At 41.7% G+C, this 72,089-nt stretch overlaps 2 protein-coding genes and 2 non-coding genes across 11 annotated transcripts; 1 reads left to right on the top strand and 3 right to left on the bottom strand.

Moving 5' to 3' along the window:
- Positions 1-337: 337 nt before the first annotated feature.
- On the bottom strand, positions 338-31,721 carry depdc5 (DEP domain containing 5, GATOR1 subcomplex subunit). 8 transcript variants are annotated; one of them, XM_073490654.1, is made up of 43 exons: positions 31,485-31,721; positions 30,930-31,009; positions 30,754-30,841; positions 30,586-30,632; positions 30,173-30,258; positions 29,990-30,073; positions 29,843-29,892; positions 29,002-29,071; positions 27,190-27,268; positions 26,992-27,053; positions 26,843-26,912; positions 26,689-26,761; positions 26,465-26,568; positions 26,295-26,369; positions 25,183-25,317; positions 25,011-25,072; positions 24,857-24,930; positions 24,694-24,763; positions 24,569-24,605; positions 23,724-23,844; positions 23,411-23,634; positions 23,108-23,308; positions 21,474-21,609; positions 21,279-21,370; positions 19,970-20,029; positions 18,799-18,955; positions 17,210-17,370; positions 16,688-16,808; positions 14,920-15,087; positions 14,509-14,731; positions 13,384-13,520; positions 13,198-13,297; positions 12,894-12,956; positions 11,474-11,589; positions 8,780-8,860; positions 7,597-7,729; positions 7,183-7,282; positions 6,769-7,008; positions 4,510-4,679; positions 3,231-3,402; positions 3,078-3,138; positions 1,034-1,116; positions 338-944 (listed from the first exon to the last, which is right to left on the bottom strand). In XM_073490654.1, exons 2-43 carry the CDS (start codon positions 30,985-30,987, stop codon positions 646-648), a joined length of 4,743 nt encoding a protein of 1,580 aa, XP_073346755.1. In that variant the 5' UTR covers positions 30,988-31,009; positions 31,485-31,721; the 3' UTR covers positions 338-645. The 8 variants fall into 8 exon arrangements, with proteins under 8 accessions (XP_073346755.1, XP_073346754.1, XP_073346756.1 ...); XM_073490653.1 differs by having other exon boundaries at positions 13,384-13,517; positions 18,799-18,982; XM_073490655.1 differs by having other exon boundaries at positions 6,829-7,008; positions 18,799-18,982.
- A 1,845-nt stretch (positions 31,722-33,566) lies between these two features.
- rab36 (RAB36, member RAS oncogene family) lies at positions 33,567-39,054 on the bottom strand. The gene is made up of 9 exons (XM_073490800.1): positions 38,974-39,054; positions 38,225-38,316; positions 38,049-38,123; positions 37,263-37,364; positions 37,106-37,170; positions 36,935-36,986; positions 35,810-35,891; positions 33,804-33,894; positions 33,567-33,691 (listed from the first exon to the last, which is right to left on the bottom strand). The coding sequence occupies exons 1-9, from the start codon at positions 39,049-39,051 to the stop codon at positions 33,567-33,569; spliced, it is 762 nt and encodes a 253-aa protein (XP_073346901.1). The 5' UTR covers positions 39,052-39,054.
- Positions 39,055-47,270: 8,216 nt separating this feature from the next.
- Positions 47,271-47,342, bottom strand: trnag-ucc (transfer RNA glycine (anticodon UCC)). The gene has a single exon. It is a non-coding gene; the product is annotated as a tRNA-Gly (tRNA).
- A 517-nt stretch (positions 47,343-47,859) lies between these two features.
- On the top strand, positions 47,860-47,932 carry trnak-cuu (transfer RNA lysine (anticodon CUU)). Its single transcript has one exon. It is a non-coding gene; the product is annotated as a tRNA-Lys (tRNA).
- The last annotated feature ends 24,157 nt before the right edge of the window (positions 47,933-72,089 follow it).

Below are 72,089 nucleotides of genomic sequence, written 5' to 3' on the forward strand. Positions count from 1 at the left end.
ACAGGAGGTCGAGTGTTCTTTGCTTCAATGTATTTACGTGTTTCCTTTAAAAGCGGTCGGGTCGGGAGGGACTTGTCGAGAATATTTATCAGTGTTTATTGCAGCAGTAGTGTTTGTGCTGAATGTGAATTACGACCCTGCCATGCAGCCACATGTCAGAGTGTGTCCATCCGTCTGTCTAACACTGATGAATGGACACATCCTGCCGTGTTAACACAGACATGTCTCTGAAAATGACAGGAAGTGATGTCAGGTGGCTGTCACATAAAAACCAGTGGAAATCTAAAACGTGTGTTTCGTATTTGACTGGTTTTACATTAAAAAACAAACTTCCAGATGAACAAGTGTCTTATTATTTATATTGTGCAAATAATTGAGAATTAGTACAACACAATAATGGAGGAGAATTTCTGCTCTTAAGGCATGAATTTGATAAAATAAAATGTCATCTTCCATCATCCAAACTGGAGAATGAAGCCTGTAAACATCCACAGAAATCAAGGTTCATCCTTCGAGGGGTCAGTCAGAGCTGCAGGCCGGTCAAAGTCACCTGTTTGACTCTGAACAGCAGCAGCAGAGTTGTTAAGTAAATAAAAATTTAAAATAGTTTTCACATTTCTTCTGTGACATTTTGTTTTCCTCCTGTCAGGGAGCGCTGGCGTTCATTTTCTCCTGGCAGCTGTCCCAGAAGTTGAGCAGTCTGTTGGCCTTGTTGGAGCAGAAGTCGGTGAAGTTTCTGAGCAGGCGGTCGGCCAGCCTCTCGTCACCCAGCACGCCTGTCCTCCACGCCTTGGTCAGCATGGTGTTGTAGGCCCAGTAGTAACCGACCCGCTCCTCGCCGCCGAATGGCCCCTGGCTGTTGGAGGTGGTGGAGTTTCTGCGTCGGCGCTGCTGCCCACTTGAGTACTTCCTCTTTGAGTACGGCAGCTGCAGGAACACGGTGCCTGACAGAAGAAAAGCACACTGAAGCTCATCAGCCTCGGGTTAAAACAGAAAGGCAGGTTGTGTGTTGGAACGGTGTGTTGTGACAAACCTGTGACGTGGATGTACTGCGGCTTGTTCTCTGATGGGAAATTAAAGGCCGAGGCAGAGAACTTGTCGTGGACGAATCCAAACCTGGGAAAAAGAGCACAGTTAAACATTCATTCCTAATGTCTCTCAGATATTCAAAGAAAATGTTTGGTTGGGAACTGTAATCCTTAATCTAAGGATTACTATGACGCTGTATTCCTAAACATGTGATGGGACATTTTGAGCACAAAAAAGATTTTTGAAGGACATAAATGACATTTTATAGAGAAACTTCTATCACTCAATATAATGGATAATTTTTAGGAAATCTAAGGATAGGATATCTGACAAATACTCTGTCTTTCTGTGCAGGTAACTGTACTAACAGACTGGAGGGGAGGGACACATTAGCGGATTAATTAGCGACCCTGTTAGTGTTAACCTGCAGACAGCTGCTGGAGCTGGAGAGCTTAATAAAATGTGTTCCTGAAGACATTTCAGGCAGGAAATAAGCCACGTTGGAGAATCTGTCTTCATTTTAACTCGATCATCTTTAGTTTTTATAGTGTTTAATGAGTTTCCAGAAGTGTCGGACTCCCCTGATTTGCATAGCCAGATTTAAACTTAATGCAAATGAGGAGTGGGCAATAATCTTGTAACACGTAATGCATTGCACTGCTTTCTACACAGACAACGAATGGGAAGCGTAAAAATGACAGATCCTGTGGACACCTACCATCACACAGTAGCTCTTGTGATGTCGGTTTTATTGTGGTTCTGATACAGTGGTTTATGAGCTGTAGTTTTCTGAGTACAGATGTGTACTAACTCCAAGAGCCACCTGCCAACCTTATTTGCCAACCTCTTTGTTAGCTTCACACTACTTTTCCAGACCTACACTAACAACAACCACTTCCTGTTTCCTGCTAGCAGAAGTGATCCCCTGTGACCCTGTAGCTAGGCAACGATGACAACACATGCCACACAGAGTAAACACAACAACCTCTTCGGCCTCTCTCCCGGTCTTCTGCTGCTCCTCTCGGGGTCACTCATCCTCAGCCCGGTGGCAGCCTATTCTGGGGACACCTGGCCTGTCCGCTCTAGCTAACTAGCCCAGAGACACTGCAGTTGCGACAGTGTGTTTATCAGGAAAACTACACCTTGCAATCCGCTTTTTCAGCTCCGCCACTGGTTGTTTGTTTTACAAACAAGAAAACAAAGACACATCAACCCCAGATAACCACTGAACATAAAGTCAGGAAATTGCATGCTTGCTGGCTAATCCTCCTTTTTTGCCCCCTGACCTCCCTCTCTCTAGTTGTCCAGCAGCCTACCAGGGCACCCAGGGGTGTGTGGACACAGGAGGATAGCCTAAAACAGGCACTCGGGCCCTGGACAACCAGGGCGTAAAATCTCATTATTTAGCGTTTCAACAGGAAGAAGTCTTCAGTTGACTGTCAACACTTTTTTCTCCTTGTCCCGTCAAAAAAGTTGGATGTATAAAGTATGGAGTACCAGGACCACGAAGACATCGAGGCTTTCATCATACAAAAACCAAGCCAATCAGAGGTAGAGTAGGGCGGGTCCTACAAAAGGTCTGGTGGATCCAAAATAACACAGTCGGGCTTGGTTAACTAACAAGGCTTGCTTCAGCTCCAACCACGCTCCAGCTCTTGGCCCATTTTTGTTTAGCCGGGGATCATAAAACACCAAACCTGTTTAAACCTGTTTAAACCTGTTTAAAATACAGTGTGGTTGTGTGCTTCCCTAATTGCGTATCATCCTACTGGCAATGAAACTGGAGACAAAACATCCAAGCAGAAATTATATCTTGTTCCTGTTTTCTGAAGAGCAAACACACAAATCAACTTATGGAGAGGAAAATAGAGTTTTGTTTGCTCAAATAAAATAATTCTTTGAGTAATACTAATAATTTCTTAAAATATTATTAATGAGCTTGTGACAAAGATTTTCTGTGTTCAGAATGTCCCATCGTACCCCAAAGATCGCTGTACAAATATGACCTAAGAGGTTACTGCAATTTAACAAAACCACATAACACTAACCTGTACAGTATGGCCTCCTGAAACAGCTGCATCCTGTCCCAGTACGTCTCTGGTTCAAACCCTGTTTAGTGAATTAACCAGACAGATGTTGAGACCGAGCTTCTGTGCACATCACACGTATGAACACAGCATTCAGTCAGACGGCTTCTGTACCTTCAAACAAGTTGTCACTGCTGTTCTTCAGCAGACAGTGAATGTTCAAAGGAATGAACAGCTGGGCTCTCAGTGGATCTCCATACAGGTAAGACGTCAGGGCAAAAGGAACCTCCAGTACCGGCACTAACAGGAAGCCGCAGGAGGCTGCCTTCCTGTGCCACCCTTGAACCTGGCAGACATTAACTGGTTTTAAACAATTATTTTTACACCTGTCCTCTCTCTGATCTGTTCCTTCACTTGTGAATGTGATATCTCAAAACGTCTCAAGAGAAGTTCTTCAAATTTGGCACAGACATCCATGTGGATTCGAGGATGAACTGGTTTGATTTTGGTGGTCAACAGTCACTGTGACCTTACAAAACACATTTTTGGCCACAACTAAACATTTCAAAAAAGAATTATGACAAAATGTCTCAGAGGATGAAATGATGAAGTAATGACATTAAATATCCAAAAGGTCAACTTCCCTGTGACATTATAGAGAATGGAAAACACTGCATTCCAGCATAAGAACCTTATCCCATCTGTGAAACATGGTGGTGGTAGTATTGTGGTTTGGGCCTGTTTTACTGCATCTGGGCCAGGACAGCTTGCCATCATTGATGGAACAATGAATTCTAAATTATACCAGCAAATTCTAAAGGAAAATGTCAGGACATCTTTCCGTGCACTGAATCTCAAGAGAATGTGGGTCCTGCAGGAAACCCACCAACATCCCAGAGTTGAAGCTTGTCTGCACGGAGGAATGGGCTAAAATTCCTCCAAGCTGATGAGCAGGACTAATCAACAGTTACCAGAAATATTTAGTTGCAGTTATTGCTACACAAGGGGGTCACACCAGATACTGAAAGCAAAGGTTCACATACTTTTGCCACTCACGGATATGTACTATTGGATCATTTTCCTCAATAAATAAATGACCAAGTATAATATTTTGTGTCATTTGTTTAATTGGGCTCTCTTTATCTACTTTTAGTACTTGCGTGAAAATCTGATGTTGTTTTAGGTCATATTTATGCAGAAATATAGAAAACTCTAAAGGGTTCACAAACTTTCAAGCACCACTGTATCTGACAGCTGAAACTATAGTGGCTATCCCCTCTTGAGGTACAACGTGGTATTAAGAGACAGGACGGGTTGAGGCTAGCTGGTTAGCATGCTAACTTTAGTAGATATCTCTGGAACACAAAACAGATGGATGGGCGGACAACCTGAAAACATAATGGCCCTGGCATACAAAGAAGGCATTAAAAAAAGTTGGGGGGTGTCTAGTTACCATCTCAAAGAGCACTGCAGCAGTGGCAGCCATCCAGTGCAGCTTAATCTCAAAGGCAGCGTTGAGTGAGAAGTTTCCGTGATAATAACAGCTGCACCATTCGGTTCGGTCACTGCGGTTGTTAACGTCCACATCCAGAGTGACTGTCTTCTGCTCCGGGACTGTAGCAGCTGGAGGACAGACGGATGGAGGGTGGGAGGTGGACAGACAGGAAGACAGGAGGCAAAGGAAGCAAAAGAGAGGGAGATGGATGGCATGATGGACAGGCAGACGGAGGAGTGACAGCATGGATTGACATTAAATGTCATTAGATGAGCAGCTTTGTTATTCAGTGTGTCAATTACAGATGTTAAAGACATTGACACACATTGAGTCATCTGATAGAATGAATGCTTACAGGTGTAAACAGCATTAATGTCTCAGTCATCTCAGTTTCCTGGTATCATAAGTAACACTTAGAACAACTCATAAGCTATGAATGCAGCCAGTGTCTGACCAATGATTTCAGCATCACATTAGGTCTATTCCAGGAAACCAGTCCAAACAGAGAAAGCATTTATTTGCATATGTGTTGCAGATGAATGAAGCTTTGAGCGGTCGCATGAAGCAAGAATGGAGCCAAGGCAGAAGCAGTGTCACAACGTGTTGTTGTGATAGTGCTTCATGCTGAAGAGCTAGGAGGAGAGCGACAGGTGAGGATACTGCACACCACAGCACTACTAAACCACAGCCACCAATACCACAGCATGCACTGAAACAGCACACCTACTGTCTACTGCTCCTGGATCAGCTGCACCACAAAGCATGCACTGATTGGATGGTGGAGGTGGAGAAATCTGATCATGACCACATCACACAGAGGCAGAGCCAGTGTGGACGGAGGGATACGACTGCAGCTAGAGGAGACACTCGTCATACACTACACACTAGAGAACACACCACCAGCTGTCCATGCAGATCTACAGTCCACTGTCAGGAAGCTGAGTCCAGCATTTCTCTGTCACACAACAAGATGAGGTCATGAGATGTAACACTGTGGTGATGGTGACAATCCTACTGTGTGAGATGGAATATGATTTAATGTGAATGAAGTTGTAATGGTGAGTGGTATGTCTGTTGTCATGTATGTTTAGGGCTCATTATTTTTGGTTTATTATTATATTATTATAAAAGGGTAACTCCACCACTTTAACACATAACATTGTGTTTACAGGTGTTGGGGAGTTCTGCTGCATATGTGGATGAAGTAGTATGAAGTCTTTTGTGGCTCCAGAGGAAGCTGCAAATGATAAAAATCAATAGAGCGGAACCAGAGATATTACATGTTTTATTCCACACATTCTTCTTCCTCTTCCTCTTTAAAATCACTCAGCCACTGAGTGACATCAGTGGAGACTTTTTATCACGAAAGGCTTTATATCACTTTTTCACAAATGCAGCAGTACTCCCCAAGACCTGTAAACACACTTTAATGTGTAAACCTGGTGGCATTACCCTTTAACTTGACTTCTTTTGGATATTCAAAATAGAAAGTTGGGTTTTGAACATCATATCAAATCTCCATAACAACCATAGTGTTTTTTTCTGACTTTCAAGGATCTAAACTGCATATTTTGTCCATTTTTCTCGACATGTTAAATGAGTGAGAGCACTGTGAGCTGTGCCAACTTACAGTGTCTCAGGAAATGACTGCTGAGGAGTCATCGCACCATAATGTCTTAGTTCAGCACGAAAGCCACAAGTCTCATCGGATAACAAGGGAGGACTGATTCACTCCCCTGCAGAAGACAAGGTTGCATCAGTCCTCCTGATTGGCCCTCAGAGAGTGTGGTCTGCTCTAAACACTTCCACGTATTTAATGGTGAAAACTGGTGTAGTCCAAGAATAATGAGCCTCAGACAGATGTGGATGTAGATGAAAGCTGTATAGAACCATAAGGGCTCACTGGAGGGTGCTCAGTACTCTCCTTGGTCATGTGAAGGGCAGGGCAAACTGTACTGCCACAAAGTCTGCATAAATATCACAGTACTTAGCAGCAGGAGGAGAACCATGTAGGACTTCTGTTTGTACTTTTGGCTTCTATCAAACTACCTGACCAAGAGCCCTTAAACACATGTACCCTCTCTGCCCTGTGGGGCATGTAAATACTGGACCCAGGCAATTCTCTGAACTGGACTGTATGATCAACATCAGACTGGATGAGTGAGGAGATTGCAGCTCCTGTGCGGTGTGGGCTGGATTGGGAGGAGCTGGGTGTACCTAGCAGTGCGGCGGCCTGGCTGCGTCCTCCAAAGCTGCGGCTGAAAGAGCTGTGCCTACTTGCGTAGGAAGCTGGCCGGCTGGGTAGCCAGGGCAGGAGGAAGGCTGGAAGGTCGCAGGGTCGGCGCTCCTCCAATACGAAGGCCACTTCAAACCACTTCCTCTGGAACAGGGCAAAGTCCTCTAGGGCAGCAGCAGACCAGCCTCCAGCTGCCGAGGGTGGCGGCTGGGATGTCAGGCCTGCATAGGGTGGGACAGCGAGAATGTCATGACAACACCCTCTGGAAACCTTTACATGAGTTACCTGACAGTAATTATGGACATATAGATATAGTGTATGGGTATACTGTACGAGCATGTGCAAAACTGCATGAAAGCAGTGACCAGCATGGAGTGTATCTTAAATCCATTCACCGTCCTTCTCTCCCACGATCCTGTAGAAGTAGAATCCGTAGACAAATGTGCGCATGGCATCTCCAGAAGCATGGGCCACCAAACCTTCATCCAGCATTTTCTACATAAACCACACAGACAGAGACAGTAGCAAGCTGTCTACCAGGATCTCTAATGCTGTTCAATCTGAGCACAAACCGAGTGGAACAACTTAAGCCTGTAAAGTTGTGGTCTTATCAAGGTTATGAGCCTGACTATTCTTTGCCACGAGCAGTGACTTCCAGAAGAATGCAGGACAATCAGGTTCATCATTTCACCATTTGCTCTTTTTTTAAAATGCACTCAGCTAACCTGGACGATTGTTTAAAAACTCCTTCACTGCTTTCCTTGATCACATGACATTTTTCATCAAGTTAAAGGACATTCAACTCTTACCTGCATGATATCCACAGCCATCCCCTGTGTAGCCACGCCCTCCACATTGTTGACCAACCAATGAACGACCTCTGCGCTAATAAAGCAGTTAAGTGGCAGGCCCTTCTGCTCTGCCAGCAGCTGCACACCTGTCCTGTAACGCCAGACAGCACAGACACCATGCTATCTGAAAAATATCTTCTTCAATTAGGAACCAAATAAAAAAGATTCAATCTGGACGAGAGCCTCTTGTCCAGTTTCATTCAAATAATGGGATTCCTACACATTTCTTATTTCAAAATGACAGAATTCTCTAGATTTGTGTCATGTTGAATAAATAATATTATGCTATTGTTCCTGTCTCTTTTATAGTTGAAAAAGTTTAATAGTTAATTCACTGTGTCTATGGAAAGAATCATGTACACAACCATGACGGTATGGTTTCCTTACAATAAGATCTCTGCATTAAACCAAGTCCAAAGTGGTTGGAAGTGAGAAGCGAGATAGTGGCTCCTAAAGTTTGGTAGGTTATACCCTCCCTTTGAATAAGGAACCTGAACCTGCTCCAAACTCCATGAAGAACACTCTGCTTGTGTGATTATTACTTATGTTTAGAAATTCAGACTTTTAGATTTTGTAAACAGATTAGGGGCTCGTCTAGAAACACAAATATTTTTCCATACTTATCCAGACCTGATAATTACTCATGCTAAATTTCACACTTTTCCATACTATGTAGGAACCAGGGGTGTCATGATTCTCCAAATTCACAAATCGATTTGATTCGATTTTAACATTTTTATTTTCAGAACTGACTGTTCTGTCATTGTTAGACCATTGCATCTGGATTAGTTAAGATCAACAGATCATTGATTTTATGTCCCGACAGCTCTCATTTACATTTTCAAACCCTTCTTTAAAAAGATAGGGGTATTCCACAACAACAGCTTGACTTTGTCCTACAAAAAAATCACCAGCCTTCAGTGATTCAACAGTAATCGCCAATCCTGTTTTTAATTTCAAAATCACCTTTTAATTTCGATCCATTTTTGGTTTAGAATGGAAATCATGACACCACAAGTGGGAATCCTGAAATAAATTGACAGACAAAACTAGAAGTATATAAGATAATAATACATTCAAATCTTATTCAAAACATTGTTGCTGGAAGTGACTGCCAAATACACACAACAACAAATCTTACGTGGGATGTTTGATGGCTTCCAGGATCTCCAAGAGTGTTGAGGAAGAGGACAGAGAGAGGGCTCCGGCTGCAGACTGCCCACTGTGGAGAGATCCCTGATCAGTGCTGGACCACATGTTACCCTTTAGTTCCATTATCAGGGATTTATTATCAGCTTATCAGCTGGTCTCACTGGGGTCCATCAATAAAACTTACAAACACAACTTAAACATACTAGGACAAAATAAGTTTTCAGTTCCAGTTTATTTACCAGTAAATTTTAACTTATTTTAACTTATTTCATGTCATAAAATAACAACATCTAAGACACAATTACTAAAGCATGTTTAAAGCTGGGCTTGGTAAGACTGTAGAAACCAACAATAGGCAAGCCAAATTTTTTAAGTATCCAACCGAGAAAATCCCTCCTCCTCCCTTTAGAGCCGCTCTCCAAAAAACATGAAGGTGTACTGCCTGACTTCAGACTGCCTCTTAGCCCTCGCTGCCAATAAATAAATAAAGACTAATAAATACATCAACAAACAACTCTGAAATACCACAGTCATATAAACACAAGCAATATAGCCGCCCTTACGTACCTCAGTGCGAAAAAGCCTACCCAGCACTACAGTTACTCCGGGTGTGTGCTTTGTGCTAACATTAGCCATAGGAGGAGGCTGTTGCTTCCACCACAACTCTGTTCGGCTCAGGACATGTATGCTTTATGTTAACGTTAGCTGCAACAGGAGTGTGTTGTTGTTGCTGCAGCAGCTTTTATTGGGCTCAGTCGCTGTGTGCTTTGTAGTATTCTGTTAGCTACTGAACAGCAACAGTCTGTCACTGCTGCTGCTCACTCATTCTTTGGCTCAGTGGTTGTGTGCTTTGTGCTACTGAGTAATCAAGCTGCTATAGAGCAGGCTCAGAGGCTCTGTACTGTGAGGGAAACATGTTGTTATCATCTCTATAACCATATCCAGCTACCTCAGCTGTCACTCACATGTAAGTAAACACACCTCACATTATCATGATGAACATCAACAACGACCATGGCTATTGTTAGTATTCATCACTGTCAAGATAGTAAGTTAACAATTGGAAATGTTGGCTCCACTGTCTCTGTCATTTTTGTGCCACTCTAATAGTGTTAGCAATGCATTTGCCTAGCTCTGTGGAAGACTCTGGTCATACGCAATGATTGCAGAGTGTGTGCAGGCAGGCAAATACATACAGTCGCGGTCAAAAGTTTCATCCACTCATAAAGAACATGTTCATCATGTCAGTCTTCAGTTCCTGTGATTTCTACAGCTCTCATGTTTCTGTGATGAATGAGTGGAACACAAACTACTTTGTCACAAAAACATTCATGAAGTTTGGTTCAATAATGAATTTATTATAGGTCTTCTGATCATGTGACCAAATCTGCTGGATCATTAATATACATACAGTAACTTGAACAATCAAAATTTGTGATTATAGTGGCCACAGCCAGGTGTGTTTTACATCAACATGAGCTGAGAGGCTGCTGTGTTAGAAAGAAGCTCTTGCTTCTTGTTGGTTCTTGTTGTTTGACCACAATGAGCATCAATATGTTTGGAGGAGAGAAGGTGAAGCCTTTAACCCCAAGAACACCAAACCTACATGGGGCTGGTAGAGTTCTGCTGTGGGACGGTTCTGCTGCCAGTGGATCTGATGCTCTACAGAAAGTAAATGGAATAATGAAGAAGGAGGATTATCTCCAAATTCTTGAGGAAAACCTAAAATCATCAGCAGCAGATTGGCTCTTGGGTGCAGTTTTGTGTTCCAACAGGACAATGATCCAAACACACATCAGAGGTGGTAAATGAACGGATCAATCAGACCAGAATTGAGGTTTTAGAATGACCTTCCCAAAGTCCTGACTTGAACCCCATCAGAACATGTGGACTGTGCTGAAGAAACAAGTCTGCGCCAAGAAGACAACAAATTTAGTTGAACTTCACAGATTTTTAAAATTTTTTTAATTTAAGATCCCTTCTAGTCCCACAATGGGTCCTATGGACTGAGCTGTTGCCGCCCAAATTCTGTCAAGAGGAGCGGTTAAATATTCCTCCAAAGGACGACCAGAAGCTTGTGGATGGAGATCAAAAGAACCTAACTGAGGTGAAAATGGCTGAGAGACATTTAACCAAATATTAGAATTACTGTATGTATATTAATGATCCAGCAGATTTGGTCACATGATCAGAAGACCTATAATAAATTCATTATTGAACCAAACTTCATGAATGTTTTTGTGACAAAGTAGTTTGTGTTCCACTCATTTATCACAGAAACATGAGAGCTGTAGAAATCACAGGAACTGAAGACTGACATGATCAACATGTTCTTTGTGAGTGGATGGAACATTTGACCACAGCTGTAGGTAGACAGACAGGTAGCCTGTCCAATCTTTTCATAAAGGCCAAATGAGATGATTGGATGAGCTTATCAGAGGCTTATAAAAGCTACAGTTACTGGATTTACTTATTTTATTTGTCAAAGCATTTGATTTATTGACTGCTGTCGGGATGTTAAGAGATTTTCCTCAAATATCACAAAAAATGCTTCTAGATTAACTGACCAACCCTTGCTTTAAAGTATTTAACTATTACACTGCTTTAACAATTATTTTTACGTGCTGGATGTGTTTTGTTGGAGCTGTAAGGAGCATCCCTGCAGTACGATGTACGAGGTTACCTGGTGTCTGCAGTGCTGCTGCTGGCTGCCGTCTCTCCTGCAGGCTGTGCTGCTGCTCCAGCTGTCACTGCTGGCTGGACTCCTTTTTCTGCAGCCTCGCTGGCTTCAGCAGGCAACTATACTTCAAAAAGTGAGTTGCTTCAGTCAGTATGCTCCAAACAAAAACACTTCCTCACTTACATCTCGTGGTATCCAGTCATGCAGATGTCCTTTTTTACAGACCGATACTGGCCTATCACAGGTAAATCAGTATCAGACATACCGTATGTTGTTGGACATGCACTGATATGGAAACTGTTTTTTTTTTTTTAAAGAGCTTTTAATAGAGATTATACAATGATGTCTGGGGCAACTTATAATAATAGTTTACCGTTTCAGTGCACTGATGTCATTTTATACAATAAAGTTTATTGTTGAACTGTTTAATATCACACCTCTGTTACCTGTTTGATAACCACATTTAAGGGCTCGTTGTAAAAAAATGTGTGTATATCGGCCGATATACTGATATTGGAATATTTTACATGCTAATGTAGATATCAGCATCAGCTGCAAAAATTCAGTATCAGTCAGGCTCTACTTGTTTTAACTAGGGTTGAGATATCTGCCACCACTCCAATACAGTGAAGGTGAATATAACTTTGTTTGTGTTGCTCACAGCACAGATCATGACATTTAAAAACATGTGTCTCTTTCAAGAAACAGCAGTCTCAGTTAAACCACAGAGAAAAGAACGTGTGCTGTTAAAAACTTTACTTTTATGTAAAGTGTCAAATGTCATTCTAAGTACTGAAAATACTGCAAACACAACCCTACTGACCTCATTGTATAGTGGAGGCATATATAGTGTGTGGATAGACAGCACTGGAGGGTTAACACCCAGTCCTGATGTCATAGAAACAGGAGACTCAACAGCTAAAGTGGAGCTCATTAATCTATGTGACATGTTATGTGATATGACATGTTTTCTTTGCTTATTGGATCTATACATATTCAATGTTCAATTCTTTCTTACACCTTTTGTCAGATCACTGTAACTTTTCATGATGTCAACATGATTGTCAGTGCATTACATTTGTCACCACTAACCTCACTGAATACAATTTATATCTAAAAGTTTCAGCTGTGGGGAACTGCCAACAACTTGAACCATCACAAAGGTACTGTGGATTAAATACGGTCCCAGAGTTTGACAATGTCACTATCCACCAGCAGGCACTACAGTACTAAGCACAAAGAACAAACTCAATGAAAGTGAGAACTGGAATCTGACAAACATCATATGACTCCCACATACAGTGTTTCCGCACACCATGCTCATGCAGTAATGCAGAGTGTGTTAGAGGAGCTACAGCACAGACACACAAACACACACAACAAAAACACAGCTTCAGTGATGCCCAGGGACCTGGTTACTGACCTGAGAGTGATAGATGTAGGAGGAGCGAGGGCTACGTATAAAATCCAAAATAAAGGCAGCGTCCTGTCAGCATACAGGAGGAACATAACCCAGAATCAAACACCCAAAGCTCAGCAACAGGAACAGAACAGAGGCATGGAGAACAAAGCAGATGGAAGGAGAGAAACAAAAACCCTGCTCTGAAGCACCAACAAAGACCAACCAAGAATTTACTGCTGATAAAAATACATTCAGATGTGTCTGCAGGAGCTAAATGCCTGAAGCAAAACAACGTCTAATAACCACACAGAGAACAGACACTCACCTTGCGGGGACTGTCTACATATGTGGGAGCAGTGGCAACATTTGATGGGTCGCTGACAGCTGTTGAGGGCTTCACCTGCTGCTGCTGCTCATCCAGTGTCCTGACAGGAAGCAGAGAGAATGTAGTTAAAACTGAGATTCAGAGCTCCAACACACACGTCAGTCTGCAGTCCCATGAGAGACTCACTTCTGGTTCTGCTCCATCTCCAGTAAGGCTGACAAAGCCGAGGTGCCTTTCTTGCCTTGTGGGGGGGCGACAGGTTCAGTGGGATACGAGGGGAGAGGACTGGTAACCTGCAGTCCTTTCATTGGTGTGCCCTTCTGCTGTGGGACAGAAACAGAGGGACGTGAAAGATGATCACTCTTTTATGTATGATCAGAAACTGTTTTCGTGACAAGTCATCTGTTGGATTGTTAACAGGGTGCAGCAGACATATTTAAAAAAATGACTCTTTGTTGTCTGCAAACGTCAAGCAGAATTCTGCAAGTCTCAGAAGTGGATCTTCATACCAGAGTCACATGAAATGAAACCAAGAAATATTTTATTAATCTTACAATTCTTTTCTCAATCAACTACAAGTTTTCTCATCAAATGTCTGAACTACTTAGTTACTTTCCATTACTGTAAGAAACAAGACATTAGGACTGCATTATATATCATCTCAGCACCGACACTGATGTGCATATATGGGTAATAGTCACATTGTGGGACGTGACATGTCAACTCAAACTCGTCCTGCTGCAGCTTTTTTACTGCTCAATATAAAACTAAATCTCGCTCGGCTCTCATTTTCCATAATCTCATCTACAAGAGAAGTCTGAGAATAACATAATGTGGAAAAACAAAATGGAAGATTTACCAATTGGGTTGAACTCTGGGATGAGTCCCTCACACACACATAAACACACATAAACACAAATAAACACACATAAACACACACACACACACACACACACACACACACACTCATAATGAGTTGTGTCGTGGTCTATTTGTTGCTGCAGTGCAGGTGTTTGGAGACATATTTCATTGCTACTTGCTGTTTTGCTTTATTGTTTTAAATTGTTATAATATAAATATATATATCATAATAAATTCCTGTCTTTTTCCACATCACAATATATATCGTAGAAAAGAAAAATCCGGCAATGTTGGTGTATTTCAACATGGTGCGGCCCTCAGTGATCTTTTGTGCCACTTCTGAACTCAATTCATAACAATGCAGTTGTCTGTTTTTAAGATGACAGCTGACTGTGAGGACTCTGAAGCTGTTGTCATGTATAAACATGATGTGAACTGAGACAGCCTCACCCTGATGATCCTGTCGGAGCGATGGCGACGCCGAATGCGGTTAAGGCCCTCCAGGAAGCGAATGAAGCCATCCAGCAGAACCCCGTCCCCACTGCCACCCATCCCAGCACCTGCTCCCTCCCCATACACATCCCAGTGCCCCTCCCCGTCTGCCACCCGGCGAGCTCCTCCGGCCGGCAGCAGGAGGAAGCGGGTCCTCCAGAACTTCAGAGAGTCGATCAAACTGTGGAGGACGAGGGAAGACAGAGCATTGTATCATACTCATTCCATTGTTGTTTCATTTTATACATGTAATAAAAATAAAGTACATACATACTGTACATATCCAAGTGTATAAAAAGCGAAGCGCTCACAACTCAGTGGTAATATAAAGTACACATGATGTGCATGTGTTTGAATATGTGTTTGTACCTGAAGTCCTCAGAGCCAGCAGAACAGATGTACTGGTCCAGGTAGTTCCACTTGTATTCCTCCAGTCTCTCGTGGCCAAACTCCACCCAGCAGGACACAAACTGAGCGTCAGAATGTGGAGGACACAGGCTGTAGCTGTACTGGATCTGAGCTGATTCGTACGGATATCTTAAACACACACAGGCACAGGACAGTCAGCTTTGAGCCTGTTGATGTAGTTAATTCTAGTCGGTACTGTATTTTTTTTGGCATTTTTGCCTTTTTATCAAATAGAACTGACGGGAAATACGGGACGCCAGCCCAGGTGGAAAACACAGCCCTAAGACATATGACTCAGAACTCAGGACCTAACGGACACTGGTCCTCCTTTTCATGTGCACTGGGGTCCAAAAGTCAGAGATCACTAGTCAAAATACTTTTATACTGCATTTGTTTTGAATGTAATACAATTTTAGTCATTACAGATAATGAATATCTCAGTATTTTCTTTGTCCCCTTTTGCTTTAATGACAGCACTGAGCTGTATGGACTCCACAAGTTAGTGTAAAACCTGCTGACTCATGTTATCATAGCATGATCTGACAGTGCTCACAAAGCCTCTTGTGATGTTACAGAGTGCTGGGCTTTCTCAGTCTTCAAGTGTCCCCATGAGTGTTGAATGGAGTTGAGGTCAGGTGACTGTGGAAGACAGTCAGGACTCCTTGGACTTCTGTGGTCTGCAGTAGTTGTGTCAAAGCTTTGAGGTGTTTGGGCTCATTATCCTGCTGCAGTATGAATCCTTCTCCACAAAGATCAAACCAGAGGGTGGAGCATGTCTCTGAAGAATGGAGTGGTGCTTCTCCTCCGTCAGGGTGGAGTCAGTTCTGTGCAGGAGTCTGAAAACATCTTCCAGCACCATGTTTCAGTGTGGCTTTGAAACACTGTGGTATCATTCTCTCTCCTGTTGGTCTCCTTACATACACCCCTCTGTTACTGACACTAATCTATCACTGGGATTCATCAGTAAACAGACTTTTTTCATCATCCACTGTGAAATTCTGGCATTTCTTAGCCCACCTCAAGTGTTTGTCCTAGTTTCCTCCTGAGAAGTGGTTTAGAAACTGCTGCTCGTCCTCTGAGACACTACAAGACAGCTTCTTCTGACAGGACCACTGCTGATTGGACTCTTGTGTTGTTTATTTAGTAAAGTATTTGAGTTCCATGCACTGCCCCTCTTTAGACTCTTTAGTCCAGCCATGATTAGATGCTGAGAAAGCCCCTCTTTGTTTGGAATAACATTTTAACTTCTGACACGTTCACTTACTTCCTGAATCGTCAAACTTTCTGATTATTTCCTGGATAACTTGACAATATTAGAGATTTCCTAAGTGGTCTCAGACTTGTGGTCTCAGACTTTTGGAGCCCACTGTATATTCAGAAAGATACCTCCTCCCTTACACATACAGCAGAGCATAAGACCCTGAGGTTAACCCTAACCCTCCAGCTGGGTTACAGCAGCAGCAGCTTTTTTGTTTTGTTTGGTTTTTTTGTGACTCCAAATGGCATCCTTTAAAATCCTCTCACCAGCTTTTTATTAAAAGATTTAATAGTTCTTACTTTAAAGCTATTTGACAGTTGATGTCGGGATATTTTTTATGGAGTACTAAGTGTTTTAATACTAGTTGTAACACTTAAACCTCTAACCTCTCTTGAGATACTTGACCCATTTGGGAGCATCAACATGGCATAATTAGTCCTATCTGTGTTCGAGGTTGCCAGTCGCACTCACTTGGGCAGGTAGCGAGTAACAGTGATAATCTTGTCTTTGAGGCAAACTTTATGGAAAGTCCGGCCCATGCTGAGCCAGTAAACAGTCTCCTCCTCCTCTGCTCGACGCAGAGACACCAGACCTGAGAACACAAGAAGAAAGAAGACACATGGAGTCACCACAGCCCTGTTGATATGTTCTACTAAAATGTCTTTTCAGAGACAAACTGTCTTAAATACTGAAACCAGTGTTTGCAGACTGTTGCTCCACTTCAGCTCATCACAAGTATCTATTAAGTTGTAGTATAATTGAGATTATTACTAAAGGTGGACCAGATATATTACGGTGAATATCCAATATCAAGAGATAACTTTACTACACGTACATGAGGCTGTTTGAGAAATAAGCCATACTTAATGATCACAAACTAACTCATCAAATAATACATCATTACATTTTGATACACTACGGTGGTCAACCTAAACATATCAAGGATTTAAATAATACATCAGACAAAACAAATGATTTCAAACATTAATATACCTCTGGAGTAAAGAGGGCTACTGCCAAGCGGAGTGGCCACAGAGGGCTGTGGTTTCCTGTTACTGGTCTGGACGATGATCTGGTACCCCTGCATCAACCTCTGACAGATAAACTCCTCAAACACCTGAGATGCACTCATCACTGGGCCTTCATCTTCCCTCCTGAAAAAGAGACAGAAGCATAGGAAGAGATGAGCCTTGGTTTGCTTAATGCTGGTCAGGGGAGTTCTTATGCAGAGGAGCTTGTTATGGTCAACAGGATGTACATACATGTAAATCTGCTTATTTAGGAAGCAGGAAACATCTCAGTTTGGTTTGCTGTAATGCTGATGTTATCTTCACCTCCAATTTTAAAGGTGCCATTTTAGAAAGTAAGATTTCCATTTCTAGGTGCTGTATGAATGTATCAAAACACTCAATCCACAGAGAAATGCACACAGCCTGTGTTCAGAAACTGTGGGCTCTATCTTAGGCTGGGCGCAAAGCGGTGCCACGCGGGTGTCAATGCTAGTTTCAGACTGACGCAGTTGTCATTTTCACTAAAAGCTGTAGTTATAAACTCTCCAAAGGAAACGAGTCAGGAGTTTTAAACAATCAATGAAGTTTATCAGCCGTTCCTCGTGCGTAAATGTGCATGTTAATGTAGAGATACACATTTGGTTTCTGCTGCTGGAGGATCTCTGCAGGTGATGTCATTAATATTTTCCTCATTAAGGACGTATTTCTCCCTCTCATCCCACCATTATTGATCACGATGATTCTTTTTATGACCCGTCCCGTCTGATCCACGGACTGAGATCAGCGCACACAGAGGGACGAGCAACAGAGTTGTTGATGGGACAGATGATTGTGAAACGGTGGGTCAGAGGGTCCAGCAGCAGAGGATCACATCCCTGTCCCTCACTGAAGATGAGTGCTACTGGTTAATATGTGTCAGGTCCTGGTGCTCCTGGCTCTTAAAGGGAGACAACACTCAGATTGGTTTGATTTATGTTCCACCCAAAACACATCCATGACTAATTCACAGTCTAAATACCACCTCTTTGTGCCATGGCCGCACTCTGTGTCCAGATTATTCACCATTTAACAAGCAAAATGGACTTGGACACAACACTAGCTGCCAGCCCCTAACACGGCGCCTGAGGACTTTGCTACATATAAACGTATAAATGACCCTAACCCTTCTCTGCTCAATTCTAGCATTTTTTCAGGAGAATATGACTGAATTGTGTATTCATTTTTTTAAACCTGATATAAGGCAGGGAATGTAATGGTGCTTATTTCAGCCTGAAATGTTTTTGCAGTCTTCTGTAGAGGCTGCATAGAGCTGCGACAAACATAGAGCAGACTGTATGTAGCCTAAGAGGCAAAACCCAGGGCATAATATTTCCTTAAAGCACTTACTGCACCACTCAGTGCTGCTCCTTCAGTTTATTGCTGTGTGATCACATAATAATCAAGGGCAACTAATAATTGTATCAACATTTTGATCAGCTTCCTTCCCCAGTAGACTTTACTCTCTTGGGCCTGTGAATTAATGTTGCAGGCACAAAGTTATTGGTTTCACTCTAAAGACAGACATCTTTCTACCTCTCCAGGTCACTGTGGGGCAGCAGGTCATAGCAGCCTTCAGTGTAGTCGTTCTGCAGGGTCTGACGGTCAGGGAAGTAGTCAGTGGTGAGGGGCAGACAAGCCGGTGTGGTCAGAGACTTCCAGTCCACCCCCACTGTGCAGCAAAAGCTGGGCACTGTCGGGGGCGCAGACAGCAGCAGGGCTTCAGGAGCACCCACACCATACACACAAATACAAACAAAAAATCCCCACAGCAAAGACAAATGCATGTACCCAGAGTGGAGTGGTACATGTGTGTGGGGGGTGGGGGTGAATATAGAAGGGTAGGGGAAGCACAGTGGGGTGGGTGAGGGGAGAGAGGGAGAGTATGAAGATGTGAAGATGAAGAAACAAACACAAAATAAAAAAAGAAAGTAGAAGAGAGGGGAAGAAAAAAACAAGGAAAGTGTTACTTTTACTGGCCTCGTCGCCCCTGCTGGTGATTCCTGAGGGGCCTGTGGTTGTGAAGCAGTGATCAAACATGCAGATTGTAGCCCTGTGACAATCAGTCTGTGATCGGCATCACTCAGAAGCTCGTGAAAAATTTGTCAACTGTACAGTGACTGAGTGAATTTAAGCAGAGAAATCATATCATGCAAACATACAGAATGTGAGCAAACTTTAAATTCAAAATATTGTGCACAGGACAGATTTGTTTGACAGAAAAACCAAGTTACAGTCAATCAAGAGAAATATACCACGCACACCGCCATGCAGGAATGAGATGTTCACACAAGGCTTGTTGAATGCAAACAGGTCACAGTGTTGAGAATTATGGGAGTGCTAATTAATTAGAGGATATTAAGACATGTTAATATTCTATCATGAGATCAACAGGAGGCCCAGAGAGAGAGAGAAGAAAGAGTCAGACAGCAAAAGTGAGGGTAGAGAGGGAGGAGGAGAGGGTCACCCCAAACCACATGACCTGTATGAGTCGTTTATAGCTGCAGCCCCTGGAGACAGACTCTCAATGGAGACACCTGTCTGCCAAAGCTCAATAAACCCTCACAGGTTAAAGATACCTCTGACGGTTTATTGCCACAATCAGTTGGGTGATTAACAATATGAACCCGATCCTGATGTAAGGCTTCATGACAATGTTTGTGACAGCTGACATGTTTATGTGTGCGTGAGGGCAAGATGGACTCACTTGGGTCGGCACCACTGAGGGAAAAGTCTTCAAATGAGGAGCCCCTGTTGGTTAGAGTTCCTGTACAGACATCACATAAAAAAAAAAAAATCTCAATTTTCACAATCAATCAATTAGTCTTTGCAATGTCAAGAAAAAAGCCCGTCCCAGTTTCCAAGAAAAGGACATTTCCTATCCAACCAACAGTACTGTCACACATGACAAAGAGAAAAGCCAGAACCTGTACATTTCAGCATTTTTGCGTCAAATATCATATATATCAAACACCAATAATCAATTGTCCGAAAAAACATAAAATATTTTTTTACATTAACTAATCGATCCATAGAATCCATTAATCATTGCAGCTCTAAAGTTTTACAAAGTTTTCCTTGTTTAACTGCTGTGAAGACAAAAAGAAAACCTCTATCAGCTATCTTACTATCAAACAAGGTAAAACATCACCTGTATCATCTTTGCTGGCAGAAGTAATTATGATTTGTAATCTTTTATACAATTATAAAGAGTGTAATGCAGCGACATCAGTAGCAGCATTTGATCTTAACGGCCTGTTTGCATTGTCAGTTACCCAGTGAGTCTCAACACGTGAATTGTAATTTTGTCCAGTAGTTCAGATGATGGGTTATTTAGTCTGTTAGCAAAAGATATGTCAGTGGTTCCCCAACAGGCAAAGAGAGAGAGAGTCATGTTAAAACTAAGAAGAAATAAGCACGAAGCAATATTAAATCCCCCCAATTAAAAACCAACTGGGCTCAGCTCAACCGGGCTCAGCTGCCTCCCAGTGAACGTGTCTGGACACCAGACTGGGACTGAACACAGCCTCTGAGACCAACGAAGGTCAGGTTTTTCTGAAACTAGCCACTTCAACTGACAGGTATTCCTATCATGATACTCTCACCTGTTATCAGTGAACCTGTGGAATGTTCCCACCAGGTGTTTTAGGAGCTTTTGTTTTGGAGCTTTTTTTTACAAACATTAAATATATTGTCTCTGTACTGTTTTCTATTGAGTTTTTGTCAGAAAGGATTAGAAAATGATCACATTCAGTTGTTTCTGTTTTGTCAGGGTTGTAAAATAAATTCAAAATGGAAAGTGGCTCGATCATCATTTTATTTCCTTAACATTATTCTATATTTTAAGACCCAAATCAACAGTGCATCAGTCTGTCTCTCAATATTTTCTGTGCTTCTCTGGTGTCCACTGTGCTTTCCTTATCACTGCAAATAAAGTAGAGCTACAGAAAAGCACAGCAGGGTTAAAATACTGAGTGTGTTTCAGGAGGACACTGTTTTTTAAACAGGCATATCACCACTGTTGTTGCTCCCTGGACTTCCTGTCAACTCCTCCATCCCACCACCAATGTAAAGGCTGTTCTCTCCTGCTTGCCTCGAGGTTGTTCGCCTTAACAAAAAGACAGATAAAAAGCATTTGAATCACTGTGTGTGCGTCAGGGAAAAATCCTTTACCAAGAGAATTTACGTTCCTTATGGTAGGCCTTTCTAACCTTCCAGTGGCCTCGTGATAGGCCAACTCCAGCAGCTCAGCTGAGGTATGGGCAGGATCTCTCTGCTGGCTGCCCTGGAGTTCAGCCATGTTCTGTCTGGTCTGATGATGGATCTGGATTGCCTCTCCAGAAGGACCTGAAGAATAACAGTGGCACATACAGTCTGGTGCTTGGAAAAATGGCAGCATAACAGCTATAGTCTCTGGCTCTTACTTCTTTACAAAGCAGTTCTCTATCATGACTAAATGTGGGTGCAGACTTGATGTTTAATGTGGCTCTAAGTAACCACAGACTGAAGGAGAATTCATTAAGAAAAATTTGACTGATTAGACTGTTGGTGATTGGAATATATTTTCGCACCGAAAGAAACTTTTATCTTTTCCACTGGAAGTTAGGAACGGATCTCTTAATGACCATTATGAACGTGAAGAACTATTACAGCCAGGGGTTAACTTGGGATTTATCATGTGGGGGGGCACAATCCGAGGGGACTGAAAAAAATCAAGAATACTTTTGACCGGCCAGAATGCATACTGGTTATGACTGAAGTAATTAATTATTAAAACATGCTTCAGTAAAACAACTAGAAAATGATCATAGGAAGGCTACTTGGGGACCTTTTGTCCAAGAATATGAAAATGTATTTGATAAGATTTTTGGTTCCTAGAGAAATTTAAAAACTGAATATGTAGAAATTAACTAGATATTGTTATGATTTCCAAAAATGCTGTGGTTTAAGAGCAAGACAGTTATAACATGTAGGCCTATGTATTTCAACAAAGGAAAATAAGAAACGTATAGAAACGTTCCCGTTTCAAACAACACTCAAAGCCATTCAAGTTTATGAGGTGCACTTGAAAGCACCACGAAGTCTCTGTTCCTGTGTGTGAGTGTGCCAAACTCCAACACACTCAGACAGCAGAGGGTTATGGTTATGGTTAGGAAAGAAGGCGGAGCCCTTTAAATGACACTCTGACACTCTATTTTTTCATTCTGGACAGTGCTGATGTATAATTAAAGAAGGCTGAGAAGACATCTTGCATGATGTCGCTTTTATCTTTTATCATAACCTCTGTATACTTTTATACAATATACACTGAGTTGCCAATTTATGTGCCTAGTGCCACAGGAATGAGTCCTAAAACCCTTGTCTCAAAGTCTGTGTGGTCAAGTGGTGTTCAGCTGTGAAGAAGAAGTATCATAAACTTGTGTTTGACTCAGAGATTATTTTCTGTGATAATCCAAAATCCAATTCATTAATCCCATAGGCTATATGTCAATGCTAACATCTGGGTTAGCCCACAAAAATCTAGTTATCCCTGCAGCACTCTGTTAGGTACCCCCAGCTGAAAACAATCAGTCTTATACAGCAGCCCTGCAACAAAACTGTGCTTTAAAAAGTGTTTGGCAGAGGTGCTGATCCGGCTGTATGGTGATTGTGGAGTTCTGCAGTTTAAGGTGCTGTTAAACTGTATTGTGCTGATTATGTTGACAGGTGTTTCTATTATTCTCTCCAACCCATTTATATCAATTATGAGAGGCTAAATAACAGAAACACCTCTCCCTATAATGCAGTGTACACTTCAAATAGGTCCACTGAATTGCTGACTGCATGAAGGAGTGTGTCCTCTCACCGACAGGGAAGGTGTGCATCCAGCGGCGCCGGTTGGAGGTGAGCTTCATAGGCATCCTGGATGGGGTGAAGGGATTAATGAGCGCTCTCTGAGGGGTGTAACCTCCTGGCCGAATGTGCAGGGTGGACTCAGCACTTCCCACTGTGAACCTTCCTGGGGCACTGGAGTCCCGCTGAGAGTCCATCATCTTCTCCAACAACTCTGGACAGCAGAGTAACAAAATACAACAAGAACACAGGATGGGATGGAGGCAGGAGACAGATGGAACACACTGCATCACTTGTATCTGTCTGGAGGAGTTACCTCTGGTGCTGGTGTATCCCAGGGAACTGCTGACTTCATACTGGGGGGGAGGCATACGAGGTATAAGCAGCATGTTGGACACAGGACCCAGACTATCATCAGAGGCCAGGCTGCGCTGTTCCTCAGGACCTCCTGAGCGAACAGGAGGGGACGCTCCAATACCTGCGCTGACGTCCACCGAACCCCAGCTCTTCCTCCCACTCGCCTCTTTGTCTCGACCCATCCTGAAACACAATTGTTACTGTTCAATGGGCCAGAACATCCACAAGGTTCACTTGAAAGGAGAACTAGTGTTGTGTAAGCAGTCAGAGACCTGAAGTTTGTGCTCCTCTGAATTCGTGAAGGACCAGGTAGTCTGAACACCTGAGCATCGTACGCGTCGTAGTCCACCTGTATAGGCAGGCTGTTCTCAGAGTCCTTTGGAGCACAGAGAGCTGGACGAGGTTGTGGAGGAGAAGGTTGGAGTACCAGAACAATTTATTACTCACTTTATTCTTCAAAAAATGAACAAGACTAAGATTAGACAGCCGTGCTGGCAGCTGTGTGAGGCTGTATACTGGTGCTTTGAACTTAATGCTAACTTCAGCATGCTCACCACATCCATGGAGCCTGCATGATCACAATGATAGTGCTAACTAGCACTGCAACCACAATTCTATTAATTGATAGTCAATCTAAAGAAAATGATTATGATAATTATTTAACTCATTCTTCTAGCAGAAATGTTAACCATTTGCTGGTTACAGGTTCTTAAATGTGAGGATTTGCTGCTTTTCTTGCGATGAGCATTTTTCAGAATCTTTTAACATTAAATGATTAATTGATTTATCATGAAAATAACCTGCAAATTGCAGCCCAAACAGCTGAGGTTGATGTGAATATCATTAGTTTTTAAGTCATTGGTTTCATTTGGTCATAAACCAAAAAATCCTAAACAAATCTAGGATCACCACAGTTCATCCTAAGGGTGGTATTAATGTCTGAACCAAACTTCATGGCAATCCATCGAGTAGTTGCTGAGATATTCATTGTGGACCAAATGGATGAAATATCCAACCGACAGACCAACAGTGCCATCAAACAGCTGAAAATGAAGTCATTATCTAAGTCATGCTTCCAAACATTAAAGAGCTCAGAGAGATAAGGGACACAACTTACTGTGGTCCTTGCTGCTTTTGAATTTCTCAGCATGAAGCTAAAAAAGGGTAATTTGAATGAGATGTTACAACATACAGAAAAATCTATCAAACATTTTCTAAGTGCTGCATAAAATGTCAGTGTACCTTGTGGCCAGCCAGTTTGATTCGAGGAGTGAAGGAGCTGCATGAGTTCTGACTTTTGGAGGTGTAGAAACTATGGGCATGAAAGAAAAAGATACAGATTAATCAATCCACCTTTGCATATAATGTGAATTAATCTTTGTTTCATTCGGTCATGCTGTCTTGCCTGTGGTTGATCCAGTGAGGAAGGTTGTAGTCGTCTCCAACACGAGTGTCTCCAGGTGTCGTCCTGTTGTGCAGCTACAGAGACAATGACCATCAGTAACCCACAGGTATACAGCCTGCTGCACCCACACAGACCGACATTATGTATGTGTTACCTTGAATAATGGTACTGCGTGCAGTGGCTGCTCCCCCATACACACCAAGTCTACTCCAATACCTAGAGAAGGAGCATATTTGTCACCACGACTTCATACAATCAACTATTAATTCTCTGTTAATGAGCACATTTGTTAAGTTCAACCAGTGGGTTTGTACAGTCACACTTACCGTTGTCAATCATGCGCTGTTTGGTGAGAATCATAAGCAGGCGGTCGACTTCAAACACTCCCACGCCCGGTGTGATGACCACTGACATCTGGCCGGTGCGGTCAAAGTTACGGTTGATGTAGTGCTTGTCAAACACTGTGAGAGACACGGTGATAGTCAGCTTTTACTCTCCTCTTTTCCAGTTTGTACTCTTCTCTGCTTACCACTGAAAGACACTCACTGAACTGTTACTGACCTCTTCCATTAAAGGACAGGTTCACAATTTCAAAAACGGATAACTTATGGTCTTGTCATTGCAAAATTCCCACTTTTAGTGACTATCCCGCTACTGCGAATCAACACAGAGAAGCTGAAACAAAAAGGGTGAATTCTGTTCTGAAATGTTACACTGGACGATGTCCACTTGACTGATCTACTGCAGAAGCTTTAAAACAAAATCAAGATTGACTTTGGAAAACATCTTTGCATAGAACAAGAACTGTGGATTTTGTCCCCCATCATTTAAATTGAAATCAATTTAGAAATGTACATTTTATTTGTTGAGGAATGGTTACAGAAAGCAACAGCTGTTTCAATGTCCCCTGACTATTGTTTTGAGACCGATTTGAATGAATTTTATACAAACCGTGTATTGAGTATTTTATTTCATTCAAATATACCTCAGTTGTTATCCTGATTCAGGGCTAACTACAATTTCTAATCTTGTTGGAAAGTCATGAGTTTTCTTTCTATGTGTGAGGAATAAAACAACAGATCTAAATCTGAGTTTCTAAAACTGTCTGTCTGAATTCAGTCAATTTATTCTGAATTCACTCCAATAAATGAATACAGGCATACAAGGGTATCTTTCTTTCCTTTCTATTTGAACATACTGTTCATAGTCCTGAGGACTCATAAGCTGGACACAAAGGAAAACATAGATGGGGTCAGTACAGTAGGAAGTCTGAGGCTCATCCCCCCGCAGGGCCTTGATAAGAAACTTTTTCAGTTATGTATGTATGTAAATCCGCAAATCTGCTTCTTTTGTGCGTATGCAGTGGTTGTGAGGCCCCCGGTACCCGAATGAAGATGCTCTCTGTAAAAGTTTCTCTGAGAGCAGTTCTACAACTTACCATTAAAGGAAAGGTTGATGGCCTCCAGGTAGTTTCCTTGAGCAGCAGTTGAGTTCACACCAACAGGAAAACCATCTGGCATGGAAGCAAATAAACACAAGATTGTGGTTAAAACAGGAACCTCATCCCAAAGATCAACTGGAGGGACAACCCTCGAGTCGAAAAACTACCTGCTTCCTTCAGCCGCACCAGGACAGGATACTGAATGAAAAGCTTCTTGATAGTGACGAGTAATGATGTCCACTCATCCCGTCTCTCATTCTGAGCCACGACCCTGATTGCAAAACAGTTAAGAGATTTGAAAAAAAAAAAAAACCTCTACTATCCATCATCTGTAAATCAGATGAGAAGTTAAGTAGATAATAAAGTATTTATGAACAATAACTACAATTACCTGTAGAAGTCTTCATAGAAACGTCCCTCATGATCCTGTCTGATGGACCCTCTCAGAATCTCTGGAAATTCATCTGAGGGAAATGATAACTGTATTAGTGACAAAGGTATTCATATGCATCATAGCTCACTGTGATAATGAAGGAAAGACTCACCAATAGTTTTGGCGTTGTAGAATGTACGTGAGAAAAGTACAACTGTCACCTCATGACTGCAGTTCTTCTCCTGTTTCAACAGCCAACATTTAAACACTGTGTTTGTTCACAACAGTTACAACACAAGCAGAACAAGAGAACACACAAACCTTCCACTTGGTGAAAAGGTCAGACAAGAAACCATTCACAGCCTTCTCAAAGTAGAGATCCCCTGAGAGCAAAACAAATGAGACAAATGAGACATTCTTCTCGAGAGACACGTTGAGGTGAGACGCTTCATGTTGTTAGAAAACAAAACAAAACTGCCTTATAAAGTTTAAGTTACAAATCAGAGAAGTTCGACAAACCATAGATGTCAAAGTCCCACATCTCACAGCTCATCTGGATAAAGATGTACACCATTGCAGAAGTGGATCTGAACACCACCTGTGTCACAAAGTCGCAGACATTTAGGCAAAAGGCACAACTCGAACTAAGGAACAATATGCAAAAAAACGTGCTGCAATTATTCTGACAAATATGGTGTGCTGCAAGGATGGCATATTTTTGTAGTTTACCCTGAAGTTAGCATCGCTCTGGTTCCCTCTGTGGGATTATTGAATTGGATTTTGGATTATTACAGAAAATAATCTCTGTGACATACACAAGTTTCTGATCCTTCCAGGTTCTGTTCATCCAGATAATCTTCACAGATGAACACCACTTGGTGATGTTTGAAGCGTAAATTAAATGTGTAGCAGTAAAAAGCTAATGTTAGCCTACAAACAGACGACATCACGGTCACATGACTTAAACGTCACCACCAGTAAGCATCTTACTGCACAATTACTATACAGGTTTTCTATAAACTGATCAATGTACAAGTTGTAAAGTCAGAGTTAGAATAGTTTGTAACTAAAGTGGGCCTGTAAAGACAGACTAGTGAGTAGATGAATCTCCGTGTTCGCTGTGAGGACGTTTAATGTCCCCAACAACCTCTTAAAAAGACCTAATAGTACTCTATTACCCCACTGGAACGCTGCACTCTCAGGATGCAGGGTTACTTGTAGTTCCTAGAGTCTCCAAAAGTAGAATGTGAGGCAGAGCCTTCAGCCATCAAGCTCCTCTCCTGTGGAACCATCTTCTAGTGTTGATTCAGGAGGCAGACATCTTCTATGTTTAAGAGTAGAACTAAAACTTTCCTTTTTGATAAAGCTTATAGTTAGGGCCTGTACAGGCTCTTAGCTATGCTGACATAGGCTTAGACTGCTGTGGGATTTCCCATGTTGCACTGAGGTCATCTCTCTTCCTCTCTCAATAATACATGTTCCCCGGAGTCTCCATGCTCTCTCATCTTGCAGATTCCCATGGATGGTGGTTGGCCCTGCTGCTGTGGTCCTGCTCAACTTCTACAGATACTATTATTATTATCATTAGTAGTAGTAGTATCATCATTAATACATATTATTTTTACTGTCATCATGTTATAACCACAGACCTTATTTCCTTATTTGAGAAGTTATTTCCGGGTTTTCTGGAACTCTGTTGTGATTGTGATAAGAGTCGCAATGTTTTTGTGGGAATGGTAATTTTTGCATTTTATTTTGACTAAATAAAAAGATGTGATTTTTGGGGTCTGTACCAAACAAGCATGTTCCCTTACACCTGGACATAATGATCTGTGGACCAGGGCAATGCTTCTTTTACATTTTATCCTCATCAGTAAATTGCAGCCCATGTCTTTTGGATATTGCACCTGGCCATATTGCAATTTTGATAATATTCTGAATAATTGCACAGCTCTAACTCTAACATAAATAAATTCTGTAATGAGCGTGTATCCATGTTTTCGCTGCATAGTAGTGCTACACAATATGGTTAATTAAAAATCATATTGCCATTATTTTGAAATATATTGCAATGTAATTCATGATGACAATCACAATTTTCATTTCCTCTTAAAAAATCTTTGAAACCCTGATGATCAACACTACTTCTAATGAAGTATGACAAACAGCATTATAATTAATGCTGTTTGTCACACATTTGACCTTCATCAAATACTGACAGCCTCTTGTGATTTGGATATTGCACTTACTGTCATGTCTGATTTCGACTATAGTTTGACTAATTGTGCAGCTCTAGCACATTCCAGCATCTGCTTTCAAAACTGCTCTTACCCTGGTGTCTTCACTAATGTACCCACAGGTAACTTTCTCTCCCTTCACCCAGAGTTCACTGGCCTGGGCTCTGATGAATGAAACAAACATGGTAAGCATGCATGTAGTGACAGAAAAACTCTCAGTCGTTGAAGTCATTATACCACTGAACACAAAGAAAACAAGGTCAGGAACAGCTGAGAAAAAAATCTGCCACATCTATAATAAAAATGTCCACTTTGTTTTTTTAACATGAGGAAAGTTCCAACATCAAAACTGACTTTTTCTTGACACAAAGGGAAATATATTAACTATATATATATATATATATATATATATATATATATATATATATATAAAAGACTTTATGTGGTCTTAGATGTTGGATATGGTTATATAGTGATATGTCATAAGTGTTGTCTTTACCCAGTTTTAAAGGCTCATTACAGTAAATTGATGTCATTTACCAGACTGTTCTACTTGATCTTATACTTCATATCAGAAATCTCACTGTGGTAATATTTTGTGAAAGTACCAATTTTCATCCCTACTTTAAAGGAGTAACATACTGTGTGTACATGTATCACAAGAAAGACTAAAAATGCAACACTTTTATTTGGGACACATAACCCAGCCCTAAAGTGTATACTGGCTGCTTCCGGTGCTGCTTAATCACAGAAAAAGTTTGCAGTATGGTCCAATATGATAGTATGGTACAGAACCGCTCCAATTAAAAAGTGTCATAACTTTTGCTGTGAATTGGTGTTATATAAATAAAACTGACTTGACTTATTCCATATTCCAGAAGTCAAATTAAATGCATTCATGAAAATAAGTGTAGAGTGAAATGTTTGCTTAGTACCTGATTCCAGCAAACTCCACTTTCTGCGTCACATAAGCACATGTGCTCACCTGGAATAAAGATAGGAACAGTAAAGTTTCCTTAAATCCTCGTGTAAATGTTCTGTTAAACATTACACCCACACACATAAACGTCCCAATGCCCCACCAGACTCTTCTTTAATCTCCACATGTCTCCTCTGCCGATGTACTGGTCTTTGAATGTCAGCTCCACCAGGTCCAATGTTACATCCTGCGAGGCAAAAAAAACAACCATGAGAGATTCTATTCAACTGGCAAATGAGTCAGAGTCAGAACGGCCCAGAGTCAGAAGCAGAGTCAGTGAACATACCTTTGGGTCGACAATGTTAACAATGACGTCCTGGTAGGCACGTAGTTTGAAGGCTTGTGCTACAGTCTGGTCCACACTGATCGTCTCTAGACAAGAATAAGTTATCCATTATGAGTGGTGGTCAGGGAAGACATTTACACTGAATGCATATTTGTTTATTGATGCTGTATTCTGTAAGAGGTGGGCAAAATAACAGAAAGACCCTTGAATTTAACGCAATCAAATACAGTAACACCACTAACTACGGACTGACATCTCTGACACAGCGCCACGACACACTGAACATTATAAGCATCACAAAGTAAAGATGTGTTGCAGGGCTGCTGCATAGGACTGCATTAAAGGAACAGTTCCCCAAACACTAAAATCCAGTCATCATCTCCTCCCCCCATGCTGATAGAAAGTCCATTTACCTTTCTGAAGGTCCTCTTTTAGGCTTTTCACTTGCAACAGCAGAGGACTGAGAATTTCAAGAGACAATGCCTGATTATAGACTCAGTAGATGAATAATGTGCAAATAGAAATCAGTGAAAATGTGTAAAAATACACAACACTATGATCTTCACATTATGCAAGCTCACCTGTATTCATCTGTGGGGTGTGCGATCTCAATTATATCCCTTATACTGACTTGAGGAAAAACTTTTGGGTTGACAACCACCTCATCATCTGTTCAAAGGAAAAGTTCATTCTAAAAACAGTCTGACAGAAATTGCATATTCAATAAGAGAAACATAAATTCCATTTTCTTGCTTACCACTTCCCCCAAAACCTTTCTTGTGCAGCACGAGCTTGTATGACTTATTAGTCTTCATGATGAGCAGCTGGGAAGAAAAGCTAAGGAATAAAATCATCAGTTAGTTTGTAGCTTCTCAAAGTTAGAAGCAAACTAACACACAGGCCTCGGCACGAGTTTGTTCTCTTGTACTGCCATTCTTAAAATGGATCCCACATAGAGCATTATAACTGTCATATACTGGATTCATTTACATTGATTTTCTTGTAGTCTTCTACACAGCGGTGTGGAGGTGACGTTAGAGCTGGCAAACTAATCTGAAAGTTGAGTTTTGACTGAAATAAAGTTGTTGACACTGACGCACTTAAGTTTCCTGTTAGCCCATGATGACCTGCCAGACAGGCATTTCCTCGACAGTAACGGTCCCGTTAGTAATGAACGTTTCTTTATCTCACAGACCTACATCAACTCCAAGACATGTATATGTATAATGGTTTTTGAAGTACTCAATAAAACAGTATGGTAGATCGTTTAAATCAAGTGAACACCAATAGAATAAAGAAATAAGAGCGGTACCTGAGCAGTGGCCACAGTTCAACGTCCTGGCAGCATGAAACTGCCCTGATGACATATGCTAACCTAGCATGTGGCTAATGTGAAACAACTTTACAGCGAGTGCACTAGTCGTAGTTGACTAACGCTACGTCAACTACGACTAACCCAAACATTACAAAAACTACTTGCATTGAAAATGTATTCATAGAGTTTAAATGAGATAGAATCAGCTTTCACAAGGTGGATACAGACGGTAGTCTGCTCGCTAACTAGCTCACACTGGTCGTACTTCCTCCAAAACATGGCAATGTGTGATGTGATTGGTTCGCAGCCGTTCAGAGACCATCAGTGAAGCAAGAGGACTCACTCTGCTAATCACTCACTCGATCTTCGTTTCTGTTCTGGCAGCTGAAAACACGTTATTTTCTGTGGACTATAAGCCAGTATGCCTGCTGATGTGACGCAAATTTATATTTCATTCATCTTTGTTTAGATATCTGAATCAAGTAAAAGCAAAGCGTCTCAGTAAATTAGAAACTGCTCATCATTAAGGAACATTTTAGATATTTTTTTCGTCTTGAGTAGCCAAACCTCATAATCTTGAACATTACCATGACAGAAAAGCCCAGACAGCTGATAAACCTCTTTATTAAATAATAACGGTCTTTGACAACAATACTGGTCTCATAAAAGCACAGCTGTTATTATCAGCTAGCTCCACTGATAATGCAAGATACTTTAACAAAGTACATTAAAATGTTGTGATCATTGTATATTTGTTAAAAGCAATTTACACTATTATTTATTGAAAGTAAATATTAATGTTTAGTTTCTTTGCTCTCACATTGCAGTATATAAACTTTCATTAAACTTTTATATGTATACAACCTACAATAATGGGTAAGACATATTCCAACAATACTGTATGAAGTAGTGTTGTCATGGTAATGAAATTTCAAACTTCTATACCTGGCAAAAAATATAGATATTTGATGCCATGTTCGATACCAGGGGGAAAATCTGAAACAACTTTAAGGGCATAAAATGTTTTATTCTTATTAAAAGATTAATATAGCAAGGCTTGTGTACTGTGTGATAAGCACAACAGCATTAAGGAAATTAAGTGTGTGTGTGTGTGTGTGTGTGTGTGTGTGTGTGTGTGTGTGTGTGTGTGTGCGTGCGTGCGTGTGTGTGTGTGTGTTTGTGTGTGTGTGTGTGTGTGTGTGTTGACTTGCTGTTGTTCAGAAGGGAGAGCGAGAAATCACTGCAGGTATCAGTATCAATACTGTGGAAAATGAGTGTTGAAACAGTTTCAATGGTTCAGTATCGAATGTTCAGTATTTTTGACAACACTAGTATGAAGAAATAAACACTAAGACAGGAGTGAAGAAAATCTAAAGCTTCCTTACTAGGGTCCCACCAGGGGCAATCTCTGTCTCGAGTGAGTCTGGTCCACATGTTCACCTTTGAAATGATGGTAATAAAAAAGTTTGTATTTTGCAGATATTTCAGAATTGATTAACACTCCATGAGAAGTAGACTGAACTGATTGTAATGAGACTCACTAATCAGATTGCTTATTGTCATATTATAGTATGTTATCTTGGGTTTCCCATGGTCTAAATGGTTTCCATCCAGAAATAAATATCTTCTGGGCAAAACATTGTCAACATTACATTTTTTTGACTTTTTAGCCCATAAATATTGTATCAGCAAAAACAATTATTGGTGGCTTCAATAACAATTAGCTTTCAGGAACACATACCGGTCGAACCTTTTGCAAACGTCAGATTATATGGCAGTTTTGAAGACTTGAGAGACCTAATGGAGAATGTCCTAAGGCACATTTCAGTCCAGTGGAACATGGTCAGTCGCATTCATTTCTGCAGGTTAAGCTTGGCATAGAGCCTGTCTGGTTCCACCCTCCTTAGCAGTTCACTTTGAGAGTTCCTCTTTGCATCAGCAGCAGCCTCTCTTCATGTCCTGGGGTGTGGCCTCTTCCAGGATGGCATGATCTGGTTCTATTAAGACAAATATTTTTTTTATATATTTGTATACCCTCATGGCTCCCATTATCAACATCTCTGCTTGTTAGGAGTTAAGTCAGTCCTTACTGATAATATCTCTATGTCCGATGCCAACAGGGACCACATTCTCCATGTCTTTCAGGATGCACTTCTCGAAGGCCAAAGCTGCCACCCTGAAGAAAAACCCCTGCACGTTCTCCCCTGAAAATAAGAGCTGTTTCTTACAGTAGCTTTCTGTATTGGCCAGAATCATTGTATTCATGTTGTCTTAATGTAACATACAGCACTAGCAAGTGTGATCTCTTGACTTTACCTGTTTTAGCTGAAACAGCCCAAAACTCTGCGTGTATTTCTGTTGCTATCCTGATGGCATCTTTTTCAGTCCTCTGTCTTTCTTCTAAGGGCTTAAGAACAACATAGTTGGGTACTAGAAGAAATCTGTCTGTTTGAAAATCCAGCTGTGAGTTACAAAGTTTCAAATCACTAGTGCAGGCAGATCCCTCTTGTGTTTGTGTGTCGCTCGGTCGCTCATAGCTGGATGTAAATACCAGTGTGTATCTATCGCGAGTCTCGTTGATCTTGTCTGGCGTGGCTTCCGTAGTGCAAGCGGCTGTGAGGGAGACTCGCGTGCACGCGGGAGCGTGTCTCCAGGCAAATATAGCATAGTGAATGTTTAGGCCAGAAAAATGTACTAAATGACGTCATTTCGACTAAACTCTGGATGTCGCCACTTCAGGACACTTGGATTGTAGCGGACGAGCAGTATGGAGGAATATTACAAAGTTTTTGTGTAGTTTTATGGAACTTTTCGTCTCGGACGCCATTTACGCTCGTTATATGGATTATTGCTGCCGGAGGGTACCCCCGCGGGTCTCCAGCTGCACTGGAATAAGAAACTACACCGGACCTCTCATCAGCATGAGGGTGAGTCGATAATGACTGAATTTCGTTCTAGAGTGAACTATTCCTTTAACAGTACATCTCCAGGCCCACACAGACGACTCACTAAGTTGTCAACACAGCCACCTCATCCACTCTGGCTCCTCCAACCCCAAGGCTCTCTTATCCACAATAAACAAGCTCCTCAAACCCAGTGACAACACCTCCAAATACTTCACAGTCAACACCCCCCACATGTCCTTTCCCCGTTCTCCACTCAGCCCCTGTCTCAGTTCTCCCTGTGTGCTCTGGACCCCATCCCATCCACCCTTGTCAGGGACCGTCTCCCAGCCATTTCCTCACTCATCACAAAAATCATCAACTTCTCCTTCAGCTCCGGCTCAGTCCCCCAAACACTTAAACTGGCTGCTGCCACCCCCATCCTGAAAAAACCCCCGACTCAACCCGGACATCATGAGCGATTTCAGACCCATTTCCAATCTCCCCTTTCTGTCAAAAATACTGGGACGTGTCGTCGCCTCCCAACTCAAAGCCCACCTCACCTCAAATGACCTGTATGAACCATTTCAATCTGGCTCTCGCTGACAGCAGAGCACAGACACAGCCCTCCTCAAAGTCACCAACAACCTCCTCCTCTCTTCAGACTCTGGTCACCTAGGCATCCTCATCCTCCTCGACCTCATTGCAGCTTTCGACACCATCAAGCACACCATTCTTCTCTCCCACCTTGAGTCCTCTCTCAATATCACTGGTACTGCCCTCTCGTGGCTCAGGTCATATCTCACAAACAGACAACAGTTCATCAACATCAGCAACTGCACCTCCTCTACCACTCTTCTCTGTCCCAAGGCGTCCCCCAGGGTTCGGTGCTTGGCTCTCTCCTGTTCATTCTCTACATGCTCCCCCTTTGTAACATCATACGCCATCATGCTCTCCGTCTCTACTGCCGAAAATTTGATCCTTCATCACATCCAGAATCGACTACTAAACCAGCTTTCTCTATGCCCCCCCCCTCAGGAACTCTCCCGCAAATCCATACGAGACTGCACCAATCTGCTCACCTTTTCAGAACTGCTTTTAATGTTTGATTAATGTTGTATGATGTATGTTTTCAGATTTGCTTGTTTTGTGTTGCTTTTATGATAATTGTCTCTAGTGTATTGTTTTTATGTTCACATGTAAAGTGTCTTCGAGTCTCATGAAAAGCACTATACAAATAAAATGTATAATTATTATTATTATATTCTGACATTCATTGAAATTTTTCAAAGATTCAACTTCCTCGGACTGTTAAACTGATATTATCATCTGTAATGAAAGAAACAGTATTACATCTGAAACAAATGCAGAAAAGGGTATCTTGACATGGTCTTAGACTTTTGGACCCTACTGTGCACACATAATATATAATATACTCACCAGCAGGTCACTCTTTGTGCCAACCAAGAAGATGAAACAGGAGTCAGGCTCATTTTCTCTCATGGCCTCCTCCAACCATTGGCTATGAAAAGAAAAGAAACTTCTTACATAATCCAGATAGATGGATGTATATATTAGACAGTGCAACACACTCTTGTAGTTCATTTTGGATTTTTACTGTATACATATGTTTTCTTTTGACATATAATTTTAGGTGAGTTGCTTATTCAATTCAAGTCACAAATACTGCAATGACAATAGTTGTAGACATCGATCAAGACCAACAGCTCAAATACAAGACTTCAGCCTGGTTCCAGATCTCTGAATCATTACCCACATCTCCAATTTTCACTGATTCAAACATGAATGAAGCGAGTCGTACGAGATATTACACCTAGACATCTAAAAAGCTTTAGTAGTATGTGATAATCTTCACTAGCTCTTATTTGTTGCAACCAATACATTATTACATCACAGTATGTAATGGTCACCACTTTAAGCTGAAAGCTCGGAAAATCTAGTGAGTGGACCTTTGAGTTAGAACTATTGTGTCACACAGATGTCATAAGATTGAGATATTTACTGTTAATTATTTGATGTTCAAATATACAATGAAGAAGGTTCTCAAAGTATGTAAGTCCAATATTCACTATCTTTCAGCTTTCTTGGGGGTCTCTACCATCTCCCACGAAATATCTCTGGCTCTTTAGCTGCTAAATGCTCCACTATGTTCACCAGCAAATCACAAATTTTGTCTTTCTGCTGTTTAGTGAGGAGTAGATAGTTTACAGTGGGTTAATCAGAGCTTTTTTGCTGAGAACAGCTGCCTGCTGAGGCTGGTGAGAGCAGTGAGAGTTACAGAACAGTAAAGTTGCAAATCAGAAAACCACAACAATGTGCGAAAGTTAAAAATGCTATAAATCTCTGTCAAGCTGACAGGAACTTCTGATTCTGGTGATAATTATCTGCTGATTCATCACTATGAGCATCCACTTTCACTTACAAGTAATCCTGTGATCCAATCGTTGATATTAAAATATTGATAATGACTGTGGTACAATGTTGTAAGACACTAATGCTATCCATCTATTGTGGATTGTATCTATCTATTGTTGTTAGACCTACCGTGTATGATCGAGGGACTTAATGTCTGCCATGTCAAAGACAGTGATAATGACTGGAAAAGATGAACAACAAGTTTCAGCATTATTAGTTTACACAAGATAAAATGTAATATGGTCTCACCTAGCATCAGACATACAACCGACCATCAAGTTATTTGTTACAACTTCTTACCTTGAGCACCTCTATAGTATGCAGAAGCAATGCACTTGAATTTTTCCTGCCCAGCAGTATCCCAGCTATAAAGAACAGTAAACATGGTGAGCAAAAACACAAGGTACTCTAAAGTTACATGGATGCAGTAAAATTCATTCAAAATGAAACTACTCACATCTGAAGGGAGAAAGGTACTCCGGATATTTCAAACCTCTCAATCTCAAAGTCCACACCTATGGTGGCCTTGTAGTCTCTTTCAAATACATCTTTACAAAACCTGAAAACAGCAGAAAACAAATCAAGCTTTTTTTTCTTTTTGTTCGTGTCCAAACTCAGACTCACCACAGCAGTCCCACATCTATTTATAATTCTGTTTCCTTTGTTACCATCTGCAAATGCACTGTGTTTTCAGCTACTGAGTTTGTGCGTAGTAATAGTAAACGGGTGTTGCAGCTAGCGTGATCCCATTGCAAGATGTTATCTACTCTTTATTAAATCCCATAGCTTCACATAGGTCATTCCATAAGAGAACAGTAGTCATACGGTGACATACGACATTTTGTACAATTTCTACATCCTTTTTACATACAGTTTTATTATGATTTTATGTTGTGTTATAGTAAAATACAGTATGTGTGCCATGCCCTTTATCAGGTTTCCAACCTTGTCAACTCCTGCTAGTTTATTCTTCCTTTCCACTACATTTATCTGATAAATTTAGTTACTAGTTACTTTGCAGCTTCAGACTATTCAATTTTGTAGTTCTTTCCTCCATGAGGAGAGAACTACAAAATAAAACAGAAAATAACTAAACCAAAAACTCAAACTATGACAAAAATTCACTACGTGTTTATGTAAAAATAACTGAATATATGTTCTATGTTTGCGTAGCATGAAGGAGTTTACAACCCTGTGTTGTATAATTACAAGTACATCGCCTTGTACCTTCTTGATTAAGTACCTATTAATAAGGCAGGTCTTCCCCACATTTAGGTCTCCAACAACCACCACTTTTGACATTTTCTGTCTGTCCCACCTTTAAAGAAAAGAAATCAGGTTATTTACATCATAAATGTTTTGATGTGATGTTCAAGCAAAGCTAAGAATGATGCATCTACCCAACAGAGGGAGACTCACGGCTGATGCCTGGCAGCTCTGTCTTTACAGGCTGCTTTGGCCTCAATGTCCCAGTCTTTCTTCAGCTGCAGAGAAGTCCCAGGTGTGTAGCACTAAAAAGAACGAAAGATTTATTCTGAACAAAGCAAGTGAATACCGATTATAACAAGAATAAGTCAACAGCCATGCTAGAGGCTCTGTGAGGCTCAGCTTTGAGCTGAATTCTAACATCAGCACACAAAGTCATTGAATGAACATCAAGTAGCTAAAACAGAATGTACGATTATACATTTCACTTTTCACTTTTATTTTTTATTCAAAACTATCTGAGACATTGAATCTTAACAACACTATTTAACATATGTCAGGACTGCTCTGATACTGGCATGTACATGGGGCAGAATCACAAGCAGGATTCACATACAAACAAGTACTGACAACTACTACTGAGAACCTGTGAGACGACCCCATTAGAAGCCAAAGTCATTAAATATCATACATTCCTGTCCAAATGAAGTGCCTTAGTATAATATCTGGAGAAGATTCTGAGGCAGAGGGACATGCTGATTGCAACAGCCCATAACTGCTCAGAGTGCTGTGATCCGAACTGATGTAACTCACTGAGAACATTTGGTAGAAGTCACACGTGTCTAATAAATTTAACATCCTCGAGACTGGCGCTCCTGCCATTGTTTACCAGGGTAATCTCAAAACAAAGGGGTGTTTGCTGGACCTGGGATAAACTGGAGCAAAACAGAACCAGGGTGTACCTTTGGAAACTCCCAGATGACCCTGTCTCTGCTGACGGGTGGCGATAACGGCATCATCTCACTCCTGTGACCCTGCATGACAACCTGTGAGGGAATGTGTACTAGAGTTAGCTTTATCTAATCCAGTGTGATACCAAGCACTCCTTTAACGTTTATGTGCATTTTTTCAAAGGGCATAATGTTCTCTGAACCAAACATAGCACTCAACGTAGAGATTCTCATTTAGCGTCACCATCTACCGTCACATGCAGTGTGTATCCTACAGTGTGTCTAGTAAACAAAGATGGCTGCTAGTGTTCCGTAGTGACAACATCATGTAACCCTATATTATGCGAGTGTTGAAGTCTGGTCGGGACATTTAAAACACGACTCTCAGGCTATCATGGGTTTAATTCAGACGAAGCTAGCGCTGCACCGTGAAGTTAGCCAGTGAATAGCAGGAAGTATGACGACCTCGCCTCCAAAATAAAAGCAGACTGACAAAAGTCAAATCAAAATTGTGAGAACAGATTCACACCCTTTCAGTCGGCCTATATTCTTTATGTATTATTGATTTTCTGTTTCTATTTCCTCCCCAAAAAGCTACATTATGCTATCTTAAATTGAAAGCAAGAATGGTTTAGTCTGAAAATCTTGACCGGATGTCTTGTCACGTTTGTTTAGCGGACAGGCAGTTACTACAGCCGCTACCTATTATCTCACACGTACCAGCTTTTTTCCTGTTCCAGATGTGACACAGTGGCACCGCGGGTCGAACCGGAACACTGTGAATAGCTCGCACTCACCACAGATGAAATGACGTCAATACCTCCTCACCTGCTCTGTCTGTGTCGCGCGCTGCTCTTACCCGGACGCTGTGTGATGAAGACCTCGTTTCCATGACAACCACACCCTTGGCTGTGTCACGTGACAAGTTGGCTCATGTAGCACGTGGAGAACCCGTTAAAGGGTCCCATAAACTCCCTGTCAAACAGAGAATATGGGCTATATTTATTTCCACAGTTGATGGTTTGATGTTATTTTGCTTGCAAAAGCAACCTCTTCACTACTATGCAATAATTACATGATAACACAAATGTTCAAAGGTTCATTTAATTTTTACAATGCAGGGTCATACAATGTAAACTGTGGTCCTTTTATGCTACACAAGAAGAATAAGCATTTTTTTGTTTATGGTGGTACAGCAGCAGGTACTTCTGTATCTGTTGTCAGATGGCAGCAGGGTGAACAGACTGTGTCTGGGTGGCTGTTGTCTTATAGTACCTTTGGGCTCTGTGCAGACGTCTCACTTCACTGATACCACTGATGCTCTGTAGATGGTACCAGTGATTTTAATCACCTGCTGTAGAGCCTTCCTGTCCTGGGCCGTGATGAACCATGCCAGTCTGTGATCTTTCCAGTCAGGATGCTTTCTATTGCTCCCAAAACATGATTATTAGACTTAGCCAGCAGCTGTTAACATTCAAAACATGCATAATTAGAACTTTACAACACATTTCATTGTATTTGGTTACAAATATAAATAGCCTATTCATCTCTCCTGTCAACTCTTCTCCAATCCCTAAGATCGAAAGAGTTCAAGGGCCTATGTATTTTTTAGGTTAATATTATTACTTATTTAACTTTGGAGTATGAGGTTGTGGCTTCTCCATTTTTGCTTACTAAATTTCAGTATTGTATTGCTCAGTAGTGTCAGAAGTATTCAGATTCTTTACTTAAAGTATGAGTAGCAATACAATACTTTAAAAGTACAGACATATTATTGGTAAATATATATGGTAAAATATACTAAAAGTATCAAAAGTAAAAGTTCTTACTATACACAATGGATCCATCAAGAGTTGTATCTATTGTAGAACTATTATTACTGATCAAGTATGCGCATGTGGCATTTTACTGTTGGAACTGACAATGTGGAGATGATTCAACACATTTTTAAACAGTTTGATATTTTGATTGGCAACAACCTAAACCACTCTTGTAAAGCCTTATAAAGCCATTTCTATGGAGCACAAGTGGGGGAAAAAATCTGCCAATCTGCCTATTTTAACATGTTTTTATTTAAATCTGCTTGTTTAAAGTATGTTCTAGGAACAATGGTCAGTATCTTAAAACACAAAACTTAGACAGACTTAGATGTATCCCTATAATTAGTGAGTAAAAACTAAAGCTACAATTAATACACTGTTCATCTGTGGATGTACAGTTGACACCATCAAAATAAAGAGGAAAGATGAACCTCGGCCATATATTTTCTTTATGCAGTCTTTTAGTTTATTTGGAGAAAGTGAATTTCTTTTTCAAACTTTATTTCTAAACTTGGACAAGAATCATTTCCACTCTGCACACCACTCTACAAAGCTTCCTCAACTCCAGCCTGCTCAACTATAGCTAAAAAACAAAATCCTCACACATCCATTTTTCTGAAATGCGAGTGATACAGCAGCTACACATATTCTACATGATAATTTATGACTAATAAGAAGTCTGAACTTTGTTTATATTTGTTAATGTTTCACATCTTCTCCTGTTGTGGTAGTTCAATCATTGCTATACAGGCACACCACTGTTAAATGAGTGTAATAGCACTACACTCTCTAGTGTATGGTTTCTTTCATCAATTTGAAATAAACTTGACATCTTTGTTGTTACTGTCATTACAGCTGAAATGGAAGGTCCTGTGTTGGCCCTGTGCTGCCGCAGCCTTATTGGCTGTGGCAGCTGCCTGACACTGCTCATGGCCAGAGATGATGTCTGCCCTAAGTGCAGGGCACCAATATCTCAGGAGAGTACGGTGGCTGTGGCTGGCCTGTCCGAGGCCATGCAAGTAATTAGAGGCACTTTCTAAAAATGTTGTTGTTGTTGTTTTTATAATTGTGTTAAGTTATATTGTTGTGACATTGTGTTCATCAATTAAATGTGAAGTTGGAACTCAGAACCTGACTATGATGTGTTTGTTAACTGCACTGTTCTGACATTTTCTCAATCTACACATCCTACAACACACCATTTCCTTTAGTGGGTATGTTATAACTCCCTCCACTTCTTTAAGACATTTTGCATTTTAATAGGCTTATAACTATGGCAAGAGAGGATACAAATACACCAGTAAAAATAACTTTATTTCATGAATTGTTGCACTTTTTACTGACATAATTAGACCATGTGTATACCTTCATTGATGAATACAAACAACAAATACAATACCACAGTGATTTATAATGACTTCATTTTCTGGGACCAGTATGAGCTACTACATGTTTCATGTGGGTACTGTACAAAGATTAACCATCTCTTCTAATTAAAAGACAGTGTTAAAATACAAAACTGAATCAGTGTTGAAACTCCTTCACTCCTCCTGAGGTGAGCGACACTCCTTCCACATAGATAGATAGATAGATGGATGGATAGATTACTCAGTAATAAATGACTAAAAACTGATAAAAACAGCAGTTATTGCACATAGTTATTGCCTGAGGGGAGGATGAGGAACAGGGAGTGTCCGGGGTCCTGCTGGACTAAGGACGCAGCCCTGGGGGAGGCCGGTGTATGCTGAGTGATGCTGGAGGAGGTGTGGTGGCTGATCCTGATGCACTGGGTTCTGTTGGTGAGGAAGTCCTTAATCCACCTGCAGAGAAGGTCTCCCAGACCCAGTGTTTGTAGTTTGTCAGTCAGTTTTCTGTGTAGTGGATCTATTGGTCCTGTATGCAAATTGGTGTTGGTCGAGGTCAGGAGGGATGCATGCCTTAATGTGGGTCAGTAGTCTCTCGAAGCATTTTCATAATCACCGATGTGAGGGTAATCATTCAGGCATGATGGCTGAGGTTTTGGGTACAGGGGTTATGGTGGCAGTTTTCAGACATCTGCCTCTCCAAGGGTCTCATAAGCTCTCTACTCTGGTCCTCTGGAAACTCTGAAATAAAAGGTAATATTTTGTTAGGTTTAAAAACAGATGTCTTACATAAAGACTGCATAAAGAAAATATATGGCCGAGGTTCATCTTTCCTCTTTATTTTGATGGTGGCAACTGTACATCCACAGATGAACAGTGTATTAATTGTAGCTTTAGTTTTTACTCACTAATTATAGGGATACACGACATCAATTATATTATTTAGAATATTTCTTTACTTTGCAGTCTGTCTGCATGCACAAACACTGCTGGTAACATACATTTGTGAACACGGACCACACCACAGTTTAATACATCAAAATGAATATCAAAACACCCCTAAGCCTTACTTATATGACTGGGCACGGTCCAGTTAACTCACTTCTAGCATAACTGTAGGCATTTCACACAGACTTAGATGGACAAATATTAAAATGACGTGCAAAACAGCTGATAATAACAAACGAGTAACGTTAGCATAACGTTACAACAGCTGTTTAGCTACAACAGCTAGCAACTTTACCTGCAAACAAAATAGCACTGTTAGCATTGGCTTTGTTCTGAAGTTAACAGCTAACTACGTTCCTGGCAGGTCAACAGATTTAAAGTGTTTGGTTGGAGACGTTTGGTGGATAAGGTGAACAAAAAAAAGGTTTGACTTACCTCATGACGACTGCAGTCCAGCGGCTCAGCCTCCGTCTCAAACACGGTGTGTTTACTTTAAAAATCCCGGTGATTATCTCTCTCAGTTGTGGGAAAGTGGCTGAAATATCACTGTATAACAGTTATGAATTATCTAAATTTAGGCTATTTGTTGTTAGGTTGTATTTATTTCATTTCGCTCTCCTTAAACTGACAGCTCCGGCCAACACGCTTCAAAACACTCAACTTTTACTTTGAAGGCTGTTTCCGACACTCGACTTCCTTTTTCAATGTTCATTGTACAAGTTGGATGAAGGAACAAGCTGCATTGCGCGTCTTACGACAATGAAATAGGAAATACCCCCAAAATGGGATGTGTCATTATACAACGTAAACAATGGAGATTCATTTATACTTCATGCACGGACCTCTAATCCCCTCTCCAGGTTTATGTTTAACTCTAGTCCAATCATTTTGTACAGGAGAAAAAAACAGTTCAAAGAAAGTTGAAAACACAGTCGTCATACTTGAGACTACAAGCGGACTAATTGCGCCACCCTGTGGTGTCACGCATTATCGCATTATCAGCTGTATAAAATAGCCTGCAACAAAAATCCTGCTTTAATGATCCATGGTGATTTTAATTATCCTTCCTGAACCGATCCCAGCGGACAGTGGGCGAGCGGCGGCCTACACCTTCGACAAGTCGCCAGTTCGTCACAGGGCTTCCAGGTCAAAGTCCTCAGTTAAATAACAAATTCCTCCTCAAACTCCAAGATCTTAGAATTGCATGAAGTGTAAAACTATCATTCACAGATAACAGGTCGACTTTTATCTGACATTTTTGTGAACAAAAAATATGATTAATACTTGCTTGTAATTAGCCTACATCCATTTCAACTGCAGTAACGTAATCCCGCGGCACCGCCAGTACTTGAACGCACCTCAAGTCACGTGTCGGTGAGGCAGAAGCTGGGAGTTGGCGAGATGCTAGCAGGAACGCTGTCGAGAGAATCAGCCCGAGCGTCCCGTGGAAAGGTGAATAAACTTCGTTTAAACTGCCTCTGGCATTGAAATTTAGCATAAATTCGCAGTAAACTGTGTTAAGAACCCCTTTTCATGTTTTTGGAGTTCTTCCGAATTCAGGATCAAGAGAACACAGGTAACGTTACTTTACTTGACGCTAGTTAGCTAATGATCACGATACACGATGTGGAGCCGAGCAAACCTCAGCTAACATTAATGTGCCATGCTAGCTAACTGACGAAATATTTGCCATAATGTTGAGATTAGCTAAGAAGACTAATGATGACTAATAACTTACTCATTAAGTGGATTTATCTTAATTTAGCCAACTTGTCACACATATTCGTCCCAAGGGAACGGTTTGGCCAGTAATCTCTCTTTAACAAGTGTCAATGGTACAAAAATAAAATAAAAATAAGAATCTCTCTGAAATAATGATAGAAATAATGCGTATCCTGTATTAACTAGGGGTGTCACGATTCTCCAAATCCTCGATTTGATTCAATTTTGATTCTAAGGTCACGGTTCGATTCGATTCTCGATTTTTACATTTATTTTTTTTAAAGCACAGGTAGCTATGCCATTTTTAGACTAGACTTTTACGCAATATAATATCTGACCTTTGTTAGCAATGTACCACACTACATTGTCGAATTTAAAACATTTATTAACAACATAATGAAACTTAAACAAAATAACCTGCCATCTAGTTTCTCTTTTGTAACTGCAGTCTTCTTCACAGAAGATGACATTCAAGTTCACAACAAAACAAACAAAAAAATAAAACAGCTATGTCCATAGTCTTCTCTGAACAATTAAGTGTCTTAACAAACTATTTCCGAACAGTTGGACATATACAAGGTGCGTAAGGTGTGAGTGGGCGAGCGAGAGTGAGGGAGCGTGCGTACGTGCAGACAGTGAATGAATGGGAGAGGAAGGAGAAGGAAAGGAGTAGCAGTAGTAGCGACAGCAATAAAGTGTACAATATAGGCTGCAGTTTGGCTGTGAATAAAGGCGACGGCTCCTCAAGATACAGCAAAGCTCCCTGGTATTATTTCCCGACCAGCTTAACATGTGAATGGGGGTTCACCCCGAAGGTAAACATAAACTTCAGCCCTGGAGGAAATCATCTCCCCTGTGCTTCCCGACCACGGTCCGGGAGCCGAACAGGAATGGTGTAACACCATGCTATCGTTTGACTGGCTGTAGCTAATAGCTACTGGCTTACCTAGTAGCTAAGTTAGAGGAGGTTGACTCGCAGCACTTCAATACGTGTGTTTTTTTCCCCTCGGCAAGCCGACCGGATGTGACATGGGGGCGTGGCAGCATCGACGATTCTATTTTTTAATTCGAAGTTCGAGATTACATGTAAGGAAACCCTGTAATATAGAAAATGGCTGGCAAGGGTTACCTGAGAGGGCTGAGGATGATTTATATTTCACTGACATCTTACTGTAGTTTATGTTGTGAGTTTCTCTCCAACTTACTTAACAGAAAAACAAAATGTTAAATTTTGATGAAGGTTCTCAGTCATCCAGGTCATGGAGATTCTATACAGCACTTAGAAACTTTAACTTTACCTCTCTATGTCCATGTTTGTCTATGTCTATGTCTATGTTTCCTACTTCCACTTGGATTTTGTGGTAATGTTGGCTAACGCTATCTGCAATTAACATTAACATTCATGTTTGTTTTTTTTCTTCTTGAAAACGACATGTTTCTGCTGAACCAAGAGGATGATTAAAACAGGGATCTTACGGTCATGAAAAACCTGGAAAAGCCATGGAATTTTAAAATGTAATTTCCAGGCCCTGGAAAAGTTATGGAAAATAATATTTTTTCAGAAGTTTTGGAAAAGTCATGGAAATATATCTAAAGTTTCATCAATTAATCCAAACAAAATCGATGTGTCGTAATAAAATGTAAATTGCCACGGACCGTCATGATATTTTGGTGGTGTGAAAAGTTTATTCAGTCTGGCTCAGTCTGTGTTACTGGGCATGCGGCGTGCAAGCGCGTAGGAACTGCAGGCACACCCACTAGCCTGGAGTTGCTTCTGCTAGCAAACGGACGATGCCTACAAAATGCCAGGGAAGTGCAGCTTCAATAATACATGGCTTTTTAAGGATAAATACCAATTATGGCTGGCAAAAGACACTGACCCAAGACGTACTGATTACTGGGTAATGAGTAGTTAGCACTGGCATTCCTACCCCAATGCGCTATTTCTCTTTGTTTATCTCTGACAGAAAATGTGATGGCATTTTTATCTTTTGAGACATTGACAAAAATGTTAAACCATTGGAATTAAAATATGAGAAAATGTATCTAAGTGTGCCTGTCTGTTGTTTTTTTTGTTTTAGAGAGGCACCATACATTTCAGATGTAAACCGAATTTTACTTAGTGTTACGATAATTAGTTTTCGGTGGTCCCATTGAGATAAAATAATTTCTTTTGGTCATGGAAATTCAGTAAAAGGTTTTGGAGAAGTCATGGAGAAGTCATGGAAAATCATTGGTGAAAAAGTATAAGAACCCTGTTAAAAGTTCCAAGAGTACTCCATCTAAAAGCAAGCATCTAAAAGTTGAGTTGTTTTATGTTAATTTCTCAGATCTTTTACAGTGGTTGTTGGCGTGAAGAAAGTGTCTTGTGGTGTTTGTCTTTTCACTTGTCCTGTGCAGTAAAAGGCACGAACATGTTTGATCAACCAGAAATTTTTTCTAAAACATGTAAGGCTGCGTTGGCCGGGAATCGAACCCGGGTCAACTGCTTGGAAGGCAGCTATGCTAACCACTATACCACCAACGCATACTCTGTTTTTTGTGTATCAACCATTATGAAACTGCAGTGTGTGGTGTGTTGGTGTGACAGTGGTCACTCATAACCATGCTTTTTTTTTGGCCTTTATATGGCTTTATTGATAGAACAGGCTCAAGCCGGGGCCGCTAGCGAGCATTGCCAGTACACGTTTTGATCTAATTATGTGGAGTCGACCCTGTTTACGTATCAATACTCCTAAACTGATTGAGTAAAGTGTCTTATCATAAATAAAATGAAATGGCAGTGTTTTGCGTATAATTATGATTATTATGAAGGCTTGTTATTCTGTGAGAGTAATAGCTTATTCGTACACATGCTGCTGTTGTAAGCATGTCTCTAATGATCACAATCCATTAGAGCATTGTCAGGTACGATTGTGATCTCCTATGGAGTGTACCTCTGTGTAAACTGGGTAATTCCGGAGTTACAGTGCATATGTGACAGGGGCTCATGATTCCCTGGAAAGAACTATTGATGAACATATCGTGGTTTTGGTGGTTGCATGGCCCGGCTAGCTCAGTCGGTAGAGCATGAGACTCTTAATCTCAGGGTCGTGGGTTCGAGCCCCACGTTGGGCGTTGCATTTTTATAAAATAACAAACATGTGTGAGCACTGATGTCTGCATTATTTCCCCTGGACACAGCCAGCTCTCTAGTCCTAGGACTGGGTGAGCCACATGTGTGAATAGAGCAGACAATTGTCTGGAGTGAATTCACAGTGAGTGAGTTGGTGTGTGGGTGTACTAACTGTACAATTGTCCTTTTAACACAGACACACGTGCAGTTATGTTTTTGGGATAGTGCACATCAGGCTATGGCGTAGGGCATTCACCGACACAGAGGCTACACCATAAGTATAGAGTTGATTATGTGCAGAAGCATAAATCAAGCTTACAGCATAGGGCATGCGCCTACGCAGAGTGAGTGATAGTTATTCCAAGAACAAATCACACTGCCGGTTTGAATGTAAATGACAAGGTGGATCTAAGACTGCCTGATATGAAGTGAAATTAACTTCAGTGTTGGCTGTCGCTGGGGATATTGTCAGGCAGCAGAAAGAACACTCTGAAGAAAAGATGCGTGGGAACAAACGTGGGGTTTTATAGATCTGACGAAAAGACTGTGTATGCATGTTTCCTGCTACACCCAAATGTCTGAATGACTGTAGCCTTAAACACACTCAAAAATAATCAGTACAGTCAGCACAAGCCCGTGATGAAAAAAAAAAACCTTTCACTTTTTGGAGACATTGTAGTCTCTGTGGCGCTACTTGGCTCAGGAGAGTTGGTCTACAGCATCCAATCACGAGACTCCCTCTCCAATGTCAAGATTGGACGGAGGCCAATCAGGGTTGTCGCTGTCCAATGTCAGATTGGATGGAGACCAATCACGCTTCGGCATCACATTGGAGAGGGGCCAATCACGTCGCTTCTTTCTGGTCACGTTGCTTTTTTTGAACGACATTGACCCGCTTACGTCTCCGTCTCGAAGCGAACGAAAACTTGCATCTGTCAGTAAGTACATTCATTTGTTTTTTGTTATTTTCTGATCGAATGGTCATCAGTGTTATATTTCCATTCGTCACAACGGCTAATTCTATGATTTCGTTGGCTAGTCATGATGTTTTCCAGCAACTTCAGTCATCGTAGCTAGCCGTCGCTAACGTTACTACGTGTAATAGCGTTACAATGAATGGAGACACTTGTGTATAACTATATATTTATATCGTTATAATATTCCGAATATTCTGATTCAAGTAACGTATCATTTAGCTCAACATTTCAATTCGCTGATGACTTGTTTCACGTCTTTCTAGCGGTGGCTAAGTTTAGATAACCAACGTTAACGTTAGCTAAGGTCAGTCTTACGGCTACTGTAACTGTAAGTTAACATATTATTACTGCTCTTTGGATTGGTAGCGTTACGTTACGCCAGTGTGTATGTGCTTCAGTAGCACAGTGTATTATTATTACATGATCCCATTCCGTGTTTATTTGTTCTGCTGCTTAGTACACTTGTACAGTCTACTGATTTAGCCTACTGTACATGTTAACCGGTCATCTAGCTGCTTAGTTTATGAATGAATTGAAACTACTTTCAAGAAATAACGGACCTTATCAGCCAACCTGAAGCTTACGTATGAAAGCCGTTTATGTCAGCAGATACAGTAATGCAAAAACGACAAGATAACGTGACCTCTATTGATCCTACACCAGTAACTTGTTATAGCATCTCAAGAGTCAAAACTAGAGGAAAAGAGTGACTGATTAATTCATTGATACATAAAATCAAAATAAATAAATGTATACATGATATACACCTCTCACTGATAGATATGGCTGTGGTTGGATAATTGCACAGGACAAGTGAGCACATCTTTGTAATATAAAGATAAGATGCTGTGTAGCATTAATCAAAAAATATAGCCTGTAAATGTGGTAATTGCACAGAGATTGGAATTTCACAGGACTTGCACACTTGTTCAGCACACTATGTTTATGCTGTGATTCATAGTTGTAACTGCTGTTATTATTTCCATGTTGTCTTCAGACGAGTTCTAACCCAAAGAGCCACAAGGCAATGGGAGAGGGGGGGTGGATGGTGAGACTAAAGAAATTTGCCAGCTCTGGGGTTTGGCCTGCTGGAGGAGGCAACAGACCAGCCCCAAGGCAGCGCAAATGGCATGATCTCTACCAGAAGGTAAAGTACAGCAAAATATCCACCTATGAGTCATGACCATGCATATCACCAGATGAGAAATAGTCATTCTGATGGTGCAGAAAGTGTCTCACTCCAGGCTAAATACAATTCTGATTGTTTCAGATTGAGAAATGCCCCATGCAGGCCCATGGTCAGACCACCCTCTTTGGAGGGTCCATGGCCTGTAGTTGTGGATTTCACACTGTTAAGGTGAGCATTAGAAAAATTACATCTCGCATATCTGTTTACATTGCTGTTATGCTGTTGCTGTTACAGCACATGTCATAATGCTGTTGTTTTAGCAGCCTGCCACTCCTCTTCCTCCTGCTGATGCCCAGCCTGTGGCCTCAGTCTCAGCCCCTGGTGATAATGTAGCCCAGCGGTCTTTCCTGCACCCCCCTCCAAGTTTAGCATTGGTGAATATTGTTGCAGTAATTAATGTCTTGTATGAATTGTTTGTGTGCATTGCATCATAAAATTAACTCGTCGTTATTGTTTCTCCTTCCAGTTCACTAAATCCCGATTTGGTGGAGCACAGTCGGCCTCAGCAAAGCCAAATTTAGTGTCCAGAAGGACTCCCAGCCCTTCTCCTTCTCCTCCATCCCCCCTCTGAGGACCCCTAGCCCCGCTCCATCTTCTTTGACGACCCCCTCTACGGCCTCCATGAGGACCCCTAGCGCTCCATCCACTGTGAGGACCCCCAGCCCTGCTGCGCACACCAGCCAGGCACCGGCCTCTGTGAGTTTAGCCTTTATTCATTGGTTTGCCTCTGTTGTAGTCATTTTGTGTGTCCTTTATTTATGCAACAATGGCATTCTTATGTGTTTATAACAGGATGAGTCTGGAGGAGTTCAGGCAGCTGCTTCTGGAGCTGCAGCTTAATTCTGGTTGCCAGGTGAAATGAGCAAGACCATCCCTGTGCAGGACCAGAGATGGATTGCCAAAACACTCTTTCAGACCAGCAAACTACGGCCAGATTTGAAGCTGTGGTACGAGCCCCCTGTCCCTGCCCTCATCTACCACCAGACACCGACACCCGACCGCTTCTTTACCCATCGGCTGATGGTATGGATGCCCTATCACCTGTGGAAGGTGAGGGTGTCCTGCCCAGCTTGTGGAAAGCAGCTGACAGGCTACGGTGTCCACAAGAGGGCTCGGAAGGTCCTGGACATCGACAGGTACTACCTGATGGTGACAGAGACACTCAGATGCACTGTGTGTTCTCTGAACTATCTGTCAACCAGTCAGACTGTCCGTGACCAGCTTGACTTGCCACACCAGAAGATGTTCCGGCTGATCCTGACCCACAAGTGAGTAAAGCAGATTTTGAAACCTCATACACCACTGAAATTATCCTCCAATAAACATGTAACTAATAAGTGCAACAATAAAAACAAATTAATTAATTTTTAAAGACAAAATCAAACTTATTTCAATAAATTCTAAATAGTTCAGAATAACTTAAATACAGGTGTAGCTATGATATACATGTACTATGATATTACCACATCTGTCTTGAGCCAGCTCCTGATCACGTGTCTATCCAATAATAATACAATCACCTACCATCAACCAAACTGTTTTAACTGAACACATGACACTATTTTGAAATTATTTGGGGGGGGGGGGGAGGAAACTCATTTTACTGAGCCTCGAATTTTTTTCATATGATCAGTATTTGAAATAAGATATAAGATATTGTATGGTTTAGCTCCCCTACCCCATAAACAATTTATTCTAACAGATCATGGTGAAATGAGACAAACAAGATCATCAAGGCTATTCCTAATTAGTTTTAAACTACTATGTTAAAATGTTGTTGAAAGCTGAGAGTCATGTTGTCATTAAGGTCTGAGTGTATACATACTGGCCAAGTATATTTATGAGTAATATGTGGAATTATCTTTTTATATTGTTAAATGTGCATGCCCAGGGAAAATATAGCAATTAACATTGTGCTTTATCTGGTCCAATACATTTATTGTACGCTGTCACTTTTTTAAATAAACCAATTAATGAAATGAAATATACATTTCAGGTATGCTTGTGACATTCGTGTCATTCGGCTGCTTTCGGGACCGGACCCTAGGCAACAGTCCAGCACAACTGGTGAAGCAGCTGAAGGAGAACCATGGAGAGGAATGGCTGAGCCGGTTGGCACACTATCTTGGGGAGTGTGCTGACTTTGTGGATCAACCAAGCCTCTTCCCAGTGGTCTGCCAGGAGCCCCCGGAGCCCATCGACATCCCCTCCAGTCGCTGGCTGCTTTCTGTGTACAACAGGGACATCCTCTCTCGCCTGGACCACATTAAGGCCTGCATCACCTCCACATTTGGCTCCATCTTAAAGATGGACTCAACCAAAAAGGTAATAAATACTTGTGTAATAGATTTCCATGCATCTACTATATACTCATACACATTAACATTAACATTCTTATGAGTGATAACATTACATCAGCAGCTATTAGAAATATGTGCTGTGTAATAAATCTATATACACTCCCTGCCTTTAGACAATTTAAAAGAATGTGTAATCTTAAGTATTCCTGTTGTCTAATTCCAGATCACAAAGAAGCTGGCCGGCCACGGCAAGGGGACAGCTCTCTGGGTGACCTCACTTGGCAACGAGGTCGGCCAGATCCTGACCAGTGTCCTGTCTGTGCAGGAGGGACCTGGACTGGACGCCATGGTGTCTGGGATCATGCAGCGGTACCGCCAGGCAGCTGTTCCACCCCCTGTGCTGCTATATGTGGACTGTGGCTGCTGTGTGAGTGAGGGGATGAGCAAGCTGCAGACCAGGTTTGCAGAGTGGCGAGACCTCCACATAAGACTTGACATCTGGCACTTCATGAGGAGGCTGGCTGTCGGCTGCACCACAGATGCTCATCCCCTCTACCCCACCTTCATGGGCAGTCTGTCTGCATGTGTTTTCGAGTGGGATGCTGGGGACCTCGCTCTGTTGCGGCAGGCAAAGCGATGGGAGCTCAGGCAGGAGGGTGTGCCTGATATCACTGATCGCCTGGTGGACACGCGGATCAGCAAGACAGAGCTGAGCCAATACTGTCGCAGAACGACGCGGGGCGAGGAAACCACCATCACCCTCCAAACCCTGGGTGGCGCAAATGGCAGAGACCTCATGGGGGTGCCGCTGCTGGACCAGGTCCGAATGGAGCACATCTGGCGTGTGCAGAAACGCCACGCCAGGTGCATCCAGGATGTGCCAGGTGTGCAGCTGTACACCGAGGCTGGCACCACCACAACAAAGGGAGGGATCATTTTGACAAAGTGCCGCTGTGCCAGAGGGTCCACATCCCTAGAATCCTTTCACTGCCACCTGAACAGGTTCATTCCAGGTTGGTTCTCTTCTATGTTTGATATTTTAAATAATGATTGTTTTTTGAAGATTGAAAAGCAAAACCCTTTTTCATTGGCATAAATATTTTGATGATCCCCAGGAACCAGTGCAAACACACTGAACTTCCAGCTGTACCTCCTGGAAGGCCTGAACAGGTGGAACCAGGATCGGGGGACTGCGGCGGTGACCACCAGGTCATCATCTCTCCTCACGTACGCCGGGGATGTGGCCCACTGTGTCAACACCAACAGCTTGAAGGTGTTTGGCCGTACATTTGTGCCAACCTTCAGGCCACCTGCCAAATACACTGGTATGTCTAATTATAATCTGGCTACATAATAGTTGTAGTTTCTGGGTTTTAAGCGTCTTTAAGTAGAACAAGGCTTTATTTGCAAAACATACACTCATAAAATTATGCAGATACAACTCTGATTTTAAAATGAAATGGTATTTATATAATACATAGTACAACTTGTAATGCATGTGCACATTTTTCTGTTCTTTTTCATAGGAGAGCTGCTTGGTGTTGACTACCTACTTAGTCAGACTGGACAGCCCCTGAAGTTTCAGCCTGACTCTGAGGAGACAGAAGCCATGCTGGAAGATGTGGATGAGGGCGAAGAAGAAGATGAGGGCTTTGAGGAGGATCAAACACATGACCTTGTTGTGTCAAGTCTCCTTGATGGTCCAAGTTTCTCCTCCTGTCCCTCCTCAGTACCTCCTGCTTCCTCCCTGGCTGCTGCCTCCTCACAGCCCGTCACATCCTCTCTGGTTGCTGCCTCCTCCCATGTTGCTGCCACCTCACAGCCTGCTGCCCCTACCCATGTTGCTGCCACCCAGCAGCCTGCCACTTCCTCTATGGTTGCTTCCACCTTGCGGCCTGCTACCTCCTCCCTGGTTGCTGCCTCCTCCCAGGATTCAGCATCACCTGACGAGTCTGGGGTATGTAAATACATTATAAAGTGTAAAGAAATAAAACCACTCTATCCCACTTTACTGTCCTCAGATTGTGTTGCGCATTTCATTTTTTTTCTTGTTTTATATTCCAGGCTGTGGATGACTCTGGTGTGCCAGGCTTGGATAGGGTCGATTGCTTGGCAGAGTGTCTGGTTGAGCTGAGGAACCAACATTCCCTTGTCCTCACAAACCAGCAGGTCAGGAGCTTTTATTGTTTTGCTCCATTTCCTCTATGTCTTGTCATGCATGTTCCCACTTGCATGTTTTTGTCTTCTAATGTGCTGTTTTGTTCCCTCTGCTTAGGTGAGCAATATTGTTGCTCTTTGGCAGAACCTGCTGGACTACGACAAGCAGAGGGTGGTGTTCGCTGCCAGGCATCAGAGCAGGCTGGACACAGGGAGGTTCCGTTCTCCTAAAAAGAGACAGGAGTTCACTTCAGGGGTGGAGAGTGTGAAGAGGCATGCTGTGACCACCCCTGCCCTAATTGCCCAGTGGCCAGATTGCTGCCGCCTGCCTGAAATGATCTTCATCAGGCTCTGTGCCATCCACCGTAGTCCCAGGAAGAAAGGGGGTGACACAGTCTCTAGATGGGATCTCATCCTGGAGGACTACAGGAAAGTTAGGCGGCGCATCCTCGCCAGTGGGACAGTTATGACCAAAACTAACCTGCAGCTGGTGGATGTGAGCCACACCACCCTGGTGCAGTGGCATAACAAAAGGGTGAAGAGGCAGGACACCGCAGTGGTCATGCAGGGGCTGGATTTGCCTAGCCGCTTGTCTGTAGCAGCTAGCTCTCTCCTCCCCGCTAATGTGCGCCCTCCGTCTGCACCCCCTTTGCCAGGCCCAGCTCATCAGTACCACCTGCCTGGCAGCATTGTTGGCCAGGCATGACTGAAGAGGAAAGTTCTGCCTTCAGGTGCAACACAGGCGGCTGTAAACCTGCGTCCGCAGCGTCAGCTGTTCCCTGCTCCAGTCCCGGGCCCTCAACTGACAATGCTGGGTCCCATGATGTCACATGGCCCTGTCCTTTTCACTGTTCCACAGGCCCTGGGTGTCACCCTCTCCTCTGCCCCTGCTCCTGCTCCTGTCCGAAAACTGACCCGCAAAGTGCAGCACAACACGTGCAAGAAATGCGGACAGTTCCGAATTGCAGAGACTGGACACAGCCAGTACAAAGGCATAGTTTACTGCCCCTCTGTAGAGGCTCTTCCAAAGGAGCAGTGGTTGGAGAGCATTAAACACAATCCTAAATGATTATGACTTTTTGGTATGACATCAGGATGGTGAATTGTCTTTTTTACTGAGAAGTATTTCTAAAACTTGACTCATCTGTTTTAAAATAAAAACAAAAGGGGTTATGTTTTGTGTGAAAAATCTTTTTTCAACTAACTAGTAACTGTCAAATAATCGGAGTTAAAAATACAGTATTATCAGAAATTAGTGAAAAATGGCCATCACAGTTTGCCAGAGGCCAAGGTGACTTCTTATTAATGTTTTTGTTTCACCAGTTCAGAAGCCAAAGTCCAAGTCATAGATTTGCAATTTTAATATTAATATTGTCTCAATTCTATTCATTCTTATTGTGAATTTTTAATTACACACTAGGTGGAGCTCGGTGCAAAACATGGTGAGCTTCAATGCAATGCTCTAATAATTAAGAATCTAGTTTTTAGTTTAGTTCTAGTTTTTTAATCCTAATGTACTAACATTTAAATATACAGTCATGGAAAAAATTATTAGACCACCCTTGTTTTCTTCAATTTCTTGTTCATTTTAATGCCTGGTTCAACTAAAGGTACATTTGTTTGGACAAATATAATGATAACAACAAAAATAGCTCGTAAGAGTTTAATTTAAGAGCTGATATCTAGCCATTTTCCATGGTTTTCTTGATAGTAACCAAAATCACTTAAGTTCTTACATCAATAGCTATGGCACTGTACTGCCAAAAACACTGCTTTTAAGCATTCCATGTTTTCTTTTCTGTTTGCTTTAAACACATGATACACACAGGAGTTAGTACTTGATTGCGTAACCATTGTTTTTGATGACTGAAGCCATGCGTCTTGGCATGCTCTCCACCAGCTTCTGACATTGTTCTGCTGTCACAGCAGCCCATTCCTGTTGCACAAATTCAAACAAATTAGCTTTGTTTTTGGGCTTGTGGTTCTCCATTTTGAGTTTGATGATTTTCCATAGGTTTTCAACTGGATTCAGATCTGGTGATTGAGCAGGCCAAGGCATGGTGCGAATGTTGTGGTTCTCCATCCAGGCTTTAACTGACCTTGCTGTGTGGCAAGGGGCATTGTCTTGTTGGAAAATCCAGTCATTCGAGGCAGGAAAGAGTTTTCCAGCTGATGGAAGAAGACTGTTTTCAAGAGTAGCCCTGTACATGACCTGGTTCATTCGCCCTTCACACAATTGCATTTGCCCTGTTCCACTCATACTGAAACAACCCCAGATCATCACTGATCCACCCCCATGTTTTACTGTAGGGGCAAGACAGTCTGGTTTGTAGGCTTCTCCAGGCCTCCTCCTAACCAGTAAGTTAGCTGGAGTGGGCATCAACTCAAAATTGGATTCATCACTGAAGAGAACCTTAGCCCAATCATCAACAGTCCAATCCTTGTGATCCCTAGCAAAGAGTAACCGGGCCTTCCTGTGCCTTTCGTTGATGAAGGGCTTCTTCCGTGCTCTGTGTGACTTCAGACCAGCTTCAACAAGTCGGTTTCGAACTGTCCTTGCCGAACAAGTCACATTTCTCGACAGTGCCCACTCATTTTTAAGGTCCCTGGAGGTCTGACGACGATTCCTGACACAGGAACGGACGAGTGCACGGTCATCTCGTGGGGTAGAGAGACGTTTCCTGCCGCGGCCAGGTAGCAATTTGGTAGTGCCGTGTTTGGCTTGTTTTTTCTTGTTGTAATGAACAGCTGTCTTGGAGATCTTTAGTTTTTTTGCTACCTGTCTCTCACTCATGCCAATTTCCAGCAGTGCCAAGATGGCTGCCTTTGTGGCTTCACATAATTCTTTTGTTTTAGGCATTATGTGAGAGCTGACAACTTCTGAGTTGTGCTATGGCTTGAATGTAAGCAGGAAACCACTCTAAGCCTTTGCATGTGCAGTGCTGCTTATGACATGAAATGGCCTCTTATATACCCTGGGAATACAATTAAGCTTAAGAATGTCAAATAGGACATAAAGTATTATGTGATCAGCTGCATTTTTTGTCGTGTTCATTGTATTATACCTTTAGTGGTACCAGGTATTAAAATGAACAAGAAATTGTAGAAAACAAGGGTGGTCTAATAATTTTTTCCATGACTGTATTACACAAGTCTTAATAGTATTGTCTTCAATAAACTCAAGTTTACAAGGGCAACACAAAGACTTTTAATGTGCATATTATACAACTTAATCCTGCCAAGGCCGGGACTTGAACCGGCACTCCTGTAGACATGGCTTTCTCCTAATTAAAAACAAAAAGAAAACACATTTTACTGCATTTAAAAACACTAACAAAATATACAGTATTTTAAATGCAGCAGGAGTGAGAATGGGGGCTAAATCATTTTGTTTTCATCTCATTTTCTCTCATTTTTTCCCTTTTTCTCTCTATTTCCTCTCTTTTCTTCTCCCCCCCTTCTTCTTCCAGTAGCTTGTAATTCATTGCAGACTTGCTTTTTGGTGGTTTTTGGTTGACTGTGCAGCATGGTGGTTTCCAAGATGTGGATGGAGGAGTACCTGAGCTGGAGAGTGAAGCAGAATGGGATCTTTTGTGGCTGGTAGTGGAGTTTATGCCTGATGTCATGGTGTTGTCCTTGTTCATGGTGCAGAGTTTGTCAAAGCACTCGTTGATATATTGTTCCAGGTGGTCCAGGTCACATGGTGTTACGTTCCGGTTGATAAAAGATCTGCAAGGGCTGAGGCAGAAAAGACAAAAAACATTTGACAACATTTAGTTATTCACAAAACTTGTCATAAGCCTACGCAGGGGGCCCAGGTTTGATTCCCAGCCAATGCATTGTGTTTTGTACATAACCCCTCTCATGCCATGATGATCACTTTGCTCTGGACCTTGTAGGCATATTACTAACTGTTCTTAAATGATTGCTATTTGCTGTAGAGCTTTTGTCGGCATCTCTCATGTGGACAAGAAAGTGGTAAAAATTATTGCACAGTTTTCTTCTTATTTTAATCACGTTTAGGCCTTCAGGGTATGTCGCTGCGGCAACCTAAAAACCCGCTGGCAGAGATCGTTTAGGTAGTCAAGAAGCTCCCTGAAGGCAAATTATAGCTAGACAATAGTGGGAACCCTGCACTGGTATGATATCCAGTTGGTCAGGTCTAAGCCCAACAATGAGCCAATCCTTCTGTACCACTATGCTGTCCTTGCTGGTATAAATATGAATGTTGATGCATAAAGGTGGCTTATTGCACAGGGAAGTACTCCTCCTTAGTATAGTGGTGAGTATCCCTGCCTGTCATGCGGGAGACTGGGGTTTGATTCCCCGACGGGGAGATGCTCCCCCCCCACAACACAAAGACTTTACACAGATGTCATTTCAGATAGATAGATAGTTTATTTCGAACATGTAAAAAACAAAATTATCATGTACAAAGTAAACAAAAACTGAAAACTATAAATTCTGTTTACATATCCGAAAAGGAGTGGGAGGAAGTATAAACTTATTTTATTCCACCCCTTTTTAATAAATAATACCACTGAAATACTTTGACTTCTATCAATATAATAATAATAACAATAATAATAACTTCCATTTGTCATTTTTCAATTTCCTTTGTTCTATATCTAACAAAACATAAATGTATTACAAAAATATTTATCCTAATAAAATATAATTTATAATATATTATTCTTTATATTTATAATATATAATGTACACACACATACTAAAGATGACACAGAGTGCAATATATACATATGTAAACATACATACATATACATACATACACACAGACACACAGACCTACACACACACACATATATACACATATATGCATATATACATGTACATACATACACATACATACGCCCTACACCTACTGAAGATAACACAAAGAAACATAAATAACAAACTAAATAAACAATTTACACCCAGTGATATTCAAACACCCTCTTCATTTCTGTACCTTGTAAAAATCATCTCCTTATATTTTTTTTTAAACTGGTTTATATTTGGACATTCCCTGAGCATCCCCTCCAGACTGTTCCATAATTTAACCCCACAAATTGAAATACAAAAAGTTTTCCCTGTTGTGCGTGCCTTCAGTATTTTGAATTTAAATTTTCCCCTTAAATTATAACCCCCTTCCCTTCCAGTGAACAGTTTCTGAATATTTTCTGGTAGCAGATTATTTTTTGCTTTGAATAATATTTGTGCTGTATGAAAATCCACAATATCTTTGAATTTTATGAGTTTTGACTGTAAGAAAAGTGAGTTTGTGTGATCCCTGTATCCTGCCCCATGAATGATCCGTATTACTTTCTTTTGTAAAATTAGAAGTGGATGTATTGTAGTCATATAGTTATTGCCCCAGACTTCTACACAGTAAATGAGGTATGGAAGAACTAATGTACAATATAGAATACGGAGTGATTTATGATCCAATGCCTGTTTTGCTTTATTTAATACTGCGATGCATCTTGACATTTTGGTTTGTACATGTTTAATTTGTGATTTCCAACTAATTTTTTCATCAATGATCACCCCTAAAAATTTGATTTCATTTACTCTTTCAATACTAACCCCATCTAATTGTATCTCTAGTTGTACATTAGTTCTATGATTGCCAAAAAGTATTATTCTTGTTTTGCTCAGGTTTAATTATAGTTTATTTTCGTCCAACCATGTTTTTAATTTTTTCAATTCAGTATTAATCACTTGTGTTAAAATTTGTAGATCACTGCCAGAACAAAAAATATTTGTGTCATCTGCAAACAAAACCAACTTCAAAACTTTTGATACCTTGCATATGTCATTGATATAAAGTATGAAGAGTTTGGGTCCCAACACTGACCCCTGAGGGACGCCACAGGTAATGTCCAAACACTTTGAACAAGCATCACTCAATTTCACAAACTGCTTCCTTTTAGTTAAGTAGCTCTTGATCCATTCTAATGCTTTTCCCCTGATGCCATACCGGTCTAGTTTCTTGAATAATATATCATGGTTTATTGTATCAAAAGCTTTTTTTAGGTCTATGAATATCCCAACTGTATACTCTTTTTGGTCTATTGAATTTGTAATTTCCTCAACTGAATCGATTAATGCCAGTGATGTTGCTCTGTTGGATCTAAATCCATATTGACTTTCAGTTAGTAATTTGTGTTTATTTATGAAACTATCCAGTCGGTTATTGAAAAGTTTTTCTAAAATTTTAGAGAATTGAGATAGTAATGACACAGGTCTGTAGTTTGTGAATTGGTGTTTGTTCCCAGTTTTGTACAGAGGTATGACCTTTGCTATTTTCATTTTGTCTGGAAATGTACCCGTTTGAAATGATAGGTTACAGATGTATGTTAATGGTTTTGAAATCCCTTCAGTCACTCTTTTCACAACAGTCATATCAATATCATCACAGTCCTTAGATGTCTTATTTGCACATTTGGTAACAGTATTTATAATTTCTTTCTCATCCACTGCTGTGAGGAACATTGAAGTCAGATTCCGGTCTATTAAACTGTCACTCTTCTCCTCAGATATTACTGGATCTGGGATTTGTTCTGCTAGGTCAGGTCCAACACTAACAAAGAATTTGTTAAAGCTGTCAACTACTTCATTCATATCATACTTTTCAGTATTATTGATAATAAAATACTTAGGATAACTTAATTGTTTAGAGCTATTTTTTATTAGTGTTCAGTATGTTCCATATACCTTTAATGTTATTCTTATTATCATCAAGTAGTTTGTTATAGTATTCTTTCTTAGCTATTCTTATAATATTAGTTAACTTGTTTTTATATTTTTTATATTTTTTTTCTGCCTCCTTGGTTCTTTGTCTCATATATTCTCTGTACAGTGTATTTTTCTTTTTGCAGGCATTCTGCAGACCCTTTGTGATCCAAGGATGATCAGCATATTTTAGTTTCCTATTAATTTTTTCTATAGGACAGTTTTTGTCATATAGTATTTTAAATATTTTTAAGAATTCATCATATGCACTATTTATATTATTGCTATTGTATACGGTATCCCAGTTTTGCGCCATTAGGTCATTTTTGAATGCTGTTATTGCTACTTCTGTTCTCACTCTCCTGTAGATAGTTTTATTGTCTGGTGGATTCGTCTTGTAGTTATTGTCATACACTGTAAAAACTGGCAGATGGTCACTGATGTCACTGATGAGTAGCCCGCTTATTGTATTGTGAACAATGTCATTTGTGAATATATTATCTATCAGAGTTGCACAGTGGGAAGTTATCCTGCTGGGTCTGGTGATTTTTGGGTATAGGCTCATACTATATATTGTGTTCATAAAATCATCAGTCATTTTGTGTTTATTTGGATTAAGGAGATCAATATTGAACAATATTGTCTCCACAGATGAAAATTGTTTTATGACTCTTATTTGTGAACATTTCCTCCATCCATTCCTTGAACAGCTCAATATATGAGCCCGGTGTCCTATATATACAACTAATGATTACTGGTCTACTTTTTTCTTTGTAAAGTTCAATTGATATGCATTCAAGCATGTTGTCCACAACCATTGACATACTTTCCAACACCTTGAAGTTAATGTTTCTGTCCACATATATTTCCCTTAACAAAGTTACAAACATGTATGACCTGCTCTCAAAGCTTTTCCTTACCCTTATTTGCAGTCTTTGCTTTTTTTCTTTTGGTAATATAGAATAAAGCAGTTGTTATCTATCACTTAATTTTATCAGACAAGGCATCTGATTGGACTTTTAAAAAGATCTAGCACTTACAATCTTTTGCCATTCTGAGAACATGGTGTACCCCACTTCAAGAAAGCATAGATGCTCTCTCAGGACTGCAGGGATTCTTTCAGGGTAAGACATGCATTATATCAGATAGTAAATATTGGTGATTCAGTGGTAGAATTCTTGCCTGCTACGCGGGGCTGGGGTTTGATTCCCAGCCAATGCATTGCATTTTGTCATAACTCGTCTCATGCCAATATGATGTGTGCAATAAATAATAACTCTTTCATGTCCAATTCTGTGGCTGGTTAGGTGAGTCTTATTCATTGCAGCAGAGCAGCAGAGCAGCATAGCAGCAGAGCAGCAGAGCAGCAGAGCAGCCCAGCAGCCCAGCAGCCCAGCAGCCCAGGCTAACCGGCTGCGGCCGGCTAGCTGTGTAAACCTAGCCTGCTAACCGTCTGAAAATCATATTTCTGCTCTACTAAAGACAATCATATTCCTGCTTCACTAAAGACAATCATATTTCTGCTCTACTAAAGACAATCATATTCCTGCTTCACTAAAGACAATCATATTTCTGATCACTAAAGACACTGTTAACATGCAGTGCACACAGGGAACATGTGTGCACACGCAAAAAGCAACAGCCATGGCTAACATGGCTAACATGGCTAACAAACAAATCACCGACCTTAAGGAGGACATCCGTCGACTCTCCGAGGAACTGCAGGACAAACAGACCATGCTGACCTCCTGTCTGGACCTTGCACACGAACAATCAATGCACATTGCCTCGCTCAAAGCTGCCCTCCAGGATACTGTCCCATGGGATACCTCCACCTGTCTGCGGCCTTTCACCTCCTCAACACCCAGCCTTCAGTCATCCCGGGCCGAAATTGTTATCCGTGACAGAAAGAGAATCCAGGATGCGACTGCCTCTCCTCGCCTGAGCCTCTCCAACCGCTTTGAGGCCCTGGCCGACAACCCAGATCTTCGCCCGGTGCCGGGAGGCCCCGCCGCGTGCTCCCCGGCGCCCGTTGATGACGTAGAGCCCTCCTCTCCGCCGGCGCCCGCCGGCGCCCGGAGCCGCTGTGCTTCGGCCCCGGGCCACCGGCTCTCTTCCCGAACGGCTGACCCTGCCTCTCGCCGCAAGTTCCTGAAGGAAGCCGTTCTCCGACGCTCCGGTGGCCTCCGCCATCACACGCTGCAGGCAGACTCTCCTCCTCCTGAGGCCGAAACGGACGACCCACTGCAACACCTGTCCGGCCGGGCCTTTCCACCGACCCTGTGGACGACACACGGCCCGGGCGGTGGCTCGTCACCATCCCGCCCGGCCAGACCTCATCCTCGCCCACTTTTCCCACCTACCACCCTGATCATCGGTGACTCCATCACTAGGAATATCCGTTTCTTCAATGCCACCACCTGCTGTTTCCCCGGCGCCACAGCCCCAAAAATTCTGGAAAAACTTCCTGGGCTGCTGCAGTCACTCCCATCCTCCATAACACGCATAGTGGTGCACGTAGGGACCAACGACTTGGCCCGGGGCGCCTCCGAGCTCACCAAAAGGGATTTTACCTCCCTCCTGGACTTCTTGGGCACGTGTGGAAAGTCCGTATTCATCTCCGGTCCCATTCCCACACTTGGTCGCGGGGACGCACGCTTCTCCAGACTGCTCCAGCTGGACTCCTGGCTCAAGCATGCCTGCTACGCTCGAGGTTTCAACTTCGCGGACAATTTTAATCTGTTTTGGAACCGCCCCTCCTTCTTCAAGCCCGACGGCATTCACCCAAACACCACAGGTAGTCGCATGCTTGCAGCCAACATACAACACACTGTACATTTTGCTCCACGAGACTGACTATTTACACCACACACCCCCTTCACCGACACTCTTCCTCATCCCTCGCCAGCAGAGGCACAGTCCACTGCCCAGCTCACTAGCGCCCCCGTACGACCCAACCAGTCATTATCCCTTCCACCTGAAACATTCCCCATACAATCCATCATAACACAGAGACCACCCCGCCCATGCTGTACATCCAGAACTATGAAGAAAAACAACTTGCTCCCCATACACTGCACTCCTGCCACCCCCTCCTCGACTCAGATCCAAAAACACCTCAAACTGGTCCTACTCAACACCCGCTCTCTGACCAACAAAAGTGCCATCCTACATGAACTAATCACTGACAATAAACTCGACCTCCTCTGTCTAACCGAAACCTGGCACAAACCTCTAGATTACCTCTCCCTAAATCAGACCACACCCACTGGCTACACCTACATTGACAAACCACGCCCTGACGGACGGGGTGGTGGCGTTGCTGCCATCTTCAAGAAAAATTTCCTTGCATCCACTATCTCCATCCCTCCTGCTCAGTCTTTCGAACATATTGCCCTCAAACTGCCTGGTCCCACCCCCCTGGTCATCACCATCATCTACCGTCCCCCCAAACCAAACCACTCCTTCCTCTCAGACCTCGCCGAATTCCTCACCCAGCTATCCGCCATATCCCCCTCAATTCTGCTGCTGGGTGATTTCAATATCCATATCGATGACCCTAACTCCAAAAGTGCAACAGACCTCCTGGAACTGCTTCATTGCCTTCAATTCACCCAGCACGTCAACTTCCCCACCCACTGTCGCGGCCACATCCTGGACCTAGTCTGCTCTGCCGGTCTCACCCTTCATAAACTCTCCAGCCTCAACCTACAGATCTCTGATCACCTGGCCATCATCATGGATTTCATCACCCCCCTGCGTCCCCCAAAACTCAAACGCAACATTACCTTCAGGAACATTAAATCCATCTCCCCCTCAGCTTTTTCTGACTTGCTGGCCAACACTCTGTCCACCCCCCCTTTAACTTTTAACCCCACTGACCTGGTCAACCATTACAACGACACACTGTCCCTCTGCCTCAATAACCTGGCCCCCCTCAAAACCAAGTCAGTCTCTTTCACCCACTCAGCTCCCTGGTACACTCCCCAACTCCGTCAAATGAAAATCCGTAAGCGCCAGCTTGAAAGACTCTACAAGAAAACCGGTCTCACAGCTCATCTCAACATTTACACAGACCACCTCTCAGACTACAAAAACGCCCTCACTGCTGCACGGTCCACCTACTACTCTCAGCTTATTCACTCTGGCTCCAACAACCCCAAGACTCTCTTCTCCACCATCAACAAACTCCTCAAACCCTGCGACAACACCCTCACCTCCTTCACAGTCAACAAATGCAACTCCTTCCTGGCATCCTTTCAGTCTAAGATCGACACTATCTACAATCAACTAAGCACTTCCCCCCCCATTACAGCCTCTCCACCTCTCACCCCCCCCATCACCACCACCACTACTCAACCTCTGTCACAGTTTACCCCTGTCTCTCCCCTGGAACTCCTCCCCATTATCACCAAGATAAAAAACTCTACTTCTGTTCTGGACCCTATCCCATCCTCCATCGTTAAATCCTGCCTCCCTACAATCTCCCCATTAATCGCCATCATTATTAACTCCTCCCTCTCCTCTGGCTCTGTCCCCGAATCCCTCAAACTGGCCGCTGTCACCCCCATCCTCAAAAAACCCGGCCTGGATCCTGACATCATCTCAAACTTCCGTCCTATCTCAAACCTCCCTTTCCTGTCAAAGATTCTGGAACGTGTTGTCGCCTCACAAATCCAAACCCACCTCCACTCTCATGAACTGTACGAACCTTTTCAATCTGGATTTCGCCCCAAACACAGCACCGAAACCGCTCTCCTTAAAATTACCAACGACCTCCTCCTCTCTGCAGACTCCGGCCACCTCAGTATACTCATCCTCCTTGACCTCACTGCAGCCTTCGACACCATCAACCACTCCATCCTCCTGTCCCGCCTACAAACATTTCTCAACATCACCGGCTCCGCTCTTTCCTGGCTCAAATCCTATCTCTCAGACAGACAACAGTTCATCCATGTCAACAACTGCTCCTCCTCCACTGCCCCCCTGCTTCAAGGCGTCCCCCAGGGCTCAGTGCTTGGTCCTCTCCTCTTCATCATCTATCTACTCCCCCTTGGCTCCATCATCCGTCGGCATGGTCTCCGTTTTCACTGCTATGCCGACGACATCCAACTCCACATCTCCACAAAATCCATCACCCCTGCCACCCACTCTACCCTCACAAACTGCCTGTCAGAACTACAATCATGGCTGCAAAAAAACTTTCTCAAACTAAACTGTGACAAATCTGAAATCATACTCATTGGCCCAAAACATCTCACCACATCGACCCAGAACTTCTCCCTCAGCTTTGACAACATCACCCTGTCTCCCTCTCCCTCCATCCGTAACCTTGGCATCATCATGGACAGTACTCTTTCATTCGAACAGCACATCAGCCGCCTCACCCAAACTGCTTTCTTCCATCTAAAAAACATTGCCCGCCTCCGCCCACTACTCTCCTTCTCTGCAGCTGAGACTCTCATCCACGCTTTTATCACTTCAAGACTGGACTACTGCAACAGCATCCTCTATGGCTCATCTTCCAAAGTCCTCAATAAACTTCAATACATCCAAAACTCTGCTGCCCGCCTCCTCACCCACACCCGCTCCCGTGAACATATCACCCCCGTACTCCAAAACCTTCACTGGCTCCCTGTCCCACACCGAATCAACTTCAAGCTCCTCCTACTCACCCATAAAGCCCTCCACAACCAGGCCCCTCCCTACCTCACGGACATGCTCCACCACCACACTCCTTCTCGAAACCTCAGATCCTCAGACGCTAACCTTCTCTCACCCCCCCTCAGGACCAAGCACCGTACCTGGGGGGATAGAGCCTTCTCCATTGCTGCCCCCTCCCTCTGGAATTCCCTCCCCAAACACATCCGTGACTGCCCAGACTCATCCACCTTCAAGTCATTACTCAAAACCCACCTCTTCAAATTCGCTTTTCATCTGCACCTGTAGCTGTCTGCTGTCCTCAACCTGTTCTCCCTAAAAACCTACACAGATCCATATCCTCATACACTGTTCTTTTTACTACATATTTCTCCTTTATCGCACCATGCACTTGGTTTTATGCACCATGCACTTGATTTTATGTATTCTTGTATGTATTCTATTCTTGTAAAGTGTCTTTGAGAGTTTTTAAAAAGCGCTGTACAAATAAAATGTATTATTATTATTATTATTATTATTATTGCACATTGGAGACAGAAGTTCACAACAAGGTTGTAGAATTCTTGTTACAAAATGTGCTATATAAATAAAGTTATTATTTTAATTAATTCTTTCTGATCAGAGTAAGTTTCTGGTCACTTTTATATACAGGTTTCAGGAAACAATAGGTTTCGGCTAATCAGAGAGGAGAGCATCTGGGAGACCCTCAAGTCTGAGTAGATGTGCACAGGCTCGATACATGATTGTTTCAAGGCAAAAGGCTGATTGAATAATGGGCTTCCTTGGAAGAGTAGATAACACTTCAGTGTTACTTAGGCTAAGATTCTGGTGTGACTCCTCACAGGGCTGGTCTGCAGATTCACCACCATTTGTAAATATACTTCAATGTAGCGATGCTAACCTCCATTAGCGCGTTAATGGGAACTCCCATTATGTGTTAGCAATGACCTAGTGGGCTAAGCAATTAAAAGCATGAAAAAGATTTGGGAATCAAAGAAGGCATACTGTAATTCTAGGTGCTGTATCGTAGGCAACTGGAATTGTTTCAGTTTTCTTGAGGACGTTTCACCTCTCATCCAGTTCAGTTCAGTTCACTTTTATTAGTACCCGTAGGTAGATTTGTTGTGCAGTGTCGGGAGAGAGAGAGGGCATCTCACAAACATTGATGACAGGACAAGTTAACACAGTACGGGACAGACAAGACATGAGTAGAGCCGTTCACTAAAAGAACATAAGATAAAATACAATGCAATGCAAGGGACAATAAATATATTTTAAAAACCATACCAAATAAATTGGTCGGAATAAATAAATAAATAAAATAAACCTCAAGGTGCATTAGGACTGATTCAAGAGGGAAACAGCAGCAGGGACAAAGCTGTTCCTGTAGCGTGTGGTCCTGGATCTTGGGACTGTGAATCTTCGTCCAGATGGCAGGAGCTGGAATTCACATGCAAGTGGATGGGAGACGTCGTTGGGGATGGAGCTGGCTGGTCGCCGCAACTGATTGGTGTACAGCGACTCCAAGCTCAGCTGTGTCTCTCCAATCAGCCGACCAGACCATTTAATGATCTGGTTAAGTGAGTTCCTTTCTCTTAAAGGCAGGTTTCCGAACCATGACACAAGTGAAAAAGCTAAAACCGACTCAATAAAAGCATGGTAAAAGAGTTTCATCATGGTCCTATCAATGTGGAACCGGGACAACTTCCTCAGACAGAACAGTCGTTGGTGTCCCTTCCTGCTCACAGCTTTGCAGTTCTCTTTAAAATTTAAAGCAGAATCAATGACTGTCCCAAGATACTTATAAGATTGCACCTGTTCAATAACTTGTCCCTTGATCGTAACAGGCTCCGGTGTTTTGGCCTTCTTCCTGAAATCAATAGCCATGTCTTTGGTCTTAGTTATGTTGATGTGTAGGTGAGAGTCCTCACACCACTTCACAAAATTGTTGACCACCGGGCCGTGGTTATGTTCACTTCCCTGGAGCAGGCTACCAATCACAGAGTCATCCGCGTACTTTAAAATGAGGCGATTTTTGAAAGTGCTCTGACACATATTTGTGTATAAAATAAATAACAAGGGTGATAATACACACCCTTGTGGTGAGCCAGTGGAAGAGCACACTTTGTCAGATAAAGCCCCATTAACTCTGACCCTCTGTGTCCTGTTTGTTAGAAAGTTTAAAATCCAGCCCACAAGATTTTTACTAAGATTAAAATGTTCTAAAAGCCTCTGTGTTAAAATGTGCAGCTGTATTGTGTTAAAAGCAGAGGAGAAATCAATAAATAAAAGCCGGGCATGACACCCACTTCCTTCAAGATGTTTAAATCCATTTAATCCAAGAGGCTTCTTCAGTTATAACTAACTGGAAGGGAGTTGCAGGCTCTTAAACCCTGTGTGGGAGTGTCCTTACAGAGTCATTAAGGACACATGTGAGCTCTAAGTTTCAGAGTCGTTAGGGTCACTTTGGGGTTGTTGACCCAACCGGCCGCCATGTGGGTTTCTAGGGCTAGGTGAGCCCAGGTGTGAAGGTGTCTGGGGAGGGAACTCAGTACTGTATTGTACGTGGGTGATAAAAGACAGTCGTTCCTGTTTGACGTAGATGGATTCCTCCTCCTCTTTCAAACCATCTGTCTTCTCTGGCCAGCATGTTTACATTGTTGTCCTCAAAGAAATGACTTTTCTTTTATGAATCCCGCCAAGTTTATGTGGGGTAGTACTGCATGAATTAGAGGGTCGTTAATGATGGAAAGTTCAATGTCTTTCCACCTAGCCTGGAATGTTGGGGTACATTTGTTAATTAAGGGTTTAATTTGGGCTGCAAAATAATACACTTTTAAACTGGGTAGAGCCATTCCTCCTTCCTCTTTTGGAAGTTGTAGGGTTTTGCCTTTAATCCTAGGTTTTTTCCCTTGAAAATTATTTTATTCAATTCAGAAAAATGTTTTGAGGGGACTTCTACAGGAAGGGCTTGAAATAGAAAGAGATGTTGTGGAAGCATATTCATTTCCACACATTCAATTCTATGACTGAGGCCAAGGAAGGAAATGGAGTTCCATCTATGTATGTCACCTTTGCTTTTTGTTAGTAGGGGGTTATAATTTATCTCAGCCAGTGTTGAGATGATTTTTGGAAGGTTTACCCCTAGATATTTCAATGAGTTTTGATCCCACTTTAATTTGAATTTCTCTCTAAGGTGTTTTGAAGGTACATATTTAAATGCCATGATTTGTGTTTTTTCGTTTATTTAATCTATGCCCTGCATATTTACCAAATGTGTCATAAGGCTAGAGAAGGATTCAGAAGGGTTACTTAAATAAACCAAACTCTATTTAAAAAAAAAACTGTTTTCTTTCAAAAAATCTGTTTTTGTTTTTTTTTATCTGTTTTAAATCTGTTTTTTTTAATCTGTTTTCTTTCAAAAAATGTTTTTTTGTTTTTTTAAAATCTGTTTTACAAAAAATCTGTTTTCTTTCAAAAAATCTTTTTTCATAAAAATTGTTTTTTTCATAAAAATCTGTTTTCTTTCAAAAAATCTGTTTTCTTTCAAAAAATCTGTTTTTTTTTCAAAAAATGTGTTTACTTCCAAATAAATCTGTTTACATAAAAAAATCTGATTTCTTTCAAAAAATCTGATTTCTTTCAAAAAATCTGATTTCTTTCAAAAAATCTTTTTTTGCCATAAAAATCTGTTTTTGCCATAAAAATCTGTTTTATTTCAAAAAATCAAATTTTTTTCTCTCTAAAAAAATCTGTTTTCTTTTTTTTTTTAAAAATTCTATTTTTAAGGAATAATGCCAAAAGTTCTCGTTTTCCAGCTTTTCCAATTTGAGGATTTGCTGCTTCAGTTTATTTTTTATAGATTTGTTATGACCCTGGGTCATTATTTTGTGTATATTGGATGCTGATATGTCCCTCCTCCTCCTAGGGTGTGAGCAGTCTTCTCTGAATGTGTGTGTGTGATTAATAGCAGGTTGGACCTGCTGATTGGCTCGATCCGTCTGATTGACGACCCAGGATTGGTCAGAGGCAGGAGAGGAGCCTTTTTGAAGCACCGACTGACTGCAGTCTTCCTCTCCACCTATGTGCCCACATCCAACTTGGACTAGTGTCTAGCTTGACTAGTATTTTGTGTTTGTGAAATCCAGTGTAATCTACAATCTGATTGTTGGTAACTTTGTAAATAGAAAAGTGTGTGTGGTAGCCCTGTAGAAGGGAGAAGTCTTTTCTTTAACCCTTTTTCTCCTGTTTTTCCTTATTTAGGAGTTAGGTAAGATTTTGTCTTTTTGTTACTATTTTTGATTTGTGTAAGGAAGGTAAGGAGATAGATTCTTTTGTTTGTTGTGTTGGCTTTGTCTCCCTCTGAAGCAAAATTAAATGCTACCTTAAATAAAAATATCCTGTGACACTGGCCTTCTTGGGAGTGGGAAGAATGGGGAGAAGCACATCATGTCATGTCTCTGGTTCCCCTAGACCAGGGGTGTAACAGAATTATAAACTAAATATCTTTGGGTTCTGGACAGAAAAAAAACAAAACAAACATTTGATGGCATAACCATAGTCTGCACTGTCTACATGAACTAAACTCCTTTAGAGTGGAATCTGAGAATATTGACATTTCATTTAAACTAGCGTTTCCCTGTGAAATTACTGTTTACTGTTAAGCAACATGGCTACTGCTAGCATCCTAACTACTGTCCAAGTCCCAACTTGACCTAAACATTGTGTATAGATTGATAAATGCACTTTTTGCATATTTTAGCTTAGTGTGCCTTTTTGAAATAATAGTTTCAAAAATAACTTTGAACAGAACAGCTACTGATCATATTTTTTTATTTGGATTGTTTTTTGTTTTGTTTTATTGTCTGTGATTAAGTTATTTGTCCATTTAAATCATAATGCTCAATATGTCACAATGTAAGAAAATGATGGATGTGGAAGAGCAGAGCAGAATGATGTTTCCTCTGCTATCAGGACACATCAGAGTGAATTATTGTGCTTGTGTCATTGTTGTGTTTAACAGACCGACATCTGCCAGCGCTTCTCAACTTTTCCCCTTTTTTTTAAAATTCCTTTTTCACTCAGCAGAATCTTTCAGTTAGATTCAGTTAGTATTAAAATTCTCAAGTCAAGTGAAATC

The sequence above is a fragment of the Pagrus major genome, chromosome 21, assembly GCF_040436345.1.
Source record: "Pagrus major chromosome 21, Pma_NU_1.0".
Taxonomy (NCBI): Eukaryota; Metazoa; Chordata; class Actinopteri; order Spariformes; family Sparidae; genus Pagrus; species Pagrus major.

Coding starts and splice junctions, on each gene's coding strand:
- depdc5 (XM_073490652.1), bottom strand. CDS start 30,987: ATGAAGACTAATAAGTCATACAAGCTCGTGCTGCACAAGAAAGGTTTT. Junction 30,842..30,929: donor GAAAGGTTTTGGGGGAAGTG/GTAAGCAAGAAA, acceptor TCCTTTGAACAG/ATGATGAGGTGGTTGTCAAC. Junction 13,521..14,508: donor GCTCCGACAGGATCATCAGG/GTGAGGCTGTCT, acceptor TCTGTCCCACAG/CAGAAGGGCACACCAATGAA.
- rab36 (XM_073490800.1), bottom strand. CDS start 39,051: ATGCAGGGTCACAGGAGTGAGATGATGCCGTTATCGCCACCCGTCAGC. Junction 37,171..37,262: donor GTACCTTTCTCCCTTCAGAT/GTGAGTAGTTTC, acceptor TGTTCTTTATAG/CTGGGATACTGCTGGGCAGG. Junction 36,987..37,105: donor ATACTATAGAGGTGCTCAAG/GTAAGAAGTTGT, acceptor CATCTTTTCCAG/TCATTATCACTGTCTTTGAC.